At 41.5% G+C, this 72,089-nt stretch overlaps 1 protein-coding gene and 2 long non-coding RNA genes across 3 annotated transcripts; 2 read left to right on the top strand and 1 right to left on the bottom strand.

Moving 5' to 3' along the window:
* Window positions 1-26,466: 26,466 nt before the first annotated feature.
* Window positions 26,467-37,471, top strand: LOC144001555 (uncharacterized). The gene is made up of 3 exons (XR_013278511.1): window positions 26,467-26,605; window positions 29,747-29,861; window positions 37,151-37,471. It is a non-coding gene; the product is annotated as an uncharacterized LOC144001555 (long non-coding RNA).
* A 2,408-nt stretch (window positions 37,472-39,879) lies between these two features.
* On the top strand, window positions 39,880-41,277 carry LOC144001383 (uncharacterized). Its single transcript, XR_013278470.1, has 3 exons — window positions 39,880-40,270; window positions 40,638-40,724; window positions 40,806-41,277. It is a non-coding gene; the product is annotated as an uncharacterized LOC144001383 (long non-coding RNA).
* Window positions 41,278-53,327: 12,050 nt separating this feature from the next.
* fgf8a (fibroblast growth factor 8a) lies at window positions 53,328-59,122 on the bottom strand. The gene is made up of 5 exons (XM_077495101.1): window positions 58,494-59,122; window positions 58,366-58,402; window positions 57,684-57,864; window positions 56,019-56,125; window positions 53,328-55,110 (listed from the first exon to the last, which is right to left on the bottom strand). Exons 1-5 carry the CDS (start codon window positions 58,514-58,516, stop codon window positions 54,826-54,828), a joined length of 633 nt encoding a protein of 210 aa, XP_077351227.1. The 5' UTR covers window positions 58,517-59,122; the 3' UTR covers window positions 53,328-54,825.
* Between the last annotated feature and the right edge of the window lie 12,967 nt (window positions 59,123-72,089).

Raw genomic sequence — 72,089 nt, 5'->3', positions numbered from 1 at the left:
AAACGTAGAAGAAAATTCGTAAGAAAAAAAATTGCCACTAGTTGGCGCTATCAGTAAGATGAAATATAAGTTCATAGATGTCTTTAGGGCTGGACTCTCATCAAATGTGTGAAATTTTGAGAAGATAGGATCATCTCGGTCAAGTTCATGCAGCTTTTATTGTCACGAAAAATCTTTAGACTTTGCGGCACCGTAGCGGCCACGCCCTTTGGCGAAAAGTTACAATATTCGGTGTGGGGCATGATCAACATCTTAAGGCTTTTCTGACCAATTTTCAACTGGATCCCTTCAACGAGCTCAGCGCAGTAGCTAAAAACGTAAAGTATGACATTTATTGTTACCACTAGGTGGCGCTATATGTATAACTGAATTTTATCATATAGATGTTTTCAGGCCGTGACTATTACATTGCCTGAGAAGTTTGAGATTTTTTGGAGCTTGAACATGGGAGTTATTAAGCATTTGCTCTTTCTGGACAAATGAAATTTTAAAGGCAATATTTGATGCCCTGCCCCCGTCATATAGTATTTCAAAAAGGCAAGATGTTTTGCCCAGTTGTTCTCTCAGGTCTTGAGATGATAAATGCCAAGTTTGAAGTCAATTGGATGAAAAATGTTTGCAAAGGGGGAAAAAGCATGACCACAGTGAATGTGCCAAAATAGGCCAAAATTGGACATTAAAAAATTCATAGCTCACTTCCTGTACATTTTAGCTACATGGTCCCAATAGACTTTTTTGTGCGTCTCGGGGTGCTACACGTCCCTGCCACTTTTTGTTGCTCTAGCTCAAACGTGCCGGGCTTGGTTTTTATTTTTCTACGCTAGGGGGCGCTATCGAGTCGCATTGTTATGACGACTTAATAATATCAAATTTTTCGCCGGGCCTGAGGAGTGTGCAAAGTTCGGTGAGTTTTCGTGAATGTTTAGGTACCCAAAATCGCGATCGTTTGCGGAGAATAAAGAAGAAGAAGAAGAATAATAATAACTAGAGCTGCGAGCAGCTATAAAGGGCCCTCGCAGCCCGGGCCACGTTGGAGTCCTTGCACGTTGGGGTACTTGCACGTTAGGGTACTGGCACGTTGGGGTACTGGCACGTTGGGGTACTGGCATATTGGAAGCAAAATTTCTTTGAAAATGGCATAATAAACGTTTACATGTAGAATATTTTTTTTGCCAGTGTGTGTCAAGCTCAACGGGTTTTGGTGATTGTTAAGACCTGCAAAAATCAGCGTCCTTTTTTATTTTTAGGCAATGAGTTGCCCTGATTGGTATTTTTTGTAAAAGTGTATATATACATCATCGCTCGTTGTACTCATTGCACAATGTTACTTTTATTGTCCAAAGGGGCAATCAAAAATGAATAAAACAAAATGGAAACGTACATACGTTTGGATCGGTGTGAAGCCAGTGAACAATTTGAGTGGTGGAAACTAAAAGAATATTCAGAAATGACTTAGTCGTCACACTTAGAATGAGTTTAAATTTTTTTGTACAAAATACCGTATGTGGTTTTTTTTTTTTATATAAGCCTCAAGGGCTAGGTGGCGCTGTATTTATAACTGAATGTTGTCATCGAGATACCTTCAGGCCTTGATTATAAGCATACATGTCAAGTGTGGGATTTTTTTTGGAGCATGTACCGTGGAGTTATTAAGCATATCCTTCATTCACGATATTGCTTTTAATGTCCACAGAGGCCATCAAAAATACATAAAAATATATATATGTTTGGATAAGTCTGATGCCAGTGAACATTTTGAGTGGTGGAAACTAAAAGAATATTCATAAATGACTTAGTTATCACACTTAGAATGAGTTTACATTTTTTGTACAAAATACCGTATGTGGGGTATTTTTTTTTCATGCCTCAAGGGCTAGGTGGCGCTGCATATATAACTGAATGTTGTCATAGAGATAGCTTCAGGCCTTGACGATAAACATACATGTCAAGTTTGGGATTTTTTGGAGCATGTACCGGGGAGTTATTAAGCATATCCTTTTTCAGTGCGAAACACAAATTTTGATGCCCCGCCTTCATCATATAGTATTTCGAAAGGTCAAGATTTTTCCCCCTGTCGTTGGCTCAGGTCTTGACATGGTCCAGGTCAAGTCTTAACTCAGTCAGATGAAACATGTAGGAGAAGTGGGCAAAAGTCTGCCCCCTGTGAATGTGAAAAAATTGTCAAAAATGGGACATTCAAAAATTCGTAGCTCACTTCCTGTTCATTTTAGCATATGGGTCCATTAGACTTTTTTGTAGGTCTTGGGCTCCCTCATACACCTAAAAATATTCGTCGTTCTTGCTTAAACGTACAACCGGGGCTGCTTCGTTAAAAACTTCTAGGGGGCGCTATTGAGCCATTTTTGTAAAAATAGCACAATCAACAATAAAATATTGTTCATTTTACCAGGCCAGATGTGTGTGCCAAGTTTCATGAGTTTCTGCGCATGTTTAGACCCTCAAAACTGGCATTGTTTTCTTGGCGAACAGTGCTTAGCCACGCCCACAGCGATTCGCGAAAACTCACAAACTTCGTGTTGTGACATCATGAAGGCCGAAACCCTCATCTGAGCAAATATGAGGTTGGTCCAGTTAACGTGTTTGGAGAAAAAATGTACAAGAAAATTCGTAAGAAAAAAAATTGCCACTAGGTGGCGCTATCAGTTAGATGAAATATAAGTCAGTAGATGTCTTTAGGGCTGGACTCTCATAAAATGTGTGAAATTTTGAGAAGATAGGATCATCTCGGTCAAGTTAATGCAGCTTTTATTTTCACGAAAAATCTTCAGACTTTGCGTCACCGTAGCGGCCACGCCCTTTGGCGAAAAGTTACAATATTCGGTGTGGGGCATGATCAACATCTTAAGCCTTTTCTGACCAATTTTCAAATGGATCCCTTCAACAAGCTCAGCACAGTAGCTAAAAACGTAAAGTATGACATTTATTGTAACCACTAGGTGGCGCTATATGTATAACTGAATTTTATCATATAGATGTTTTCAGGCCGTGACTATTACGTTGCCTGAGAAGTTTGAGATTTTTTGGAGCTTGAACATGGGAGTTATTAAGCATTTGCTCTTTCTGGACAAATGAAATTTTAAAGGCAATATTTGATGCCCCGCCCCCGTCATATAGTATTTCAAAAAGGCAAGATGTTTTGCCCAGTTGTTCTCTCAGGTCTTGAGATGATAAATGCCAAGTTTGAAGTCAATTGGATGAAAAATGTTTGCAAAGGGGGAAAAAGCATGACCACAGAGAATGTGCCAAAATAGGCCAAAATTGGACATTAAAAAATTCATAGCTCACTTCCTGTACATTTTAACTACATGGTCCCAATAGACTTTTTTGTGCGTCTCGGGGTGCTACACGTGCCTGCCAATTTTTGTTGCTCTAGCTCAAACGTGCCGGGCTTGGTTTTTATTTTTCTACGCTAGGGGGCGCTATCGAGTCGCATTGTTAGGACGACTTAATAATATCAAATTTTTCGCCGGGCCTGAGGAGTGTGCAAAGTTCGGTGAGTTTTCGTGAATGTTTAGGTACCCAAAATCGCGATCGTTTGCGGAGAATAAATAATAATAATAATAATAATAATAATAATAATAATAATAATAATAATAATAATAATAATAATAATAATAATAATAATTTTTACAAAAACAATAGGGACCTCGCAGCGGTCGCTGCTCGGGCCCTAATAATAATAATTTTTACAAAAACAATAGGGACCTCGCAGCGGTCGCTGCTCGGGCCCTAACTAGAGCTGCGAGCAGCTATAAAGGGCCCTCGCAGCCCGGGTCACGTTGGGGTCCTTGCACGTTGGGGTACTGGCACATTGGGGTACTGGCATATTGGAAGCAAAATTTCTTTGAAAATGGCATAATAAACGTTTACATGTAGAATATTTTTTTGCCAGTGTGTGTGTCAAGCTCAACGGGTTTTGGTGATTGTTAAGACCTGCAAAAATCAGCGTCTTTTTTTATTTTTAGGCAATGAGTTGCACTGATTGGTATTTTTTTGTAAAAGTGTATATATACATCATCGCTCGTTGTACTCATTGCACAATGTTACTTTTATTGTCCAAAGGGGCAATCAAAAATGAATAAAACAAAATGGAAACGTACATACGTTTGGATCGGTGTGAAGCCAGTGAACAATTTGAGTGGTGGAAACTAAAAGAATATTCATAAATGACTTAGTTATCACACTTAGAATGAGTGTACATTTTTTGTACAAAATACCGTATGTGGGGTATTTATTTATTTTTTTATATAAGCCTCAAGGGCTAGGTGGCGCTGTATTTATAACTGAATGTTGTCATAGAGATACCTTCAGGCCTTGATTATAAGCATACATGTCAAGTGTGGGATTTTTTTTGGAGCATGTACCGTGGAGTTATTAAGCATATCCTTCATTCACGATATTGCTTTTAATGTCCATAGAGGCTATCAAAAATAAATAAAAAAATATATATGTTTGGATAAGTCTGATGCCAGTGAACATTTTGAGTGGTGGAAACTAAAAGAATATTCATAAATGACTTCGTTATCACACTTAGAATGAGTTTACATTTTTTGTACAAAATACCGTATGTGGGGTATTTTTTTTTCATGCCTCAATGGCTAGGTGGCGCTGCATATATAACTGAATGTTGTCATAGAGATAGCTTCAGGCCTTGACGATAAACATACATGTCAAGTTTGGGATTTTTTGGAGCATGTACCGGGGAGTTATTAAGCATATCCTTTTTCAGTGCGAAACACAAATTTTGATGTCCCGCCTTCATCATATAGTATTTCGAAAAGTCAAGATTTTTCCCCCTGTCGTTGGCTCAGGTCTTGACATGGTCCAGGTCAAGTCTTAACTCAGTCAGATGAAACGTGTAGGAGAAGTGGGCAAAAGTCTGCCCCCTGTGAATGTGCAAAAATCGTCAAAAATGGGACATTCAAAAATTCGTAGCTCACTTCCTGTTCATTTTAGCATATGGGTCCAAGAGACCTTTTTGTAGGTCTTGGGCTCCCTCATACACCTAAAAATATTCGTCGTTCTTGCTTAAACATACAACCGGGGCTGCTTCGTTAAAAACTTCTAGGGGGCGCTATTGAGTCATTTTTGTAAAAATAGCACAATCAACAATAAAATTTTGCTCATTTTACCAGGCCAGATGTGTGTGCCAAGTTTCATGAGTTTCTGTGCATGTTTAGACCCTCAAAACTGGCGTTGTTTTCTTGGCGAACAGCGCTTAGCCACACCCACAGCAATTCGCGAAAACTCACAAACTTCGTGTTGTGACATCATGAAGGCCGAAACCCTCATCTGAGCAAATATGTGGTAGGTCCAGTTAACGTGTTTGGAGAAAAACGTAGAAGAAAATTCGTAATAAAAAAAATTGCCACTAGGTGGCGCTATCAGTTAGATGAAATATAAGTCAGTAGATGTCTTTAGGGCTGGACTCTCATCAAATGTGTGAAATTTTGAGAAGATAGGATCATCTCGGTCAAGTTAATGCAGCTTTTATTTTCACGAAAAATCTTCAGACTTTGCGTCACCGTAGCGGCCACGCCCTTTGGCGAAAAGTTACAATATTCGGTGTGGGGCATGATCAACATCTTAAGCCTTTTCTGACCAATTTTCAAATGGATCCCTTCAACAAGCTCAGCACAGTAGCTAAAAACGTAAAGTATGACATTTATTGTAACCACTAGGTGGCGCTATATGTATAACTGAATTTTATCATATAGATGTTTTCAGGCCGTGACTATTACGTTGCCTGAGAAGTTTGAGATTTTTTGGAGCTTGAACATGGGAGTTATTAAGCATTTGCTCTTTCTGGACAAATGAAATTTTAAAGGCAATATTTGATGCCCCGCCCCCGTCATATAGTATTTCAAAAAGGCAAGATGTTTTGCCCATTTGTTCTCTCAGGTCTTGAGATGATAAATGCCAAGTTTGAAGTCAATTGGATGAAAAATGTTTGCAAAGGGGGAAAAAGCATGACCACAGTGAATGTGCCAAAATAGGCCAAAATTGGACATAAAAAAATTCATAGCTCACTTCCTGTACATTTTAGCTACATGGTCCCAATAGACGTTTTTGTGCGTCTCGGGGTGCTACACGTGCCTGCCAATTTTTGTTGCTCTAGCTCAAACGTGCCGGGCTTGGTTTTTATTTTTCTACGCTAGGGGGCGCTATCGAGTCGCATTGTTATGAAGACTTAATAATATCAAATTTTTCGCCGGGCCTGAGGAGTGTGCAAAGTTCGGTGAGTTTTCGTGAATGTTTAGGTACCCAAAATCGCGATCGTTTGCGGAGAATAAAGAAGAAGAATAATAATAACTAGAGCTGCGAGCAGCTATAAAGGGCCCTCGCAGCCCGGGCCACGTTGGGGTCCTTGCACGTTGGGGTACTGGCATATTGGAAGCAAAATTTCTTTGAAAATGGCATAAGAAACGTTTACATGTAGAATATTTTTTTGCCAGTGTGTGTGTCAAGCTCAACGGGTTTTGGTGATTGTTAAGACCTGCAAAAATCAGCGTCCTTTTTTATTTTTAGGCAATGAGTTGCCCTGATTGGTATTTTTTTGTAAAAGTGTATATACACATCATCGCTCGTTGTACTCATTGCACAATGTTACTTTTATTGTCCAAAGGGGCAATCAAAAATGAATAAAACAAAATGGAAACGTACATACGTTTGGATCGGTGTGAAGCCAGTGAACAATTTGAGTGGTGGAAACTAAAAGAATATTCATAAATGACTTAGTTATCACACTTAGAATGAGTGTACATTTTTTGTACAAAATACCGTATGTGGGGTATTTTTTATTTTTTTTTATATAAGCCTCAAGGGCTAGGTGGCGCTGTATTTATAACTGAATGTTGTCATAGAGATACCTTCAGGCCTTGATTATAAGCATACATGTCAAGTGTGGGATTTTTTTTGGAGCATGTACCGTGGAGTTATTAAGCATATCCTTCATTCACGATATTGCTTTTAATGTCCATAAAGGCTATCAAAAATAAATAAAAATATATATATGTTTGGATAAGTCTGATGCCAGTGAACATTTTGAGTGGTGGAAACTAAAAGAATATTCATAAATGACTTAGTTATCACACTTAGAATGAGTTTACATTTTTTGTACAAAATACCGTATGTGGGGTATTTTTTTTTTATGCCTCAAGGGCTAGGTGGCGCTGCATATATAACTGAATGTTGTCATAGAGATAACTTCAGGCCTTGACGATAAACATACATGTCAAGTTTGGGATTTTTTGGAGCATGTACCGGGGAGTTATCAAGCATATCCTTTTTCATTGCGAAACACAAATTTTGATGCCCCGCCCTCATCATATAGTATTTTGAAAAGTCAAAATTTTTCCCCCTGTCGTTGGCTCAGGTCTTGACATGGTCCAGGCCAAGTCTTAACTCAGTCGGATGAAACGTGTAGGAGAAGTGGGCAAAAGTCTGCCCCCTGTGAATGTGCAAAAATCGTCAAAAATGGGACATTCAAAAATTCGTAGCTCACTTCCTGTTCATTTTAGCATATGGGTACAAGAGACTTTTTTGTAGGTCTTGGGCTCCCTCATACACCTAAAAATATTCGTCGTTCTTGCTTAAACGTACAACTGGGGCTGTTTCGTTAAAGATTTCTAGGGGGCGCTATTGAGTCATTTTTGTAAAAATAGCACAATCGGCGATAAAAAATTGCTCATTTTGCCAGGCCAGCTGTGTGTGCCAAGTTTCGTGTGTTTCTGTGCCAGTTTAGGCCCTCAAAATTGGCGTTGTTTTCTTGGCGAACAGCGCTTAGCCACGCCCACAGCGACTCGCGAAAACTCACAAACTTCGTGTTGTGACATCATGAAGGCCGAAACCCTCATCTGAGCAAATATGAGGTAGGTCCAGTTAACGTGTTTGGAGAAAAACGTAGAAGAAAATTCGTAAGAAAAAAAATTGCCACTAGGTGGCGCTATCAGTTAGATGAAATGTAAGTTAGTAGATGTCTTTAGAGCTGGACTCTCATCAATTGTGTACAATTTTGAGAAGATAGCATCATCTCGGTCAAGTTAATGCAGCTTTTGTTGTCACGAGAAATCTTCAGACTTTGCGGCACCGTAGCGGCCACGCCCTTTGGCGAAAAGTTACAATATTCGGTGTGGGGCATGATCAACATCTTAAGGCTTTTCTGACCAATTTTCAACTGGATCCCTTCAACGAGCTCAGCACAGTAGCTAAAAACGTAAAGTCTGACAATTATTGTTACCACTAGGTGGCGCTACATGGATAACTGAATTTTATCATATAGATGTTTTCAGGCCGTGACTATTAAGTTGCCTGATAAGTTTGAGATTTTTTGGAGCTTGAACATGGGAGTTATTAAGCATTTGCTCTTTCTGGACAAATGAAATTTTAAAGGCAATATTTGATGCCCCGCCCCCGTCATATAGTATTTCGAAAAGGCAAGATTTTTTCCCCAGTTGTTCTCTCAGGTCTTGAGATGATAAATGCCAAGTTTGAAGTCAATTGGATGAAAAATGTTTGCAAAGGGGGAAAAAGCATGACCACAGTGAATGTGCCAAAATAGGCCAAAATTGGACATTAAAAAATTCATAGCTCACTTCCTGTACATTTTAGCTACATGGTCCCAATAGAATTTTTTGTGCGTCTCGGGGTGCTACACGTGCCTGCCAATTTTCGTTGCTCTAGCTCAAACATGCCGGGCTTGGTTTTTATTTTTCTATGCTAGGGGGCGCTATAGAGTCGCGTTGTTATGACGACTTCATAATATCAAATTTTTCGCCGGGCCTGAGGAGTGTGCAAAGTTTGGTGAGTTTTCGGAAATGTTTAGGTACCCAAAATCGTGATCGTTTACGGAGAAAAAGAATAATAATAATAATAATAATAATAATAATAATCCGATCGAAAAACAATAGGGACCTCGCAGCGGTAGCTGCTCGGGCCCTAATAATAATAATAATAATAATAATAATAATAATAATTTTTACAAAAACAATAGGGACCTCGCAGCGGTCGCTGCTCGGGCCCTAATAATAATTTTTACAAACACAATAGGGACCTCGCAGCGGTCGCTGCTCGGGCCCTAATAATTTTTACAAAAACAATAGGGACCTCGCAGCGGTCGCTGCTCGGGCCCTAATAATAATTCGAACGGAAAACAATAGGGACCTCGCAGCGGTCGCTGCTCGGGCCCTAAAAATAATAATTTTTACAAAAACAATAGGGACCTCGCAGCGGTCGCTGCTCGGGCCCTAATAATAATAAGAATTCCTACAAAAACAATAGGGCCTCGCAGCGGCACCGCCGCCGCCGCTGCTCGGGCCCTAATAATAATAAGAATTCCTTCAGGAACAATAGGGACCTCGCAGCGGTCGCTGCTCGGGCCCTAACTAGAGCTGCGAGCAGCTATAAAGGGCCCTCGCAACCCGGGCCACGTTGGGGTACTTGCACGTCGGGGTACTGGCACGTTAGGGTACTGTTTCATAAGAAACCGTCTAAATTGTAAATGTTTTGCCATGCTTTTTGTGTTTGTTCACATTGCTATGGAATGCTTTGTCGAGGTATTCGGCTGATAGGTATGCCTCCCAATATTCACACATCTAGCTGAATCATATAAAAAAAAAAATTCTTTGCAAACAATGCATCGCTACAGCAAAGGCGTGCCACGTTGGGGTACTTGCACGTCGGGGTACTGGCACGTTGGGGTACTGTCAAATAGGACAAGGACCATCTAAAATGTTTTTGACAAGCCTTGTGTGTGCAAAGTTTAATCAAAACGCAAAATATGGTGCGCAATTCCCAAAATAAATTCAAAATGGCGGACTTCCTTTTAGGTTTAGCATACGGCTACAGAATACTTTTTGTAGGTCTTAAGCTAATAGGTATGCCTCCCAGTTTTCACAAATCTAGGTCAAGTCATCTTTAGTTGTGTATCGCTTGAATCATACAATTGGAAATGCTCCATAAAAATGCATAGAGGGCGCTATTGAGCACAACGTTGGGTTACTTGCACGTCAGGGTACTGGCACGTTGGGGTACTGTTACATGGAACAAGGACCATTTAAAATGTTAGTTTTTTCCATGCCTTGTCTGTGCAAAGTTTAATGAAGAAGGCCAAAAATTATGTATAATTCCCAAAATAAAATCAAAATAGCGGACTTCCTCTTTGGTTTGGCAAATGGCTACATAATACTTTTTTGTAGGTCTAGCATAATCATACAATCGGAAATGCTTCATAAAAATGTCTAGAGGGCGCTATTTATTGCAAATTGCACAATAAATCTCTGAAAATTCATGTTCATGACAAGTCTGATGTGTTTGCAAAGTTTCATGAGTTTTCATGTGTATAAAAAAAAAAGCAGCACTTGACAACTGTTACATGGAACAAGGACCATTTAAAATGTTAGTTTTTTCCATGCCTTGTCTGTGCAAAGTTGAATGAAAAAGGCCAAAAATGATGTATAATTCCCAAAATAAAATCAAAATAGCGGACTTCCTCTTTGGTTTGGCAAATGGCTACATAATACTTTTTTGTAGGTCAAGCATAATCATACAATCGGAAATGCTTCATAAAAAGGTCTAGAGGGCGCTATTTATTGCAAATTGCACAATAAATCTCTGAAAATTCATGTTCATGACAAGTCTGATGTGTTTGCAAAGTTCCATGAGTTTTCATGTGTATAAAAAAAAAAAAGCAGCACTTGACAAACAATGCATTGCTATGGCAACAGCGTGTTACAAAATAAAAAACTTTCGATTACTTTGCATCTTAAACATCTTAAGATGAAACACACCAAGTTTGAAGACAGTCGGATAAATTTTGTAGGAGGGGTTCGTTAAAATATGACCCCTGAAAGTTTTTCCTTGCCCGGTTGGAGGGTTAGATCAGGGGATGTCGCAACTTGTTTGTGGTTAAGTGCTACAGAAGTAAATGTGTCTTAACAACCTCATGATTGAATGTGTTTTCAATTCTCTAGGATGTGATTGGATTGTATCAATTAAATGTTCTTATAACTGATTCAGTGAGTAGTAAAAATAGTGTGTCAAGTATAATGACATGAAATATAAGGAATACAAAAAACAAAACAAGAACCCTCTAAATTACACATTTTGTTCCAGGCTTTATGTGCGTGCATAGTTTGAGTATACACCTAGGTTTAGGCCAGGAGTGTTCAAACCTTTTGCAAAGAGGGCCGGGTATGGTAAGGTGAAAATGTGTGGGGCCTAATCAACCATTTAGTTTAGCCTGACATAATTTTTTTACATGCATATGTAAATATATATATGTGGACAAATGTGTACATATGTCTACAAATTTTTGTAGCTCGAGCTGCTTCGTCCAACTGGGAACGCTGCATTAAGAAGGATTTTTTTTTCCTTTGCCAACAGTGCATGCCACGACAACAGCGTGCGACGAAATAAAAAGCTTTCAATAACTTTTCATCGTCAACATCTTAAGATGAATCACACCAAGTTTGAAGATGATCGGATAAACTCTGTAGGAGGAGTTCGTTAAAATAAGACCCCTATGAAATGGCCAAAAAAATGGCAACATGTTCCAAAGTAAATCAAAATGGCAGACTTCCTGTTAGGTTTAGCATATGGTTCAAAAAGAGTTTTTTGTACCTCGAGGGCTGTTACATATGTCTTCAAATTTTGGTCACTCTAGGTGAAACGTACAGCCGGAAATGCTTCATTAAGTAAAAATTTTGAAATGCAAAATTTGATGCCCTGCCTCTGGCGGACTTCCTGTTAGGTTTAGCATATGGCACCAACAGGCTTTTTTGTAGATCATAGTCTGTTACATATGTGTACCAATTTTCGTAGCTCTAGATTAAACGTATAACCGGCAATACTTCAGATGAAACATGCCAAAGAATGAAGACAATCTGATAAGTTTTGTAGAAAATATGAGGCCTATAAAAGGCCCCCAAAAAATGGCTACAAATAGCAAAGTAAATCAAAATGCCGGACTTCCTGTTTGGCTTAGCATATGGTTCTAAAAGACTTTTTTGTACATCGTGGGCTCTTATGTATGCCTCCAAATTATCATAGCGCTAGGTGAAAGGTACAACCGGGAATGCTTCGTTAAAGAGGAGTTTTTTAGCTCAAAAAGTGATGCCCGGCCCTTGCGGGACTTCCTGTTGGGTTTAGCACAAAGCAGCAAGATACTTTTTTGTACATCGTGGGCTGTTACATATGTCTACAAATTTTCGTAGCTCTAGCTGCTTCGTACAACTGAGAATTCTTCATTAAGAAGAATTTTTTTTCCTTTGCAAACAAGTGCTTGCCACGACAACAGCGTGCAGCGAAATAAAAAGCTTTCAATAACTTTTCATCTTCAACATCTTAAGATGAATCACACCAAGTTTGAAGACGATCTGATAAACTCTGTAAGAGGAGTTCGTGAAAATAGGACCCCTATGAAATGGCCAAAAAAATGGGAACACGTTCCAAAGTAAATCAAAATGGTGGACTTTCTGTTAGGTTTAGCATATGGTTCAAAAAGAGTTTTTTGTACCTTGAGGGCTGTTACATATGTCTTTAAATTTTGGTAACTCTAGGTGAAACGTACAGCCGGGAATGCTTCATTAAGTAAGAATTTTGAAACTCAAAATTTGATGCCCCGCCTCTGGCGGACTTCCTGTTGGGTTTAGCATATGGCACCAACAGACTTTTTTGTAGGTCATAGTCTGTTACATATGTGTACCAATTTTCGTAGCTCTAGGTTAAACATACAACCGGCAATACTACGTTTAGTAAGAGTTTTGAAACTCTAAATTTGATGCCCCACCGCCGTCATATAGTATGTCGAAAACTTTAGATTTTTTACCATGGTGTTGTCCCAGGTCTTGAGATGGTACATCCCAAGTTTTAAGTCAATTGGATTAACCGTGTAGGAGAAGCAGGCAAAAGTATGACCCCTGTAAATGTGCAAAAATTGGCCAAAATTGGACATTTAAATACTCATATCTCACTTCCTGTCTATTTTAGGGTACACACATCAAAGAGGTTTTTGTTCATCTGGATGTGCTACAGGTGCCACACAATTTTCATAGCCGTCGGACAATCGTAGCGGGCCAGGGATCTGTTTAACCTATGTAGGTGGCGCTATGGAGCCATTTTTCTGTTATCACCTATGGCGACTTTAAAATATAAAATTTTTCGCCAGGCCTGACGTGTGTGTAAAGTTTGGTGAGTTTTCGTTCACGTTTAGAGTCTCAAAAATGTGATTGTTTGCGGAAAAGAATAATAACAAATAAAAAGAAGAAGAACTAGAGCTGCGAGCAGCTATAAAGGGCCCTCGCAACCCGGGCCACGTTGGGGTATATGCAAGTCGGGGGACTTGCACGTTGGGGTACTGTTAAATAGACAAGGACCATGGAAAATAGAAATGCATTTGCCGTGCCTTGTGTGTAAAAAGGTGCAGTAAAAGGCCAAAAATGATGCACAATTCCCAAAATAAATTCAAAAGTGTGGACTTTCTGATGTGTGTGCAAAGTTTCATGAAAAGTCGCTCGTTTGATATTCAAAACCAGCATCTGTTTATTTGAAAACATTGCATGGCACAGAGATGGTGTGTGATCAAATAAAAAGCTTTTTGATGACTCTTAATGTGGTGTCGCTGTGCAACACATACGTATTCATGACATAGTGAAGTATTGTGACAGTTTTGTAGGGTCCAGCAAACAGTAAATGTGTGACAGTTATTCAAGAAAAAATGTAGCTTTGAAGCAGGCTAACCAATGACATCATCTAAAGGGGAAAAAAGCACATGAGCAAGCATAGGTATAAGTAGAGGAGAAAAAGAGATGAAAGAAGTGCGAGAGATGGAACAGGAGAGGAATGCAGCTGTTTATGTATAGCTGTTGTAACAGGACAGATTAAATAACACTTTAACCTGGGGTTAACAGCGCCCTAGGACAGATAAACTCTTTAGTGTAAAAGTTTTCTGGGACAGATGAATCCCTTGGGGTCAAAGAGTTTGGGTTAGCACGTAGTCTGTCTTAGGATAATGTAACCTCCATGGATGAATTAGTCCTAGGACGCTTTGATCTGCGGGCTAAAACTTCAGGGGGGTTAACCTGTCCTGTTATATTGTGATCATCGTCTTCGTGCATGTCCTCAGTGGCTTCTTCTGTCTGTGTGGCAGCATTTGATACATCTGTAGAACAAAAAAGAATGAAGAATCATGTTAGATCTGTGAAGTTTGGTTGTCTTAGGTGTAGTTTACAGAACAGTCGTGTGCATATTTTTAGCATGGTAGTGTCTTAATACAAATGCATATTATGTAATGCACTGTATATGGATATTACAGACGTAATATTTGACGGTGATCTTATATTCATAGTTTTTGCCCGTTAATAAATAATATAGCTAGTAAGTAATAAGACACGCAAAAATGGTATAGTTGAATCCTCTGGGTCAAAAAGCAATGTTTTAGGATTGTGTGATGAAATGATGAATAAAAGTAAGGATACGACAGGTACATAAATGGTTATATATACACACGGACATATATATTTATACAGTATAACAGTGCCGCATGTATTGGTTTTAAGGAAAGAGTTGAAAAGCAGTGTTCAGAAAAAAGCATAAGACGCACAAAGTACCATTTCACTACATGTAATAAGTTGTCAAGTAGACATGTGAATTAAGTGGTTAAGATAGTGGCTACTGTGCAAGTAAGCTTCAATTGTCTCTAAAAGGTTAGCATATGTGTTCTACATGATATCAATGGCTAGACGTGCTCGTGGAGAAACATTACAAACAGAAAAACACACTAAAGGTGCCTTTAACAAACCTGTTAATAAATGAGAACTTAATACATATATGTATGGCATACTGTATATGATTGAGAAAGTTGTCCTGTTTAGTTTATGTATTGTATACTTACGGAAAAAAGTTGGCAATCTTTGCGTATGGAGATGATTAGAGGGTCTTTATCAAAAGAGAATTTGCTTGTTGATTTGTTCATGTTCTGTAGAAAAGCAAAGGAGTAGAAATAAATACAGTATCATACTTCATAAACATACAAGAAATTTGTAGCTGTATTAACCATTGTTGGTATTTGAAGTGATAATTTAGGAATAGAAGTGTAGTGATTGCAGAATTTATAGAGTGCTTACCTTGTATGACTTTGTAGATGGAAATGTCTTTTGTTGAAAGAGCTCTTTGTTGTCTACTATATATGCAAGGACAAGCATAAGTAGGTGTGGTTATGAAGTACTTGACCATTGAAATAAAGCAGTGGTATCAAATGTATGGACCGTGGTTTGGCTCAGGCCTGCAAAGGGGTTTAATGTGGCACAAGAGATAATCTTGTAAGGTACAAAAAATAATAATAATATAATAGGTATGCCTCTGAGTTTTCACAAATCTAGGTCAAGTCAAGTCATCTTTAGTTATTTTGCGCTTGAATCATCCAATCGGAAATGCTCCATAAAAAATGTATAGAGGGTGCGATTTATTGCAAATTGCACAAGAAATCTCTAAAAATTCATGTTAATGACAAGTCTGATGTGTGTGCAAAGTTTCACGAGTTTTCACACATGTATAGATAAAAAAAAACAAAGCAGCACTTTACTTGGCAACCAATGCATCGCTATAGCAGCAGCGTGCGACAAAATAAAAAACTTTCGATAAATTTGCATCTTAAACATCTTAAGATGAAACACACCAAGTTTGAACACGGTCGGATGAATTTTGTAGGAGGAGTTAAAATATGACCCCTAAAAAAGGCCACAAAAAAAGTCTACAAATCCCATCATAAATCAAAATGGCGGACTTCCTGTTTGGTTTAGCACATGGTTCCAAGAGACTTTTTTGTACATCGTGGGCTCTTATGTATGCCTCTAAATTATCATAGCGCTAGGTGAAACGTACAACCGGGAATGCTTCGTTAAAGAGGAGTTTTTTAGCTCAAAATGTGATGCCCGGCCCCTACGGGACTTCCTGTTGGGTTTAGCACATGGCACCAAGAGACTTTTTTGTACATCGTGGGCTGTTACATTTGTCTCCAAATTTTCGTAGCTCTAGCTGCTTCGTACAACTGGGAATGCTTCATTAAGAAGTAATTTTTTCCTTTGCAAACTGTGCATGCCACGGCAACAGCGTGCGACAAAATAAAAAGCTTTCAATAACTTTTCATCTTCAACATCTTAAGATGAATCACACCAAGTTTGGAGATGATCGGATAAACTCTGTAGGAGGAGTTCATTAAAATAAGACCCCTATGAAATGGCCCAAAAAATGGCAACACGTTCCAAAGTAAATCAAAATGGCGGACTTCCTGTTCGGTTTAGCATATGGTTCAAAAAGAGTTTTTTGTACCTTGAGGGCTGTTACATATGTCTTCAAATATTGGTAACTCTAGGTGAAATGTACAGCCGGGAATGCTTCATTAAGTTAGAATTTTGAAACACAAAATTTGATGCCTCGCCTCTGGCGGACTTCCTGTTAGGTTTAGCATATGGCACCAACAGGCTTTTTTGTAGATCATAGTCTGTTACATATGTGTACCAATTTTCGTAGCTCTAGATTAAACGTACCACCGGCAATGCTTCGTTAAGTAAGAATTTTGAAACTGTAAATTTGATGCCCCGCCACCGTCATATAGTATGTCAAAAACTTTAGATTTTTTACCATGATGTTGTCCCAGGTGTTGAGATGGTACAGCCCAAGTTTGAAGTCAATCGGGTTAACCGTGTAGGAGAAGCGGGCAAAAGTATGACCCCTGTAAATGTGCAAAAATGGGCCAAAATTGGACATTCAAATACTCATACCTCACTTCCTGTCTATTTTAGGGTACACATATCAAAGAGGTTTTTGTTCATCTGGATGTGCTACAGGTGCCACACAATTTTCGTAGCCATAGGACAATCGTAGCGGGACAGGGATCCGTTAAACCTATGTAGGTGGCGCTACAGAGCCATTTTTCTGTTATCATGTATGGCGACTTTAAAATATCAAATTTTTCGCCAGACCCGATCTGCGTGTAAAGTTTGGTGAGTTTTCGTTCATGTTTAGTGCCTCAAAAATGTGGTTGTTTGCGGAAAAGAATAATAACAAAGAAGAAGAAGAATAATAATAACTAGAGCTGCGAGCAGCTATAAAGGGCCCTCGCAACCTGGGCCACGTTGGGGTACTTGCACGTCGGGGTACTGGCACGTTGGGGTACTGTCAAATAGGACAAGGACCATCTAAAATGTTTTTGACAAGCTTTGTGAGTGCAAAAGGCCAAAGATGGTGTGCAATTCCCAAAATAAATTCAAAATGGCGGACTTCCTTTTAGGTTTAGCATACGGCTACAGAATACTTTTTGTAGGTCTTAAGCTAATAGGTATGCCTCCCAGTTTTCACAAATCTAGGTCAAGTCATCTTTAGTTGTGTATCGCTTGAATCATACAATTGGAAATGCTCCATAAAAATGCATAGAGGGCGCTATTGAGCACAACGTTGGGTTACTTGCACGTCAGGGTACTGGCACGTTGGGGTACTGTTACATGGAACAAGGACCATTTAAAATGTTAGTTTTTTCCATGCCTTGTCTGTGCAAAGTTTAATGAAGAAGGCCAAAAATTATGTATAATTCCCAAAATAAAATCAAAATAGCGGACTTCCTCTTTGGTTTGGCAAATGGCTACATAATACTTTTTTGTAGGTCTAGCATAATCATACAATCGGAAATGCTTCATAAAAATGTCTAGAGGGCGCTATTTATTGCAAATTGCACAATAAATCTCTGAAAATTCATGTTCATGACAAGTCTGATGTGTTTGCAAAGTTTCATGAGTTTTCATGTGTATAAAAAAAAAAAAAAGCAGCACTTGACAACTGTTACATGGAACAAGGACCATTTAAAATGTTAGTTTTTTCCATGCCTTTTCTGTGCAAAGTTGAATGAAAAAGGCCAAAAATGATGTATAATTCCCAAAATAAAATCAAAATAGCGGACTTCCTCTTTGGTTTGGCAAATGGCTACATAATACTTTTTTGTAGGTCTAGCATAATCATACAATCGGAAATGCTTCATAAAAATGTCTAGAGGGCGCTATTTATTGCAAATTGCACAATAAATCTCTGAAAATTCATGTTCATGACAAGTCTGATGTGTTTGCAAAGTTTCATGAGTTTTCATGTGTATAAAAAAAAAAAAAAGCAGCACTTGACAACTGTTACATGGAACAAGGACCATTTAAAATGTTAGTTTTTTCCATGCCTTGTCTGTGCAAAGTTGAATGAAAAAGGCCAAAAATGATGTATAATTCCCAAAATAAAATCAAAATAGCGGACTTCCTCTTTGGTTTGGCAAATGGCTACATCATACTTTTTTGTAGGTCTAGCATAATCATACAATCGGAAATGCTTCATAAAAAGGTCTAGAGGGCGCTATTTATTGCAAATTGCACAATAAATCTCTGAAAATTCATGTTCATGACAAGTCTGATGTGTTTGCAAAGTTCCATGAGTTTTCATGTGTATAAAAAAAAAAAAAGCAGCACTTGACAAACAATGCATTGCTATGGCAACAGCGTGTTACAAAATAAAAAACTTTCGATTACTTTGCATCTTAAACATCTTAAGATGAAACACACCAAGTTTGAAGACAGTCGGATAAATTTTGTAGGAGGGGTTCGTTAAAATATGACCCCTGAAAGTTTTTCCTTGCCCGGTTGGAGGGTTAGATCAGGGGATGTCGCAACTTGTTTGTGGTTACGTGCTACAGAAGTAAATGTGTCTTAACAACCTCATGATTGAATGTGTTTTCAATTCTCTAGGATGTGATTGGATTGTATCAATTAAATGTTCTTATAACTGATTCAGTGAGTAGTAAAAATAGTGTGTCAAGTATAATGACATGAAATATAAGGAATACAAAAAACAAAACAAGAACCCTCTAAATTACACATTTTGTTCCAGGCTTTATGTGCGTGCATAGTTTGAGTATACACCTAGGTTTAGGCCAGGAGTGTTCAAACCTTTTGCAAAGAGGGCCGGGTATGGTAAGGTGAAAATGTGTGGGGCCTAATCAACCATTTAGTTTAGCCTGACATAATTTTTTTACATGCATATGTAAATATATATATGTGGACAAATGTGTACATATGTCTACAAATTTTTGTAGCTCGAGCTGCTTCGTCCAACTGGGAACGCTGCATTAAGAAGGATTTTTTTTTCCTTTGCCAACAGTGCATGCCATGACAACAGCGTGCGACGAAATAAAAAGCTTTCAATAACTTTTCATCGTCAACATCTTAAGATGAATCACACCAAGTTTGAAGATGATCGGATAAACTCTGTAGGAGGAGTTCGTTAAAATAAGACCCCTATGAAATGGCCAAAAAAATGGCAACATGTTCCAAAGTAAATCAAAATGGCAGACTTCCTGTTAGGTTTAGCATATGGTTCAAAAAGAGTTTTTTGTACCTCGAGGGCTGTTACATATGTCTTCAAATTTTGGTCACTCTAGGTGAAACGTACAGCCGGAAATGCTTCATTAAGTAAAAATTTTGAAATGCAAAATTTGATGCCCTGCCTCTGGCGGACTTCCTGTTAGGTTTAGCATATGGCACCAACAGGCTTTTTTGTAGATCATAGTCTGTTACATATGTGTACCAATTTTCGTAGCTCTAGATTAAACGTATAACCGGCAATACTTCAGATGAAACATGCCAAAGAATGAAGACAATCTGATAAGTTTTGTAGAAAATATGAGGCCTATAAAAGGCCCCCAAAAAATGGCTACAAATAGCAAAGTAAATCAAAATGCCGGACTTCCTGTTTGGCTTAGCATATGGTTCTAAAAGACTTTTTTGTACATCGTGGGCTCTTATGTATGCCTCCAAATTATCATTGCGCTAGGTGAAAGGTACAACCGGGAATGCTTCGTTAAGGAGGAGTTTTTTAGCTCAAAAAGTGATGCCCGGCCCTTGCGGGACTTCCTGTTGGGTTTAGCACAAAGCAGCAAGAGACTTTTTTGTACATCGTGGGCTGTTACATATGTCTACAAATTTTCGTAGCTCTAGCTGCTTCGTACAACTGAGAATTCTTCATTAAGAAGAATTTTTTTCCTTTGCAAACAAGTGCATGCCACGACAACAGCGTGCAGCGAAATAAAAAGCTTTCAATAACTTTTCATCTTCAACATCTTAAGATGAATCACACCAAGTTTGAAGATGATCGGATAAACTCTGTAAGAGGAGTTCGTTAAAATAGGACCCCTATGAAATGGCCAAAAAAATGGGAACACGTTCCAAAGTAAATCAAAATGGTGGACTTTCTGTTAGGTTTAGCATATGGTTCAAAAAGAGTTTTTTGTACCTTGAGGGCTGTTACATATGTCTTTAAATTTTGGTAACTCTAGGTGAAACGTACAGCCGGGAATGCTTCATTAAGTAAGAATTTTGAAACTCAAAATTTGATGCCCCGCCTCTGGCGGACTTCCTGTTGGGTTTAGCATATGGCACCAACAGACTTTTTTGTAGGTCATAGTCTGTTACATATGTGTACCAATTTTCGTAGCTCTAGGTTAAACATACAACCGGCAATACTACGTTTAGTAAGAGTTTTGAAACTCTAAATTTGATGCCCCACCGCCGTCATATAGTATGTCGAAAACTTTAGATTTTTTACCATGGTGTTGTCCCAGGTCTTGAGATGGTACATCCCAAGTTTGAAGTCAATTGGATTACCCGTGTAGGAGAAGCAGGCAAAAGTATGACCCCTGTAAATGTGCAAAAATTGGCCAAAATTGGACATTTAAATACTCATATCTCACTTCCTGTCTATTTTAGGGTACACACATCAAAGAGGTTTTTGTTCATCTGGATGTGCTACAGGTGCCACACAATTTTCATAGCCGTCGGACAATCGTAGCGGGCCAGGGATCTGTTTAACCTATGTAGGTGGCGCTATGGAGCCATTTTTCTGTTATCACCTATGGCGACTTTAAAATATCAAATTTTTCGCCAGGCCTGACGTGTGTGTAAAGTTTGGTGAGTTTTCGTTCACGTTTAGTGTCTCAAAAATGTGATTGTTTGCGGAAAAGAATAATAACAAATAAAAAGAAGAAGAATAATAAGAATTCCTTGAAAAACAATAGGGACCTCGCAGCGGTCGCTGCTCGGGCCCTAATAAGAATTCCTTCAGGAACAATAGGGACCTCGCAGCGGTCGCTGCTCGGGCCCTAATAAGAATTCCTTGAAAAACAATAGGGACCTCGCAGCGGTCGCTGCTCGGGCCCTAATAATAATAAGAATTCCTTCAGGAACAATAGGGACCTCGCAGCGGTCGCTGCTCGGGCCCTAACTAGAGCTGCGAGCAGCTATAAAGGGCCCTCGCAACCTGGGCCACGTTGGGGTACTTGCACGTCGGGGTACTGGCATGTTGGGGTACTGTTTCATAGGAAACCGTCTAAATTGTAAATGTTTTTGCCATGCTTTGTGCTTGCAAAGTTTCATGGAAAGGCCAAAAATGATGCACAATTAACAAAATAAAATCACAATGGTTTGGCACATGGCTATAGAATAATTTTTGTAGGTATTAGACTGATAGGTGTGCCTCCAAATATTCACACATCTAGCTGAATCATATAATCGGAAATACTTCATAAAAATGTCTAGAGGGCGCTATTGAGCCATTTATTACAAATTGCACAACAAATCTCTAAAATATTCATGTTCTTGAGAGGTCTGATCTGTGTGCAAAGTTTTGAGTTTTCGCTCATATTTAGACTTTCAAAAAAAAAAGTATTTTTCTTTGCAAACAATGCATCGCTAGAGCAAAGGCGTGACAAACAATTTCAATAACTTTTCATCTTAAATATCTTCAGATGAAACACGCCAAAGAATGAAGACGATCTGATAAGTTTTGTAGAAAATATGAGGCCTATAAAAGGCCCCAAAAAATGGCTACAAATAGCAAAGTAAATCAAAATGGCAGACTTCCTGTTTGGTTTAGCATATGGCTTTAGAAACTTTTTTGTCAGTCTTAGGCTGATAGGTATCCCAATTTTTACAAATCTAGCTGAATCATACATTTCCAAAAGCTTCATAAAAATATCTATAAGGCGCTATTGAGCCATTTATTGCAAATTGCACAAGAAATCTCTAAAATATTCATGTTTATGACAAGTCTGATGTGTGTGTAAAGTTCCATGAGTTTTCGCTCATTTAGACAAAAAAAAAAAAAAGCAGCATTTTACTTGGCAAATAATGCATCGCTATGGCAACGGCTTGCGACAAAATAAAAAAAACTTTCGATAACTTTGCATCTTAAACATCTTAAGATGAAACACACCAAGTTGGAAGACAGTCGGATAAATTTCGTAGGAGTTCGTTAAAATGTGACCCCTAAAAAAGGCCTAAATCAAAATGCCGGACTTCCTGTTTGGTTTAGCACATGGTTCCAAGAGACTTTTTTGTACATCGTGGGCTCTTATGTATGCCTGCAAATTATCATAGCGCTAGGTGAAACGTACAACCGGGAATGCTTCGTTAAAGAGGAGTTTTTTTAGCTCAAAATGTGATGCCCGGCCCCTGGGGGACTTCCTGTTGCGTTTAGCACATGGCACCAAGAGACATTTTTGTACATCCTGGGCTGTTACATATGTCTACAATTTTTCGTCGCTCTAGCTGCTTCGTACAACTGGGAATGCTTCATTAAGAAGGATTTTTTTCCTTTGCAAAAAGTGCATGCCACGACAACAGCGTGTGACGAAATAAAAAACTTTCAATAACTTTTCATTTTCAACATCTTAAGATGAATCACACCAAGTTTGAAGATGATCGGATAAACTCTGTAGGAGGAGTTTGTTAAAATATGACCCCTATGAAATGGCCAAAAAAAATGGCAACACATTCCAAAGTAAATCAAAATGGCGGACGTCCTGTTAGGTTTAGCATATGGTTCAAAAAGAGTTTTTTGTACCTCGAGGGCTGTTGTATACCTCTACAAATTTTGGTAACTCTAGGTGAAACGTACAGCCGGGTATGCTTTGTTAAAGAGGAGTTTTTTTTAGCTCAAAATGTGATGCCCGGCCCCTGGGGGACTTCCGTCTTGGCCGCTCCCTGGGCCCCCTGTGGGGTGCGGTGTTGGGGTGCTTCCCCTGGTGCCCGGGGCGGTGCCGTCCCGGCGCGGTCCGCTGCTCCGTGCCCGGCGGCGCGGTTCGGGGTGGGTGGGCCTCCGGTGTGCCCCGTGGTTCCCTCTCCCCTCCCCCTTCCTCCCCCCCGTCGCCTCTCCCTCCTCGCCTCCTCCCGCCCATCCTCCTCTGCCTCCCGGTCCCTTTTCCCTTGTCGCCCTCCCTCCTCCTCCTCCCCCCCCCCCCCCCTCCTGCCCTGCAGCCGCCCTTTCGCCTTCTTGTCGTCTTCTCCCCGCTCCCCCCCCCCCCCCCCTTCCCTGTCTGCCCTGCGGCCCCTCCCCCTCCCTCTCCCTGGGCCTGGGGCTCCCTCCCCGGCCCGGGCGTCGGGCTCCGGGGGCCGGGCGAGGGTTTGGGGCCTGCCCCACTCCGGTATAACTCCTGGCGCCCCGGGCGGGCTCCGGTGGCCGGTGGGCTGTCCGGTAGCCCTGCTGCGCTGGCTGTCCGCCCATTGTGGTGCCGGGTGGATGAGGTGGGGGGCGGGTGGGGGTGGGGGTGCTGGGGGGCGGGCGTGCCACCTACACCCGCCGGGTTGGGTGAGGCCCCGCTGGTCGCTCCTCTTACTCACTTCACTAGCTTGCACTATACACTTTGTAAATATACACATCGGGCACACAACACATTTCTTGGTGGGGTGGGGAAGGGTGGAAACACCGTCTTCACCCTTCAACTCCCCTCCAATTTTAATGCACCTCACGTCCAAGGGGAGGGGTGAGTTGGGGCGGGGAGCCATCAGAGGGGATGGACTGCAGTGCCTGGCAGCGCTGTGGTCCCCCCCATTTGTGTCCCTGCCCCACCACTTTGTCCCTCCATTCCCTTTTTTAATGCACCACACATATACATATTCATTTTTTTGGGGGGGATACGGGTGTGTCGGAGTAGGGGAAATTTTTTCCCTCTGCTCCGACTCACCTGCTCCCAATTTTCATGCACCACACGCACACACTTGTATATACACTGGGTGGGGCCACATTCACGGTGTAAGGGTAGAGCTCGCCAGTCGGCAAGCTGGCGGACTCAGTAACCGGGTTAGGTGTCACTAGTACTCTGGCGTGACGACCGGGGCCTCTCCCCACCGGGCTCGGTGTTCTGGTGTTCCGCCTTCTCCCCTGGTGCTTCCTCCTCTGCTTCCCCCCTCCCGCCGCTGTGCAAATCTCGCGCGGCTGGAGGTGGGGTGGGCACATCTTCCCTCTCTGCGCTGCTGCCCGGTGCCAGTTTCCGGGGGGGGGGGGTGGGGGGTTCTCGCGGGGGGCCGGGTTCACGGGGGGGGGGGGCGGCCGTCGGGGGGGGGGGGGGGGCGGCTTGTTTGGGGGGGGGGTGGAGGTATGGGTGGGTGGGGGTTGGGTGCTGGGGGTCGGGGTGTGTTCGGGGGTTTGGGGGTCGGGGGTGGTGGGGCCTGGGTCGTGGTGGATGGCGGGTTTGGGTGGGGTGCGGGGGGGTCGTGGGGGGATGGGGGCTGGGGACCGGTGGGGCGCTGTGGGGGCCCGCTGGGCCTCGTTCTGCGGCCTTGGGCCCGGGGCTGGGGCGGGGGTGTTCCGGGTGTCTGGGTCGGCTCGCCGACCGGTGTCCGCTCGGGTGGCTTGGGGGTGGCCTTGGTGCTGCCGCGGCCTGGGGATTCCGGGGGGGGGGGGGTGCTCGCTTTGCTGGACCGCGGTTGACGGCTTCTTTCTTTGGTGGTGGTCCTTATGCATGCCAGATCCGTCGCACCAGCATCTACTGAAACTCAACAGAAGTACCCTCTCCCTCCCACAGCCCCTTGAATCAGTTGGTGCTGGTGTCTGTGGTTCTCACTTTGCTTTATCTATCCTTCCCTCCTTCCTCTCTTTAGTTTTTCCTCTGGTCACTTGAGATCTTAATTTATTAGAAGTATGAGGTTTCTGGGGTTGGCATAAGACTCTGGTTTTGTAACCACGCAGGAGGGGTCTTGTTGGTGCTGGACTTCACTTTGATGGATTGGATGTACTGGCTTCTATGGATCTCACTCTGCCTTATCGATCCTTCCCTCCTTCCTCTCTTTAGTTTTTCCTCTGGTCTCTTGAGATCTCGCTAAATTTGCTGGAATTTAGAGGCTTCCGGGGTTGGCGTAAGACTTTGATTTTGTAATCATGGGGAAGGCAGGAAGTGTTTGGTCGGTGCTGGATTTCACTTTGATTTACCTTTCTTTTCTCTTTATTTCTTTTTTTTCTGACCTTTTCTCTGGTCTCCTGACCATTTAAACCTCACGACTCTGGCAAGATTCTGAAGTACCTGGTTAAGGCGAAGGGTAATGGGATATTTATAAGGTTTTAGGTGAATGAATGAGTATAAATTTATACGTATTTGCACGCACGCACACGCACGCACGCGCACGCACGCAAACGCACACACGCAAACGCACGCACGCACGCAAACGCACGCACGCAAACGCACGCACACATACACACAAAAAAAAAAAAAAAAAAAAAAGAGCAATGATGACAAGACGTTGAATCGGTAAGACTACCGAATGAACAATTCTGAGCTCTTTAAGAAAAAAAAAAAAAAAAAAGAAAAAAAAAAAAAAAAAGAAAAGAAAAGAAAAACAATAGGGACCTCGCAGCGGTCGCTGCTCGGGCCCTAATAATAATAATAATCCGATCGAAAAACAATAGGGACCTCGCAGCGGTTGCTGCTCGGGCCCTAATAATAATAATAATAATAATAATAATAATAATAATAATAATAATAATAATAATAATAATAATAATAATTTTTACAAAAACAATAGGGACCTCGCAGCGGTCGCTGCTCGGGCCCTAATAATAATTTTTACAAAAACAATAGGGACCTCGCAGCGGTCGCTGCTCGGGCCCTAATAATGAATGATGGAAGAGGGCGGTATCATGTGTAGTAGTTATGTTCATGTTGTCTTCCGTCAAATGGATCAGTTGTTTGACTTTTGAGTGTTGTCATGTTCTGTCTTGTGGTTTCTAAGTTTAGTTTTCCCTACAATATGTTAGTTGCACTTCAGTGGTGCAGGGAGGTGCACACCCGGTCCCGTCGCCATGGGCGGGCCTTGGGGTCCGTGCCCGCCCTGTCAGTCAGCCGTGCCCGCCCTAGCAAGATGACTCACCAACTATTCGTCCTATCAGTCACGTAAACTTGCGCCTTCTGGTGCAAGTTAAGCATAGCGTGCCAGCCAACCACATACCTCCTTTCAAGTTTGGCTTTGATTGACAACTAAGGCTAGCCAATTACAGTCCGGATCACGAGGGCTGGGGTGGGGTGGGAGGGGATGACGCGAGCTCTGCAGACGTGCCTTAGACAAACCTACTTCCGGGTAGATAGTGCGCATTTGCCGGCTGGCGCTGGCATAAAGACTGAGCAGTGAGCTCGTCGTTCGGCTTTAATGGGAGCCACCAAACGCCAAACCTTGATCCAGGATGACACAGTTGACATCATTGGGAATCCTGAGTCCACTGGTTACGTTTACAAGTGAGTGGCAAACTTTTATTTTAATTAGTCAAGCCACACAGCACGGATGAATTGTAGCAATACACAGTATGCGGTTAACAGACCCAAGCAGTCACACATACACAACAACAACTAAGGAGCATAAAATTATTTATCACTAAAGCAGTTGCAGTACAATGTGAGTTGAATTCTCTTTTTTTATTGCCAAGTTTGTTCATGTTGATGACTGTCAGTAAGTTCTAATTTAAAAAAAACAGCACTTTACACATCCTTTTGGATTGATATTCTGCTTAGTTTTTTTACTGAACCCATATGTTGCTTCTGTATATCATCGACATAACTCAACTTATTTCTAAATCACTTTAAAACATCAATTGCTGCATACAAAGTGCTGTGCATGGAATAGAAATTAGTCTTTTAGTAGACACAAGTGAAATAAAATAACACAAAATAAAATTAATTAGAGTAAATATAAGTAGATAAGTATACACGCAAATAAAATTAATACTAAAAAAGAAATCTGTATAAGTATAGAAATAAAATAACACAAAATACAGAAGGCACCATAAAAAAAGTAAAATGATGTGAAGTCTCATGCTGAGTCAAAGATCAAAGAATAGAGATGTCTGGCAAAAATGATATCCATATCGTACAGCCCTATTCCAACATGCAAATGAAGGCAACTGCTAGCCAATTCCAGATAGAAGGGGCTGGGTTGCAGTCATTCATTCGGACATAGTTGTTTATAGAAGTGAAGAGTGGATTTGTTTCAAATGAACTTTTGAGTTGAATAAATGCAAAATTAACTACACATTTTTTTCAGTTTGTCTTTTAGATGTCAAATTTCCGCTTTTAAGTGACAGAAAATATTTCTGAGCACTTTTGCAGTTGTCACAATGCCGCTGTTCAACCTGATGAACATTAGATTTACCCCGGGTTTTCACCGGTTGCGGTTGCGGTGCGGTTGCGGTGTGGTTGCGGTGCGGTCCGGCGATGCAAGCAATTAGATTCCATTCATTCGAATGGTGCAGTTTACACCGCTTGCGGGTGCGTTGCGTGTCGACTGCGGAAGGCCTGTGGCGTGCCGCAAGCCTTCCGCAAGGATAGACCTATTTTCTATTTTTGCCGAACGCCGCAGCGGTAGGCCTCCGGCAAATGGCAAGCTAGCACAAAACACATCGAGCGGGACAGGAAGACCGAGGCAGTTTCAAAATAAATTTCCGGTTACCTTTCAGAATAAAACACTCGCCAGCTCCTATTTCGCAAGCTTTTCAGCAAAACGTGACGTGGGCGTCGCCGGGCCATGTGCTCATTCACGGTTTAGACACCAGCGAACATGGACGAGGAGAGGTTTATATTGGAGGTGGAAAACCACAAAATAATATATGACACGGCACATCCTTTTTATAAGGACTGTAATGTATTGTGAGTTTGATGTTCGCGATTGCTTGTTGTGCCCGTCTCGCTTGCCGTACTGAGCGGCAGCCGGACGGGGAAGACAGAAATAAAGAGTGGACCCGCACTGACCCGACTCTCGTTATTAATATACTTTACAAGGACAACCAAAAAAAGGATGCTGCATGGAATCTCATAGCAGAAGAAGAAGAAAAGGTTAAATCAAAAGAAGTCCACCTCTCGTTGTGAAATGCCACATGATCGCGCGCGCGCGGTCCCGCGAGACACGTTGGGAAGTGGGCGGCGACGGAGCTGCCGGACCGCAGCTGTGCGGAGCCAGTGTGGATTGACAAAAAAATTGACCCGTCCGGAGCACGCAGTCAAGACGCACCGCACCGCACCGCAACCGCACCGCAACCGCATCCGGTGAAATCCCGGGGTTAGGTTGATGAAGTGTGCCCCCCCCCCAAAAAAAAAAGGTAATGCCCCCCCCCACAATTTCTTTCTGGTGACGGGTCTGTGCACACCTGAATGCATATGTAATCAACCCCTTGTTTTAAGGCTCCACAGCACACCAGCACGTTCGCTGGGTTATTCCTTTGTTTTCTGTATGTTGTGCGCATTCTGGTTTGGTTACAGTCCGGTCTCTAACCCTAACCCTTTGCTCTTTTGTATTTAGCAGTTTTGTTTTTCACTTTAGTTTGCTATAATAAATACAATTGGAACATTTCTGAACACTCCGCGTTGGGGCACAATCTGTCACAACCATAACAGTTGATACAGTGTTCCCTCGTTTACTGCTGGGGTTATGTTCCAAAAAATACCTGCGGTAAATGAAACCCGGAAAGTAGTTACACACTAAAAATTGATTGGTCAAATCTACCAAATAAAGGGTTACATTTGACCAATCTAGCTGGGAGTTATGTGTCTTGATTAAAACAACCATTCTAGAATGGTCGGTGTTTTCAACCAATATATATTGGTAAGTGGGACAACTGATACAAATTGGTCATTCTGACCAAGATATTGGTTAATCTGTGTTAAAGGCTTCCTTTAACGCAGGAGTCCCTCAGGTCACGGGATTCCCGAAAAAAAGCAACACTGATTATCACATCCACCTAAGTGGGGTGAAATTTGTATGACCCAGCCAAGAATTGAGCCCACAACCTCCAACTCACAGAGGACACTCAACCACTAGGCCACGGAGCTGGTCACGCCAAGAGGTCTATTTAGACACACATTTCCATTTTTAAACTATTTTAATCATAAAAAATACATTTAGAATACAATAAATTGATACAAGGGCGAGTGGTTAGCACGTCCGCCTCCCAGTGTTGAGGTCTCCGGTTCGAGTCCAGGCTCCGGCTTTCCTGGGTAGAGTTTGTATGTTCTCCCTGTGCCCGCCGGGGTCTTCTCCAGGCACTCCTGTCTCCTCCCACATTCCAAAGACATGCGTGGCAGGTTAATTGCGTTCTCCGAATTGTTCCTAGGTGTGCTTGTGAGTGTGGATGGTTGTTTGTCTCTGTGTGCCTTGCGATTGGCTGGCAACCAGTCCAGGGTGTCCCCCGCCTACTGCCCAGAGCCAGCTGAGATAGGCGCCAGCATCCCCCGTGACCCTTGTGAGGAATAAGCGGTCAAGAAAATGGATGGATAAATTGATACAATAAATAAATTTCCAAGTCATCTATCTAAACCAGTGTTTTTCAACCCTGGTCCTCAGGGCACACTATCCAGCCTGTTTTCCATGTCTCTCTATTTGCAACGCAGGTTATTCCAATGACAGCTCATTAGCAAGCTCTGGAGAAGCCCGATAACGATCCTCACCTGCGTTGGACTCGGGAGACATGGAAAACCGGCTGGATAGTGTTCCCCGTGGACCAGGGTAGGGAAACACTGATCTAGACCCCTCACCACACATTTGATATATTTTCTCACATTTCTCTCATTTACACATTCTCAATGTTCAAACCTTCATAAATTTTATAAAATAGGTACATTACTGTAAAAAAAAAAAAAAAAAAAAGTATGCAAAATTGCACTAAAACAAATCCGTGAAATTGTGAGGCCGTGAAAAGAGAGTCGCGTTACAGCGAGGGAACACTGTATTTTGTTCAATGTTTATTTCCTCTTTGGTTTGGTAATTGTTTTGCGTTCAATCTTTTGAGTTTCTTTACATGTGTGTGTAATTGCGTTAGTGTCTGGTGACACCTGGACTGACTGTTGCACCAGCCAATCAAATGGTGCAACCTAGATAGCAAGACAACATTGATTAAACGTTGATTTTATCCATTCATATCATCAGTATGGTGGATATCGAAATTTCCGACAAAAAAAAACAAAAAAACAAAAAAAACAAAACAATGTTGAATCACTATTGCAAATAGTGAAGACACCTGACAAGGGCAGGACTGGCACAGAAAAATCGGCCCTGGCATTTTGACTTCTGTCCACCGGCCCAGCCCGGCTCGACCAAACTCCTGACCTTACCTGTCTACTAACACATTGTTTTGCCACTGATATTTTGACTGATGTTAGTTCAGTTTGCTGTACATATTGAAAATGTACTAATGAACTAGTCCCTCTAAACTGTGTGCAAGGCTTTTGGGGGTTTAAATGGACGAATATAATAACTAGAAAGCAATGCATCGGCACCAAAAGACGCCGGCCCACCAGGCATCTGCCCTGTATGCCAGATGGGCAGTCCAGCCCTGCACCTGACAGTGACATTGAAACAACATTGTTCTATGTACGGTATGTCAGGCGATGGTTGGGTTATCATTTTCTAGTTGATTGACTACTCATTGGCTGGGAAATGTGTTTGAGAAGTCATCGTATTTTGGGGGAGCAGGGGTTATGGTTGATGGGGGGGCAACAGTGCGCATTCAGACATGTCAAGGATGCTGAAAAAAATATTCAACGTAACACGCTGCCCAAGGCTAACTTCAAAATAACACCAAATAATAGCCTTAGCAGACTTTTACTTTGAAGTTAGGGCATTGTGGTGTGATGGGCCAGCTAGCTTTACTTCCCTTTCAGACATTTAGGCTTTCTTTATCGTAGTTAGGGCCCGAGCAGCGACCGCTGCGAGGTCCCTATTGTTTTTGTAAAAATTAGTCTTCTTCTTCTTTATTCTCCGCAAACGATCGCATTTTTGAGGACCTAAACATTTACGAAAACTCACCGAAATTTGTACACTCTTCGGGCCCGGCGAAAAATTTGATATTCTGATGTTGTCATAACGAGACTCTATAGCGCCCCCGACCATAAAAAAAATAAACACCAATCCCGGCATGTTTGACCGAGAGCTACAAAATTTGGGAGGCACTTGTATTGTAGCACCCCGGGACGCACAAAAAGTCAATTGGGACCATGCAGCAAAAATGTACAGGAAGTGAGTTATGAATTTTTGAATATCCGAATTTTGGCCCATTTTTGCACATTCAATGTGGTCAGACATTTCCCCCCTTTCCAAACAGTTTTAATCCGATTGACTTCAAACTTAGCATGTAGCATCTCAAGACCTGAGACAACAGCTGGGCAAAATATCTTGACTTTTTGGAATACTATATGACGGGGGCGGGGGATCAAATATTGCCTTTAAAATTTCATTTTTCCAGAAAGACAAAATGCTTAATAATTCCCATGTACAAGCTCCAAAAAATCTCAAACTTCTCATGCAACTTAATAGTCACGGCCTGAAAACATCTATTTAATAAAATTCAGTTATACATATGGCACCACCTAGTGGTGACAATAAATGTAATAATTTACGTTTTTAGCTACTGTGCCGAGCTCGTTGAAGGGATCCAGTTGAAAATTGGTCAGAAACGCCTCAACATGTTGATCATGGCCCACACCGAATATTGTAAATTTTCGTCAAAGGGCGTGGCCTATACAGTGCCGCAAAGTCTGATAATTTTTCGTGAGAATAAAAGCTGCTTTAACTTGACCCAGATGGTCCAATCTTCTCAAAATTTCACACATTTGATGAGAGTCCAGCCCTTAAGACATCTATTGGCAATTTTTTTTCTTTCGATTTTTCTTCAATGTTTTTCTCCAACCACGTTAACTGGACCTACCTCATACTTGCTCAGATGAGGGTTTCGGCCTTCATGATGTCACAACACGAAGTTTGTGAGTTTTCGCAAATCGCTGTGGCCGTGGCTAAGCGCTGTTCGCCAAGAAAACAACGCCAATTTTGAGGGCCGAAACATGCACAGAAACTCATAAAACTTGGCGCACACCTGGCCTGGCAAAATGAGCAATATTTTATCGTGGATTGTGCTATTTTTACAAAAATGACTCAATAGCGCCCCCTAGAAATTTTTAATGAAGCAGCCCTGGTTGTACGTTTAAGCAAGATCTTTGGAAATTTTTCGGTGTATGAGGGAGCCGAAGACCTACAAAAAAAGTCTATTGGACCTATATGCTAAAATGAACAGGAAGTGAGCTACAAATTTTTGAATGTCCCATTTTTGACGATTTTTGCACATTTACAGAGGGCATACTTTTGCCCACTTCTCCTACATGTTTCATCCAACTGACTTCAGACTTGACCTGGACCATGTCAAGACCTGAGCCAACGACAGGCGGAAAAATCTTGACTTTTCTGAATACTATATGATGAAGGCGGGGCATCAAATTTTGTGTTTCGCAATGAAAAAGGATATGCTTAATAACTCCCCGGTACATGCTCCAAAAAATCCCAAACTTGACATGTATGTTTATAGTCAAGGCCTGGAAGTATCTCTATGACAACATTCAGTTATATATGCAGCGCCACCTAGCCCTTGAGGCAAAACAAAAAAATACCCCACATACGGTATTTTGTACAAAAAATGTAAACTCATTCTAAGTGTGATAACTAAGTCATTTATGAATATTCTTTTACTTTCCACCACTCAAAATGTTCACTGGCATCAGACTTTTCCAAACATGTACTTTTTCATTTATTTTTGATAGCCTCCATGGACGTTAAAAGCAGTATCGTGAATCAAGGATATGCTTAATAACTCCCCGGTACATGCATATTTATTTAAGGCCTGAAGGTATCCCTATGACAACATTCAGTTATAAATACAGCGCCACCTAGTCCTTGAGGCATTAAAAAAAAAAAAAAAAAACACTTACGGTATTTTGTACAAAATTTGTGAACTCATTATAAGTGTTATAAATAAGTCATTTATGAATATTCTTTTACTTTCCACCACTCAAAATGTTCACTGGTATCAGACCGATCCAACCATATGTACTTTTTTATTTTGTTTTATTTATTTTTGATAGCCTCTATGGACAATAAAAGCAACATCGTGCAATGAGTACGAGCGATAATGGGTATATATACTTTTGCAAAAAATACCAATCAGGTCAACTCATTCCCAAAAAATAAAAAAGGACGCTGATTTTTGCAGATCTTGACAATCACCAAAACCCATTAAGCTTGACACACACATCACACCTGGCAAAAAAAAATCCACATGTAAAGGTTTATCATGCCATGTTCAAAGAAATTTTGCTCCTAATGTGCCAGTACCCCAACGTGAAGTACCCCAACGTGAAGTACCCCAACGTGCAAGTACCCCAAAGTGGCCCAGGCTGCGAGGGCCCTTTATAGCTGCTCGCAGCTCTAGTTTTGATTGCCATTGTAGTTCTGACCAACATCAACACAATGCTATCCCGAACTCATATTCAATCGTTAATTTAGCACGCTATGATGTTAGGTATGTTGCTAGCAGCTAGCTGTTAGCATTAGCTACGAGTGCCTGGCTGGTAGGGTTGCCAACTATCCCGTATTAGCCGGGATTTCCCGTATTTTGGGCTACATTTTTATGTCATGTACGGGACATCTAAAGTCCCGTAAAATATTTGTCAATTCTTACACAAAATGCAGCAAACGGCAACTTTGCCATTTTTGGACCACGGCGGCTCCCGTAGGTTGACAAATGACAAGGAAGTTGCTCATAGCCAATAAAATTAGTCGCTGGGTGTCACGTGAATTAACTTCCTTTCACGTTTGAGATTGACAGTTAAAGTTAGCCAATGGCAATCGGGATGGGGGCGGTCAGACGCGGTTCCTTTGACATACGAATCTACATCCGCATTAGCCAGAACGCGCTCGCCCGCCTTCTGACTGCGGACGTCATATTTATGTAGCAAGCTGGGTCTGCCTCTGCCGTTGTCTTTTTGTGGATTAAAAAATATGTGATGCAAAGCGACGTATTGCAATGGGAGCCGCCAACACGTCTCGTCCAGGCTGACAGAGTTGACATATCGCTGGAATTCCTGTAAGTCCTCACGTTATAACGTTCACACGATCACATGTTCAAGTGAGTGGGAAAACTTTTATTTTAATCAGTGAAGCCACACACACACACACAACAAATGCATGCACAATTTGTAGAACACCGCATACAGTGATGCTGTTATGTTTGTGGTGTGATTGTAGACCCAAATCCGACGAAGCAGGGTGAGAAGGCAGAGAGGTCCAAACGGGATTGTAATTAACAAAAAGCTTGCGTTGCCACACCTCCAGTAGTGTAAGTACCGTTGTACCAATAAGTATGAAATATGTGGGAGAAACTCTAAATGCAGATTTCATTAGTAAGAATGTGAATATAATTTTTCTTTTGTAATATATTTATTTATACTCTGAATGGTTGATGCAAACAATGAAGTTGCTCTGCTCTCATTATCCCATACAGGGATCCTGGCATAAAACACTCACTGATTTTCAGTGAAAAAATAACAGAATTTGTTAGTAACAACCTAATTACCGAGCGTGAGTGGCCAGAATATACTGATACTCACAGGCTTTTACACACATACACACACCCCCACACACACCCCCCACGCACACACACCCACACACACACACGTGTGTGTATATATATATATATATATATATATATATATATATATATATATATATATATATATCCATCCATCCATTTTCTTGACCGCTTATTCCTCACAAGGGTCGCGGGGGCTGCTGGCGCCTATCTCAGCTGGCTCTGGGCAGTAGGCGGGGGACACCCTGGACTGGTTGCCAACCAATCGCAGGGCACACAGAGACGGACAACCATCCACACTCACACGCACACCTAGGGACAATTCGGAGCGCCCAATTAACCTGCCATGCATGTCTTTGGAATGTGGGAGGAGACCGGAGTACCCGGAGAAGACCCACGCGGGCACGGGGAGAACATGCAAACTCCACCCAGGAAGGTCCGAGCCTGGACTCGAACCGGAGACCTCAGAACTGGGAAGCGGACGTGCTAACCACTCGACTACCGTGCCACCCTATATATATATATATATATATATATATATATATATATATATATATATATATATATATATATATATATATATATATATATATATATATATATATATATATATATATATATATATATATATATATATAACCCTACTGGCTGGTACTGTAGCTGTAAATGAGTTTGACATCTGGTGGTACCTGGCTTAAATTCTTTTTCAATATTCTGGACCAAGGCTACTTTACTTTAGGCTAATTCATTCTCTATGTAGGAAGGGAATGTTCCTTAAATTGCACTTTGAGGTATTTTTATTAATATATAAAAAAAAAAAAGAGATAACATGTCTTCGGTGTATATAAATAAACTTAAGTTGAGTATAAAATAAAAATGTTTCTCAACTCAACTCAACTCAACTCAACTCAAGTTTATTTATATAGCGCTTTCAAACAGCCTGAATTGCCACAAAGCGCCTTACAGAAAGACAAAAAAAAAAAAAACATAACATAAAACATTAACACCAATACAATACAATCACAACAAATCAACATTCGTCCATCCCTACATACGCTTTGATGTTTATTGTTTGAAGCCGTTTTTAGATGAAAGAGGACAGAATCAGCCTCCTTTCAGCAGTTGATCAGAGACGTGATCTCAGCATGCATGATGTCACACACGTTTGCTACAAGCTAGGTTTGCTTATAAGCTAGCTCATAAACAAGCAGCTGCTGCGTTCGCGATGAGCACCATGACACAAAAAAGAATGGTCCAATTTTCCAGTCCCATCCAAACTGCCTCTCCTCCAAGCGCCAAACCTCCATCCACTCCACAACCCACGTACACCACTGCGCCCAGCGGCGACGTTCACGTCCTCAGCTCCACCGCCATCCATCCTAGCTAACCGGCGTAGACTGTCCAGTGGCGCCGACATTTCCTCCAAGCAGAAGGGCTGTGACTCATATTGCACTTTAAAGTTGTGTTCCTAATTCCTAAAAGGCTATATTTGATGTTTTATTTATTTATTTATTTATTTTTTAATTTAATGGGAAAAAGTTTTTTGTTTTTGTTTTTGTTTTTTTACAAAAAAAAACAAAGACCAAGTATTATTTATCTTTTTTTTTTTTCCTCAACCAAAAAAATGATCCTATCCGTGGTTCAAATCTGTGAGCCAATCCGAAACTTTTGTGATCAGTTGCACCACTAATTACTTTTATTTAAAACGCTTTGCCTGACACTGTTATGGTTTGGGTTTTGTTTTCATCTGTTTGGTTTGGACTTTAGTTTATTCTCATTGTCATTTAACGCATCATCCCAGTCCCCTTGTCTTCCAATCAGCACCCTCTGGTCTGTGTATCATGTCCAGGTGTTTGTCATTGTCTAATTAGTCTGCTCCTATTTAGTTCCCTCCTTCCCTACACTCTTTGTCAGATCATTGTTTGTGTAACTGAGTCTCTGTTATCCGTCTCAAGCTAGTATGTTTTGTTTGTTACGTTGCTTCCGAGTTTTAGTCTTTGGTTACTGACAGTTTATTCATTGTCCCTTGCTTGCTTGTTTGTTTTTGGAAATAAAATCCTTTTTTGTTACCAACATCCGCAAGCCTGCCTCACCTCCCTGCTCCCTGTATTTGGGTCCTCAACAACCCTGTCACTGAACCTGACAGACACAACCTGTCAAAGTTGCTGGACTGACATTACTTGAAATTGGTGCACTAGCACAACCACGATTAACTTGCCAAAAGTCAGCATTGTCGGTCTGGGTCGTAAATTTATCCCAGTATCTTATCGAACCAAATTACAATGTTAATGATGCTAGGTGCACATTAGCGTACCTTTCTTGTAAATTATTTTGGTGGATGATGTGAATTAACTGTGAATGCCGTTTTGTTTGTATGCCTCAGATTCACTGAAGAGGCAGATGGGAATGGAGGCATCACAGCACACAATTGCTATAATTGCACAGAAGTTGCTCCGTTATGCCCCTGACCGTGTTGGCGACAATGGTTGCACTAAGGGAAGCTTGTCAGATTGAGGAGGAGGCTTACGTTTTAAATAAATTTATTGAACTTTGTTGAAGTTTTCCGTTGTCGTTATTCATTTTAAAATAATCTGGAATCTAGCCAAGTTTTTATTAGTCAGCCTAGCTGTATCTGTAAATAAAGCAGGACCTCTAAATAGAGGCATATTTGAAGCATTAATTGGAAAACATAACATTGATTCAACATTCTTCCAGTATTAAAATCGAAATAACGTATAGATTTCGTAACGATTTCAGCATTGGAACAATATTAATCGAGGATGCAAAAGTGATGACATATCGTCGGGTGTTAATATTGATTCAACGATATAGGATCGACAGCTGAATGTTGATTCAACATCTTTTCAAAGTCGGTTGGCTATCTGGGAAGATATGCCCAATTGGCCACTTGCATCGTCGGATGGATTGGGGTAGTTGCCGTAGGAGGCCCTGACACCTCGTGAGCTGTTGAGGATACACCACTCGGGTTGGGGAATCCAAGTCCACAAATTAAAAAGCCTGAAACAGTTTGGCTTTAGCCACAGTTGGAGATGAGCATTTTAACTGCCAGTTGAGTAAAAGCACCTGTGGCAGAGGTTTTACTTTCTGGATCCTGCTTTACTACTGGACAGACAAGCATGTATTGGAAGCTGGTGCTTCTGCCCATAGCTGTGAGTTTTCCTACCAATACACCATCTACTGCAATTTGCCCCAGTGTAGACACAGGCCACTTTGTGTGGTCTGGCCAGAGTGGGTGGTTTAGTGTTTCCCATTTCATCTCCCTATTGACCGCCCCCTCCTGAACTATGGACGGCAAAAGAACCACTTGCCTGGATTGTAACAATTGAATTGTGTACAGCGTGAAGTCCTTTGTCTAGTCGATTCAGTTATAAATTGGTCCTATCTTGCTGTGCGGTCGGTTGTTCAAACAGACAAGGGAGTAAACCAAATGTTGCTTTTTACCGAATACCTACTAATGAAGACAAAAGACATCGATGGATAGCGGCAATCAACAGCAAGGACTGACAGCCCACAAACTATTCACGGATTTGCAGCGAGCATTTTTCACGAGGTTAGTAGATCAATGTTCATACATTTAACTCATAAATGTACACCTACTAACTATACTCTAACAAAGATTTGTAACCGGGGTGTCGAATTACATTAACGATCGTTTATGTGAACGTGGCTGAGCCACGTAGTTAGCGTCCACTCCAACTGGTTGGTAGTAGGTGGTGTCTGCTTTCAACTAGACATGTCTTCCAGAGTGCAGATAGATCGGAAGATGCCGAGCCAGGACAGGTCACAGCGACAACAGCCTAGTCCAAGTCAATATGTAATTATTTAGAGGTCTTATCTAACAGATTGTACAGAATTGTCATAATCAAGACATTTCCTAGTGTGAATAACAGTTTTTAGTGCGATAACATTAAACCTATCGTTTTGGAAAGTTTGGAGTGCATGTGAAAGTATAGTTCCAGTTAAGCTGCTCATCAACAAGCAGGCCTAAAAATGTACACACTGTTTCAATCATCTTGTACGTATTTACATCTGCTGAGCTGACCTTTTGTTTGCTGTTTATTAACTACCATCTGATTTGTTTTAGCGGTATTAAGACAAATCTTTTTTACAGCAAACCAATCGCACATTATTATTTTTGAATTAGTTTATCATAATCTGACATGGAGCCAAGAATAGTTGTCATCAGGAAAAATATATATATATATACATTTTAATAATTCCGGTGTAGTTGTTATTTTAATATACTTATGGAATAATTTTGGACCCAATACAGACCTTTGTGGTACACAGCATTCTACTGTATGAAAAAAATTACAATTTGAAAAAAACAAAAAGGACACTAACAGTGCGAATGGTCAAGAACATATTGCTATCGTTGGGCCGACACCTCATAAATCACGTGTGGGTCTTCCATCCATCCATTTTCTTTACCGCTTATTCCTCACAAGGGTCGCGAGGGGAGCTGGCGCCCATCTCAGCTGGCTCTGGGCAGTAGGCGGTGTACACCCTGAACTGGTTGCCAGCCAATCGCAGGGCACACAGAGACAAACAACCATCCACACGCACAATCACACCTAGGGACAATTCGGAGTGCCCAATTAACCTGCCATGCATGTCTTTGGAATGTGGGAGGAGACCGGAGTACCCGGAGAAGACCCACGCAGGCAGTGGGAGAACATGCAAACTCCACCACGTGTGGGTCTTATTTTTGCTAATTATTTACCAAACTAAAGTTTTGAAAAGGCTTACTCTCTTTGAGGATGCAATGTTATTGGTTGAAAGTGACTATTTTTTAGGTACAAGGTTTCAGCCCGACACCAATGATATTCAAGTATTAAGATAAGATAAGACCATTATTTATGCCACAGTGGAGAAATTCACAGTGTTACCAGGACCAATACATATCATCACACATATACTGATAGATATGTATATATGTGTGGATACAAATGTCCCTATGCAATATATGAAACATACCTATTACATTTACTCCCACACAATAATTAGCAATATACAGTACATATACAATATTCATATAAATGCCTAAAAAATCTTTATGTAGCCTATAGGTCGCTTGCACATCGTAATGCATCATGGGAGTTTTTTCTTCGGGCGCCATCTTGGGTGTCCGCCGGTTCACAAGGTACACTCGTGAGTTACACGGTAGAGCTTATCAACCTGATGTCATTTACGCAGTATTTTCACGATTTACCGGAAGATCAAAAACAACGATACAGGCAGAAGGTGTCTCTGTGTGGTGGGATTGATCCTAATTACGTCCTGACCAAGGGTGATTTTTTTTTTTGACGGAGAAAGCTTGCTGGCCAAATGTGACTTCTCTGGACATTTTTCACTACCTCGTGTTGACAACATGCTCCATAACACGCCAACAAATCCCTGGAGGCTTACAATTATTTTGTAAGCGGGTGGATACAGAGTGTAAACTTTAACATCGCATCAGAAGAAACTGTTGCTGTTGCACGTAAGTAAACCACATGGTGTTGGTAATTCTGCACACAAAAATGTTGATTTGTTCTCAGGCTTCCTGTTATCATTGTGTTTACATGCACAGCTGGGTTTACCTGATGTGGTTTTTCTAATCATTTTATAACAGGCAAATATGGCAGAGCGTATAAGAATAAAAAGTAACTGCACAGCCTCCCCGTGGCTTAATTAAATTTAATGCTACCCTTTCACTAGTTACATGTTACTTAATCAACTTATTCTAAATGGTTAAGGTTAACCACTCTCAGAGGACGTATTTTTAGTTTCAGTTTCCAGTACAATAAAACGTGTTCATGGTAACTACTGAGCATACTGACAGCTTTTCTTATGATCTCACGGTTAAGGAGGCTGTCACAACACCCAATTTCTGTCTGGTGCCGGATGGCAACAATTCCCATCACTTGTCACGACAACACCAATATTATTACCAGGTATGTATGGCTTTACTTTTTGTAGTTTCTTATTTAATTCTATGTTTCATATTTTCATTACAATGTTTGTAATATTTTCAGATTCAGGCACAGATGAGTTTAACTGGACGGGACTTCTGCGACTTTGTGGTGTGGACAAAGTGTGATTGAGCGAGTCCACCCAGATCGCTCGTTTTGGCCAGCTGGAAAAGCCAGAGTTTTTTTTCCCCAAAGTCCCCTCCTTACCTGAACTGCTCGGGAGAGCATTTACTAGATCAGCAGTGGACTTCCAGTGTTCCTGCTCAGCCGCTGTCACCTACCACTTGCTCATGTACTTCAAAGATGCGGAATAAAGTAGTTTTTTGTGCTGCAGCAGATTGTAAAATCAAATGATATCACTTGAAGTGTGCCAATCTAGACTGCCAAAAGGACAGTGGTTTTGTGACAAGTGTGAAACAAGGATTATTGGGAAAACTGAAACACAGTACTGGTACTTGTCTTACATTAAACAAATTTAAAAGAGAGCAACTTTTTCCTCTGTACATAGTATAATGAAAGTCATTGCGTACCCCATCAACATTACATCATACCGTCATCAGGATGGTAAGGCACCTGTGCTAAAATAAATACATTAATTAACAGTTCAATTTTATCCCTGAAATTACTACATCTAATCATTATTCACTTCATTTTTTGTGCTTTTAGAAATAATAGAGATTTATGCCATTACTTTAAGAGGGACCATATTGCACATTGAGTCAAATCCTGTCATTTGTCTTATGTATAGCTTTGTAAACAAACCCAACAATAGAATTTGTATAATCGCTGCCTTTATTAGCGCCAAACAAACAGTCGCATGTTGTCCTCCTCCAATGCTTTGATGCTCGCCTTCCTTTCCATCATGTCATTGGCAATCAAGTCGGTGTGGCATGAGATCCCTAAAGAAATAATAATAATAATAAAAAAAAAGATCACAAAAAAATACGGTACCAGTAAAAGGTTTAATATAGTACAGTAGTATAGTTTTTTTGTCAGTGTAAAAGAAATGTACACATTTTGTTGCATTTTTTAATGTATGAACATTGCTACAGGCAAATACTTATTTCTATAAACACTTCCAAATGTCTCTAAAATATAAGGTGCGTGTACACACACAAACATAAACACATACATTCACTCATGCATACAATATATCATGTAATGAATTCTGAGTGGCATACCAGAGTCAATGATGTCAGCAGTACTTGAGGGTACAGGTTACTGGAGCCATCTGGCTGCATAACTGCAACAAACTCTCTGCCACTTCGAGTCGTCTTTTCTTTGCTTGTCTCTCCTGTGCACGTTCATATCTTGGCACCGACTGGGCTGAGACATAGATGTTGTAACTTGGGACCCAACTTTAATGTTGGAGCCCAGTCGGGATGATTGGACAGAAAAACGGGCGCAGGGCGACCTGTTAAAATAAACAAATATATAAACAAATAAAATATGGAAAGACTGGTTATTTTGCCGCAGTAGGGTGGCCGTGAATAAGTTCTTTAGCATGATGTGTAGGCTACCGGGGGTCTGTTTTCTTGCATCACCCCCTTCTGTCTCTTTTTTCCAAGTTTACATTTTGCCACCAAAAAACATGTTATCGGCATTAAGAGCCCAAGACTAATCAATCCAATTTCAGCAGTAAACACTTTGCACTGGCACTACTTGGGTGAAAATGTTCGATGTTAGCTTTCGGCTAACGTCCGCTAGCCAGCTTGTACTACCGAACTTGCTTGCTCATGAATCCAAAACATAAGCAACTTGCCCATATATGGGCGGTCGAAACGTTATTAATCCTCATGCATTAAATAAAGGTAAACAAGCTTACCGCTCACAAAGTGATGGCTGCACACACGAGCCCAAAGTAACGACTTCCCTCCGGAGTCTGCACTCCTCTGTCTCCAGGCCCTGGTTCCTAGTTATTTTCGGAATTCGGAAGAAAGGCCGACCATTTTCCCCCTTGGCTTTGTTCGAACAGCCAACGATGCAGCAACAATGTACAATTTTAAACGCAGACAACAAACGTGATAGATACGTGTTAGACCGAATCACTACGTAAATGGAGGCCACCCAGCATGGCGACTACGACAAATCCGAGGCGGAAGTGACGACGTGCAAGCGACCTATAGTTAAATAAAAACAGAGAAACGCAGTAATGAAAACAGATGGCTGTAGTGTGCATCATCATCATCATCATCACATTTGTTGAAATTGAAACATCAACATCAATCACGCCACATCAATAGTCTACTGAGAGTACACCTGATTGTAAAGTCTAACAGCAACGGGTAGGAAGGACCTTCGGTAGCAAGTCCTACTGCTCCACAGCGCTGTCCCCATCTGCCCACCGGGGTGCCAGTGGGGGGGTCGGCTGGGGGCGGGCAGGCACGCCTCCTGCCCCCGCCGAGTTGGGAGAGGCCCTGCTGGTTTCTCCTCTTAACTCACTTCACTAGTTTTGCACAATACACATAGGGCACATAACACATTCCTTGGGGGGGAGAGATACACTGTCTTCGTCCTGCAACTCCCCTCCAAGTTTAATGCACCTCTCAACTAGGAGGGCAGGTGAGTCGGGTGGGCAGCCATCAGTTGGGGTAGACCGCAGTGCTAAGGAGTGCTGTAGTCCCACATCTGTGTCCCCTCCCCACCACTACACCCCTATTTTTTTTTAATGCACCACACACACGCATACTTGTACATATATCTTTGTGAGGACACCCATTAACATAATGCATTTACTGGAGGGTGCTCCGGACTCCTGGGTTTGCTCTCTGGTGTCTGGTTGGTGCTGGATTTCACTTTGTTTCATCTTTCTATTCTTTGATTCTTCCTCTGGTCTCCTGACAACTTATTGTTATTGTATTGGATTTTTCAACAGGTTTCAGGTGAATTAATGAGCACACACTCACACATGCACGCACACGCGCACACACGCACACAACCCCCCCCAAAAAAAAGAGAGAGAGAGAGAGAGAGCGCAATGATGATGACACGTTGAATCAGTAAAACTACCGAATGAACAATACTGAGCTCTCTCTCAAAAAAAAAAGAAAAAAAAAAGGAATGACCTTCGGTACCTTTCACTGTTACAGCGTGGGTGAAGAAGCCTATCACCAATTGTGCTCTCCAGGGCTCGAACAGTCCCGCACAGGGGATGGGAGGCGTTACCCCAGATAGATGACAGCTTTGTCGTCATTCTCCAGTTGCCTACCACCTCTACTGGCTCAATACTGGAGCCCAGAACAGAGCCCACCTTCTTCTGCAGCGTTACCGGGTCCCAGAGCTGCCAACAGTTAACAGATTATGCGTGGTTTGTCACGGAAATCACTTAACTCTACCTCGTTTTGGCCGTAACACTCTCTGTTATGGATATTTAAATAAATAAATAAATAAATATATATATATATATAAATAAATCATGGATCACATTGTTCATACAGGTTGAAAACAACCAAAAATAGTTGGGAAAAATAATAGTTTTATTTCGTTGTGTTCATTTCACTTAACACTTGGGATGAAAAAACACAAAAATGATGCTTCTGTTTAACCCATCCTGAAGATTGTTCGTTCAAATAATTTTTTCAACATCATTGATTTCCATCCATCCATGCATTTTCTTAACCGTTTGCTCCTCACAAGGGTCGTGGGGGTGCTGGAGCCTATCCCAGGTGGCTTCGGGCAGTAGGCGGGGTACACCCTGAACTGGTTGCCAACCAATCGCAGGTCATTGATTTCAAGAACGAAAATATTTATATTGCAAAATGCAAATGTTGGGAGAGTTTGTAAATGATTGAAAAACTAATTAATTAAAATGACATTTCCACTACAGCTGCTGTGATCCAAGTGTTTACAGTGGGACATATAGGCTACTGTCGGCTATTTATAAATGTAATCCTTTTAAGTACTTACTTGTTGCAGACATTGTAAAGTTGAATGAAATTAGAAACCAGCCAAGTGCAGCCATCAGGGCTGGTAAGCCACAAAACCGCAAAGGTTGTGTCACGGTCAAATGACTACCAAAAGTTGATTGACCTTCTGACATTTTGTGAGGCGCCTAACCGTTTAGCATCAGTAGCATCAATTTGTGCTCATTCACATCACGAGGGTCCTTAGACCTTCTGTTACAATTGACATCCCGGCAGGTCTTTGATCATCTGAACACAACTGCACATAATTGAAATATGCAGATCATTTGTCTTGCCTTCCCTTTTCTTTCTTTTTTATTTTATTTTTCTAAAGGGTTATGTTGAAAGCATTGCGCTCAAAAAGCCCGTTTCCCAAGCACCGGGCCATCGGAAAAAATCATTTATGGTTCGCTTTCCAGCTGAACTGTCATGGCTAAAAGGAAATGAAGGGGTTTGGAAGGGGGCTATAGGGAGGGAAGGGGGACCTTTCGGGACTGGGGGGGTATGTCTTTCCTTTGATCTTTTTAGGGCAACGAGAGGGGGAGCTGGTTCTGAGCTGGCAAACACATTTAGCCAGTAATTGTTCAGATCAGACTGACAGTCAGTCTTAGAAATGCATGGACAAACAAAAGTTTACAGCTCCAATTGGAAAAGTCAACAGGTCTCACATCGGGCTCATACATAAACAATGAAACTATTTAGATGGATCTCTACTTTGATCAGTTGTTTGCGTTTCAATTATCCAGGTTGGACGAACTGGCAGCTTTTGTTAACCTTACGTATATATAGTGGGCTGGCCTGTCATTTTCAATATAGAATTATCCTGTGCTTCTGTACAACGCACATCTGAACACATCTCAGGGAATCAAATCTACTCATCTATGAGAAATACAGAGTACATCCAAACATTTTGTTGACAATGCTGCTTTTGCTTTCAATATTTTCTTCTGCAAAATTAAAGTTGACTCACCATACAAATGTTTTAATTGTTGTTGTGTTAACTAGGAAATTGAATAAAAATACCTCTTCAGTCTGTCTCTAGCTATCATTTTATTTGACATCTCCTGCCTGATCATAATATCGCTCAGGAAGATAGACGATTTATGTATGCCCCCATTCTTTATTTAATGATGAGTAAATTTGCCGACAAAATTAAAATAAGTAATTACACTATCTGAGGGGTGCTGGATTTAAGACTTAGAAGAAATTCAACATATAATCAGTAAATGCTAATGCATAAAAAACCCTATAGAATAACATTATACAGTAATGCATGTGATTTGCTCTCAACATTATATCTAATTTTAACATAATTTATTTTATTGTTGTATAGTGTGCAGGATTCAAAAATGGACAGATTACATTTTATTATTTTACAAAATGACTTCTTAAAAAAAGTGAAAAAAAAACGAAAAAAAAAAAAGATTAAATTTAATCAATCCAATGTCTGCATACTGCATTGAAACTCAACATTTTCTCTTTACCACTTGGGGGCAGTGGTAAGTAGTGTAGTCATCAACTTAAGTACCTATTCCACATAAAGTTGTCGTCTTTTTCTTCTTTTTCTTTCGGCTTGTCCTGTCAGGGATCACTACAGATAGTCATCTTTTTCTATTGAAATTTCACAAAGTTATGTTAAAAAAAGGAAAGTTGACCCATTCAGCCCCTCCCAGTTCATCATACATTAATTAATTAAGAGTGCATTATTTATATCTCCACCTCCCGTAAAATGTGTGTCCTAAATAGACGGCAAATTGAATAAAATTAATTTTACTCTCAAAAATACTGGTTTCAGGAGATTTTCAATGAAAACCTTAATGACGACCTCACACCCAGTCTGCATCACAGACTGTCAACAGAAGTTGTTCCCTGGGAAAATCATCATCTTGCAGACTGTTTCGGAGCCCATGCAACAAGTTGTTAGAGTTTGTAAGTGCTTTTTGATTGGAGCAGCTCTGTGTTAGCTTGTGGCATTTGAAGCTGCTTAGTGAGGCAGGGTCACGTTCCCTGTTCACCCCTGCTATTCTACGGCCTCCACAGGGGGGTCGTGGCAGGGGTTAAATTGCTCCCTAAGCAAATGAAAAAGCTAGATTTGTTTGTTTATTCTTAGGGATGGTGGTGGTGCTCAATAAAATGGATGAAAGTGATCTTACCCCCGTTTTTTGCACCGGAATTGCTCCACATTTGCAAGGCAGCATGGCAACACAAAGGTGTGATTTTTCCCACAAGCTGGTTCTATAGAGAGGCTAGACCAGTACCCTAATTTAATCAATTTACAGTCTGCTGTCTTTCCAGTGCATGCAAATTTGAGAGTCAGTGCAATAAACATGCTGTACTGTCATTCACATCTCTCCAATTACAAATAAAGTGCTTATTGCTGTCAGATTACATGACTAAGTTATCCTAAGGGACACATTTTAAGTGTTCTTGTGTCTGGCAGCTTCAACTCAGTCATTTGAAAAGAAAATGCTGTGTTAATCCAATGTGGAAGGACTTAAGCAGATTAATGTCAAGTATTGTCAAGACCATTTTATTCAAGTCTCTTGGTTAGACAGGCTTTTGTAGATGAAGAATCACCAAAAACTGCTCCATTTCTCTCTTGCATCCCACACCAGACAACATGTATTTAATTTAATGTAACATTCAATTATAGAAGTACACAAGCATTCAAATGTTTGGGCTCTTCGCCACTCATTTTTACATTTGTGTGATTGTTAAAAATGTGAAGCAACATTGGAAACGAAATCTTTTCGCAACTCAAACAAATAGTATGTCAACTAGTGTTTCAGAATGCATTGATTGATGTATTAGACCTCAGAGATGTCCACTACAATGGACTAGCCCTGTTTGTAACTGGCTTGGGACCAGATAGTCAAACGTCAAATATGTCTCTGTACCAAATTGGACAATTGGGATTTGGTGATGGAATAATTCTAATCTGCTTCCTGAGCACCGTCAAGGTGTCCTTGAGCTAGGCAATGACGTCCAAAAAGCAGCCAACTCACACTGGTACCTCTCCTCTCCCTGCTTGTCTTAATCCATTTGTGAATCAGTTACGTGATTGGAGCATTGAGGAGATAGTCAGGCATTGCTCTGCTAGATCAGAAAATGCCCCTCCCCAAAGTGTTTGAGCATGTGGAAAAATATGCATTCCATCTCACATTTCAAATCATCAACAAACAGCAACATTTCAAGTTCATGTAAATTGCAAGGAATTACTCCCATGCCTAATACATGGCTAAATAAGTCCTGATTTACTAATGTTTTGAGTGTGGAAAAAAATTGTTACAAGGTAGATAGCTCATGCAAACAGATGTGTAAGCTTATGTACGAACCAGGTTTATGTCTGCTACATGCGCAAAATTGCTGGGCAGCTCATTTTGTGTGTTCTGGGAGGAGTACAATATATAGGCAAATAGATGAATTTTGCACACACTTGGTGATTTTGGTGAAGTTGGTGAAGTTGTGACATGTGCCAGTGCCTTGTATGTAATGTAGACTAATGTAATAATGTATTGTAAATACAATGTAATGTTTTGATCGCTTGTCGATGTTGTCTATTTCATATGATGCCGGACACGCCGCTTCTTCGATGCATCAAAAATGAACTGTCTGCCTGCATATGTCACAAATATCACTACACATTTCCACTTATGCTCTTTTATATGGGATGACATGAACATAAAAATGAGCTATGAAATATGAAACTTTAAGATGAAAAAGAGTTACAATGACACCCCGCCCCAAAATGCACAAAGGCTATATTGACTTGTAAATACAATAGTTTAGTGTCTCTATTGTGGGGTGGTGGGACAAAACAAAACAAATTTTCTTCATGTGACCAAAAGCATTTGATATATCATATCCATGATAAGTTATCAATAAAGCACTTTTCACAGGCCACATCAAATGGCATATAATCTTTTAATTGACACAAAATTATGAAATCAAATTTCCCACTGTGGTAATATGACCTCATTTAAGCAAGAAAATACCACAAGGAGCAACAACAAAATAACCACATTTTGGCTGATGCCTCAGAAGAGGAATTGTAAGCTGAATGTGATCTTCAAAGTTGAGGCTGATTTCGTCTCTTGAGAAGTCAAACTTCCAAAACGTTTAAAGGGTTCAAATATTGGACAATGGCCTTGCCTGCTATTGGAATTGACTTTCCACTGCTATTATAACAGTTCCTTTCAAGTTCTTACCTCTTTTCTAAGCTACTGTGCTGTGCATTTGGCACCTCTGTTCTATCACATAGCAATGGTACAATGGCAAACAGGTCCTAGGTGGGGGACCAGACAAAGCATGACACAAATGACCCCTTATGATGATAAAAATAAATGGATCTAGATTTCCCTTGCCCGGACGTGGGTCACCGGGGCCCCTCTCTGGAGCCAGGCCTGGAGGCGGGAATTGAAGGCGAGCGTATGGTGGCCCGGCCTGTATCCACAGCCCGAAAAGGTAAAGTGGGTCCCCCTTCCCATGGGCTCACCACCTCTGGAAGGGGCCAAAGGGTCAGGTGCGCAGTAAGGTGGCGGTCCCCCTTTTTTAAAAAATGGGACTGGAGGGTGTGTTCCACTACAGAGGGATCACACTCCTCACCCTCCCTGGTAAGGTATATTCAGGGGTGCTGGAGAGGAAGGTCCGTCTGGAATCGGAAAGCTGTCCTGCTATTGGTTCAGAGCATTCAAGGGCCAATAGCATATCTTAGATCGGCATGCAGTGGATATGTCACATATCAGTGAATGTCGTGCACGAGCAAGACACAAGATGCTGCATCCAAAATCCTATATTAGTGTTGGAATTAATGGTATCGGCATGTTACTTGTGAGTACTCACAGATACCGATACCACTGTTTATACCAGTATCGGTATCGGAACAACACTAATTATAACACACCTATTTGTAACTGTAGTTTAACATGCAAGACATATTTAATACAACAGTGTCTTTATTCATTGTTTCAATTAAACATGTTGAACTGACAATAGTAGAACAGTTTTCAACCAAATAAAAAAAAAGTGCATAATTACTCGAGATTAATCTTACAGCTGCATAATGAATGTTAACATGAACATTAAACAAAGTGCACTGAACACTGAACAGTTTCTGAGTGGTTCTTTCCTCCAACCCGCGTTTCATTCCTTCTGATTTGATTGTGTGAATATTTGTTAATTGTGTTGTTTTTATTTTTGTTTGTCATTGACGAAATTGTCAGTCACTTTTAATTTTCGTCTCAATGAATGGCTTCTATTTTAGTTTTAATTTAATTTTTGCCTGGAAAAAAAAAATGTTTGTGGCGAAAATTTTTCGTTGACAAAATTAGCACAGAAAATTTGCATATAACTGACACCCAGTGAAATGCATTGTGTGGGGGGGAAAAACAACATTATATACATTATATAGTATAGTAAAGTAGTTGTTGTGGTTTTTGCATCGGCCTCAAAAACTCCTTATCAGTCAGGCTGTTTACTGTCCATTTTGAAAATGTACCAATGGTCCGCCCCCTCTAAATTGTGGGTCAGGCTCTTCTGCTGCTGTCAGGCCGAATGGAAACTGAACTATTCTCGCAATGTAATTACATATAGTCAATGCAGCTCAGATACAGTATGTAACGAGATAGTTGTGAATATATGCTGGGAAACATGACTAACACGTTTGTTGCTATGCGAGTGGGGGAGAGCAACTTTGGCTAATCTTTATTTCTTTTGTTCATTCTTAGTTTCTTTCTTGGTTGAATGACTGACACGAGACTGTCTTTACACGGGTGACAAAATAGACTGTCGTGTTTCTCTGTCTGCCATCTTTTTATTTCTTCCTGAACATTGGACATTAATAATGAACCACGCACTGTGACATTTTGTATGTAGTTCAGGCCAAAAAATCTATATTTTTACATGTGAAATGTATCCATCCATCCATCCATCCATTTTCTTGACTGCTTCCTCACAAGGGTCGCGGGGGTCCTGGAGCCTATCTCAGCTGGCTTTGGGCAGTAGGGCTGGGAATCTTTGTCTCACGATTCGATTCGATTATGATTTTTGGGTCTATGATTGGATTCAGAATCGATTTTCATTTCTCGATTCAAACGATTTTCAATTCAAAATTATTTGACAAATGATTTCTGCTTCAATTTACAGATATGCACAACATTGTCATTATCTACTCCGGTCTGCTTTGCAAGACAAAATGACAAATAGAGACATTAGTGTCATTTTTTTGTTTTTTGTTTAAACATTGATTAATTTTGTATTGTGACTTTTTCCACAAAAACAGCATGTGGGCTACAACTGACTTTCCCCCTTCTTCTTCATTTCTAACTTAAATAAAATAAATTTTTAGATATTAAATTTCGATTCGATTAATAAATGAGAATCTCGATTCTTTTATGAATCGAGTTTTTGGCACACCCTTAGTAGACGGGGTACACCCTGGACTGGTTGCCAGCCAATTGCAGAAAAGGGTGGACTGCCACTGGATGGCAACCAGCAAACTTTCAATCAAGCAAATAGCTCTGCAGGAGCTATTTGCGCTCCTGCTGGCAAACAAGCACAAACACACTACCCAATAGAGAGAAATTAACCAACCATCCATAAACCAACAATAAAGTCATATGAACACAAATAAATTATTTACTGTGGATTGGGTGTGTACTAATCATTTAAATACATAGTCAATGTTGATGGAGACAGACGAAATGTCAATACATGTATCGGATTCAACCTTCTAACATAATAGCAACCCTTTCACATTCTCTTTCACCCACGTGTGTACCTGCATCCCCACCTACTTTTCTACATGCTGTGATTAGTCAATCAAGTAAACTTAGAGGCAACAGATTAAAGAATAACACTGGAGATACTGAGTGCTTCAGAACCTGGTGTAAGCTAAAGCCTATAAACAAACATGGCTGGATCATTCTGACAACAGCAAAGCGCCCTGACACTGACATGCTGCTATCTACTGAAAAGGAAGGAGGGGGTGATCTTCATGACTTCAAATGACCTTGTTATCCTTGTTCAGATCAGACTAAGAATACCCTCCTTGTTAGCTTTCCCTGGTCAGGTTTCATCTGGGGTGATACAAAAGACAAGAGTATTTCCTCTCTGCTCTGTGAAAAGGTGTTAGTGCAAAACGAATGTTAGAAAAAGTCAGAAAAATAATCAAGTATAACATTAAACTACATTTTTTTTGTGCTGCATTACATGTAAAAATAACAACAACAACAACAATAATAATAATAATAATAATGATGATGATGATGATTATTATTAGGGGAGTTCAAAACAACTTTTTTCAGACTGATACCAGTAAGAGTGCTCAACTCCTGAGTAGTCATTGATACCGATACCAAGTACTGATACCACTACTACTTTACCACGTAAAATTTCCCCCCAACAAAACAATGACAGATTGTTTTAAATATGGCATTGTTCCTTAAAATTGAAATTAATGGCAAATTTATATTCTAATTTGTAGTTTCTGATCCGTTGCGAATACCTTGGAATAAGGCTGGGTATCGGCCCGGTACTTGCTAATACCTAATAATAATAATAATAATAACAACACATTATACATTATACAATTTTACACGTCAGTTAAGCAATATTGATTGACTTTATTTTTTGCCATGAATAAATAATCAGATTTTAGCATTTAAAAAGAGCTTCGCCATACATTTGTACAAAGCATTATGAAAAATTAAAAACTTTAAAAAAAAATGTTGCAAATTACCAGTGCTGTTATGTATACTGTTGTAGCATAGAAATTAAATTTAGCTAACATATTGGCAGCCCTTTACGCAGTGCTCTATTTTCTGGAATTACACTTTAATAAATTCCAACAATTATTCAGTAAGTACTTTTATATGTTGCAGCAATTTCCAAATCAAATGACAGGGAAATAATACATTAACAACATAAAAAAATATTTATTTTGGAATGTACATTTATTTTTATTATATTTATTATTATATTTATTGTGGCTAGCTGTGCAGTTTAGTTTTCATTTGGTATGTTTTGGCCCGTCTATGTTTAAAAATACACTAATTGTCAGATGAAGGGGATTGTAATATGCTTGTAAAGCGAGTCAATACATGGAGGAACTCAATGTGGGCTTGCACTAGCGAGTAAGTGCCTCAATATTAAGTGTTATTAGAGATTGGAGGTAGTTTATATGTATTGCTGTTATGTACAAAAGCACAATATTGTGTTTTTTTAGTATGAGCTCTTTTTATACAGTATTGTGACCTTTTTTAAATATTGGCAACCTCCCCACAATATCGTGATAATTATCGTATTGTGAGCTTCATATTCTGATATAGTATTGCGATATTTAGATATCGTTACATCCTTAATATATACATATATATATATATATATATATATATATATATATATATATATATAACTTTAATGGTTTACCTATAATTGAAAAATTGATCAGTTGTTAGTCTTTACATTTGGATTAAGGTGCAAACAAAACAGATCCAAGTAGTACCAAACAAAAATTTATTATCAGTATTTCATTACACATTTAAATAAATATTTCATCCTTAAAATTATTTTACACGTCAAATAAAATATATATTTTATATGTAGAAAAACATACAAATACAAATAGACAAAGCACAAGCCAGTTCCAGGTGTAATGAGTATGTCCAGGGTATCTTTACAACTTTTTGGGGCATATTCACTAAGAATGTGCTGCGTCCAGTAATAGCACGAAATATTGCACCACAACTGCACCCGCAGTCGGCGCCCAGTTACCCACCTATTCACTAAGGATATTGCTCTAATCATATACCGGCGCAAACACGCCCACAAAACTGACAGCAAATTTGCACCTGATTTACCACACATGGCAATGGATTTGCGCCAAGAACATAGTTGTTATAGTAACAGCTGCGAGAAAGATGACATTATCAGAAAGCGAGGTTGAACCGAGAGTAAGCGTTTAGAGCGCCATTAAGCAGAGAGGATGACAACGACGTCATTCATTCATAAAGTACAAATTATTGGTGCGATCGTGTTTCAAAAATATATTTTCAGAGGTTGGTGTGGCCGTACAGTATGCATCTGGCACGAAAGAATGATCGTAAAATGCCTCCCCGCTATTGCCGATCAGCCCGGGTTACGCGATGTGTCTTAAACTAACACGGAAATATTTCCCCTTCGCTCTCCTTTTCTCTCTCTCTTTCTCTCCTCTTTGCGTGATCAGCCGCGCATGTTGTGCGGCAAATGGCATGTACTACCGGAGATCGAGGTGCGTCAGGTTAATACATGCTTTCCAAAAACGTTATTTGCGTCACGCAAACGAGGTGTTGCTATTTGCGCTGGCGTTAGTGAATTAGACGCTGCATATCAATGAGTCTCATTTGCATTGCGGTGGGCATATTTTGCGTCAAATGTATGCAAATTACCTAATTTACATACGCGCAAATAACACCGGCGCACCGTGACGCAATCTGTTCGGCAGAGCACTTAGTGACGGATTTCCCCATCTGCACGTGTTTAGTGAATTAGGTGCTCCCTAAATGCTCCATTTTTGCCGGTTACTGCGGTGCAAAGGCGACGCAAACCTTTGGTGAATAGGCCCCTATGTCTTTTGTACACAACAACTCCACAGTCCTGTAATAATCAAATATAGCTGCCTTTGTTCCACTGGATTCTACAAAATGTTTGAATTGTGTTACGAAAATATATTCCCCTCATGACAGGTCGTCTGGAAAGGAGCTAATCTGCCAATGTCAACCACATAAACATGGCCATTGGTTACTGAACTCCTCTCCATAGAAAAATGTGATTTGGCAGTGCGTTCTAACTGTTCAAGTTTCCTTGAGCAGCAATCAAGAGTATACAAAAAAAAGACCCCCATAGTATAACAAATAGAAAAAAAATAACTCTACTAACTTGTCAACAATAAGTCAATGAGTTGTGTGCGTCTAAAAAAATAACTCTTTGCTTTTTGTATTTTATAGTCAGGAATTAAAAATCTGATGTAGAAAAATAGAGCTCTCATTTTTGTCTATTTACAGCCTTCCCCTCAAAATAATAACACATCAACTACACATTAAGATAGAATATTGCTGGGTTAAGAGGAGCAGAAGCGAGCACTGAATCTACCTCTGATAAATCTACCAGTCCGTCTGTGTTTCTCTCTTTTCCACTTCCATTCTTCAGCGCTCTGATGAGTACTGTGTACGTTTAGTCCTTTGGTTGAAGGGGTAGTGAATGAAGTCAAACGGCCGTTGGTGGCTGGGATGCGCAGGCTGCTGACCCCTTGGCAGTCTCTTCATAAAATGGACCTCACGCTGGTGCTGCCGCGTCCGCGATCCTTTTCGTGGTCGTCCTCGACGGGTGAAGGCCATATACCATCCCTCATACCGGGCATTCCTCAGCGCAGTGTAATTGTTCTCCAACACGATCTCAGTGAAGATGCAGTCACGGCCTTGTCCGTTTTTCTGTCAAACCACAATTGTTTTTTTCACACTTAGAAATGAAAAGCAAAATATGAACTGCCTGTCCCCTGCATGCACACTCCCAGACACATGCTAACTCACTGAGCTACACCCCCCCCCCACCCCCTCCAACCCACCACCACCCCCTCCCCCCACCACCACCCCACCCCCCTCCCCTTGTTCTGTAAATACAGCATATGTTACAGACATTACAAAATTGGGGGGTGCTTTTATGTGCAGTGAATTTTTCAGCTACCAACTGGGGATTTACTGTGGGGATGACTTCAAAGTTTAGTGAATTGTCACTATTAATTGGTTGATAAATTAATTAACAACAAGAATGACATCATTTATAGCAACTAGGTGGACAAGAAGTAGTAGCGCGCCGACTCACCCATCTGCTAAAAATGTAATAGGTATGACATGGATCTTATGAACAGGTAGATGCAAAATATTCTCTCTGCTCTCTTTTTTTTTCTCCACAAACACTCATGGGGCTGGGACATGCTGTAATTGAGCTATGGGCAGATGGTAAACGAGGCAGGGTGCTAGGTGGGTGGGAAGAGAGGGCAGTGTGTTTATGTGTTCACTGTGAAGGGAGGGATGAAAGGGTGAAATGAGTCTTACAATGTTACCGCCATACAGATAACGTATTTATGTTTTTGATTGTATCATGACCTCTCTTTCCAATAATAATACTTTAAATGTGTTATTTTACTGTGTTGTGTTCAGATGTCTCTTATTATCTTGCACCTTTGACTTTACGATACAGTGTCATGATATCTTGCCAAATGTCAACATAGATTGGACATGTGTTATAATTGTCTATGAATCCGACTGCAACTCCTTTAATTTAGCTCACGTGACCTTTGGCATTTGACACAAGGTCCAACAACAGTACAGCTTCTCACCTTGCCAATGAGCTTCCCCCTCTTGTTCATACAAATGTAGAGGCCAGTCTCTGCTCCCTTGATACGCACACGGCTTCCAAATGTGTCCGTCTCCACAATGAGTTTGGCTGACGGAGGGGAAAAAAAAACAAAAACATTTCCATTAGCAAATAGGTCTGTTGACACACGTTTAATATTTTCATCCGCCTCATCTGACCTGCACGATTGACCTAACAAGACATTATGTATGTATACATGTAGATCAGAAACAGAAATACTTTTCCATGGATTTCTGTATTTCTCCACAAGAACCTGTGGAATCATTCCCATGGATTTATGTATCCTGAAATTCTTTCAAAAATGATAAAACCAGGTGTCTTTTGAGTCTTTGAAAGTTAAGGAGGCAGAGCCCATCATCGCCATCAAAAATTTATTTTCAAATAAATCTGCATGGGCCTTTTACTTGACGCTTCACATTTATCTCTATATCCCCACAAATACTGTAATGTTAAGGAATTATGGGCTTTCCCCGTCTGGATTGTTTTTCTGCAAGATGGAAAAAAAAAAAAAAAAGGTCTGGATTTATGAAGCTGAGTGAATTTGCAGAGAAATAGTTTGTTTTCTCCACACATGGTTTTTTGAAAAAGATTGCATCATAGTAATGATACAAAAAAATGAGAAAATCCATGTTGTCTTGAAAACATTGTAGTTCCATTCCATGATGATTACTGAGATTAGAGCATGACCTGTACAGCACAGTTGAACTGAATAAAAATCTATTACGAAGACACCCCCACACACTACTCACAATACTACATTCACATGCATTTCCTTTGCCTATATTATTTCCATAACCTGATTAGTTTGTGCAGGCCACACACAAATGACTTTCTCTTGCACGAGTAAAACAACAACAAAACATTAAAAAAAACAAATAAAAAAAAGGGGGGGGGGGGGATGCAATTTTTGTCATAGGCACCGCATACCCCAACCCAAAACAAAAAGAAAGAAATACAGAAAACTCTGTGTGAAAGTCCACTTAAGCCAATTTAAATTCAGGAGATTTTTTAAGTGGAACTATGCAGGAAAATTTTGGGAGGTCGATGTAAGACTTTAATGGTTCTTCCAGACCAACAGAATCTCTGGAGGACGTTCAGCACAAGTCACAGTCAGAATGACACTATTTGAGCTTCATGCGTTTCAAAACTACACCAGTCCAAATGGTGCAAAATATGACCACCTCAAATAGTGTTTAATTATCTGTGAAATAAAAACAAAATCCATCTCAATAAATAAAAGTTGGCAGATAATTGTGAGCTGTTTCTAGATGGTGCTTATTTGCACATTTCAATGACAAATTCCAAATATATAGATCATTTAAAATAGAAAGTGCAACATTTGTAAAATAAATAAATAAATAAATAAATACATTAAAAAAAAAGTTTTTTTGTGTTTTAATCTTTAATAAAGATGTAAAAGAATAAAGAGTCATCATAGAGAAGACTGATCCACAAGGAATAAGAAAATATATATTAGTTCATTTAAATAAATGGGTTATTGTAATTATTATTATTATTATTATTATTATATTATATACTCATTGGAAATAATTCAAATCTAATTCTAAATTCACCAACATCATTTTTAGAGGACATTTTAGAGGATGTAGACAAACGTGGACCATACCGTGAACGGCTCCATCATCAGCCATGGCGTTGATCTTCTTGTTGGGCAGGACCTGCACATGCTTGCCGCTGGTCCGACTGTACAGCTGGTAGATCCGGATCAACCTGCGGCTCACGCGGTCTGTCACTTTGCTCTGCTCGCTTACATGCTGCGTGAAATTAGGCGGGGACTGATTGGTTACCTGTCAGAAATTAGATATCATCACAATCCGTACTACGTGTAGCCTGCATGTAACTTTTTTAATCGGTTACTTGTTAAGTTAATGTACGTGCATGTTAACATGTTTGTTTGATTGTTTGTGAATTGCTTCATTAAACGACAACTCCCCCCAAACCAAAAGCGGTTGTGTAAAATACTTTCAAACATTTAATGCTTATTATTTGATCGCTTCCACCTGTCACAGTCGCCTGTGATGGAATGAGGAAAACATTGCTCTAAGAGGAAGTAAACCCCGACGACACTTTTTACAAGATTCGTAAGCAGGTCGAATGTGAGGATCTGTGCCTCATGGGTCCGTTATATGTTCATTAGACCCGACGGGTCGCCCAATTTACCGCAGGGGCCTTATAGTTTCATTTCACATAATGTGTAAATCCTGGCGGCACTTCACAAATGGTCTATTCTAAAATGAAGACACACGAATAGCCTATTCTTATAGGTAAAAATAAAATATTCAACTTACCTGAGCGTAGGTGAAGAATGCGATTATGTGTATAAACCTGAAAAGCGGGAGAGGGGGTGGTATTACAAATCACATTTTATCAAGTTATTTGAAACATTAATGCGAAAACAGTGACGCTGGATACTCACACGTAGCTCGATGTGGGTCGCATATTGGACGGAGGGGAAGACGTTTCTTGTGAGAAATAGATCGATCAAGCTCCAGGTGATTTAATAGAAATCCACAAAAGTCAGCGGTCCTGGCAGGGCTCACGGACCCACAGCAGACTTGGTTTGCTTTTACACCATATCAATGTCAAACGGACATCGGCCGCTGCGCTGCTCCACTGAGCACACCATACAGTTAAAGTTGATGAATGACTTCAACTGGTTGAACAGAATGTTGGCAAAAAGTCTTAAGTGCACTTACAGAAACTGATTTGTGCGTTGAATTTTTCTAAAAGGCACTGCATCATTTAGTGAATCTATTTTCATTTTTCGTTTCTCTCTTCTTTTTTTTTTAAACCCGAAAGTCATAGAAATTCATCCGTATTGTCAGACTTTTTGTTGTTGTTTTTTTTTCTCTCCGCCTGCAATCTGCGCAGTCCTCAGGGTCCAGGTGTGAGTGATCCTGCGCCGGGCGTTTTCCTCATTGGTTTCGGAGGTGTTCGAGAACCCGGATCCACTTGTCTGTGGTAGAACTGCACGCAGGACGCTCCTTCTTTGCACCCTCCGCTCCCATCCCACACCGCCTGTCAAGCGTCTCACTTGGCGCACTCTCGGTTAAAATGTCAGGCTGATCTGCAAAGAACAAGCCCCTTTTTGCAGAACAAAAGCGGACACCCCCACGCCCTCCTCGCCAACACCCCCTACCCCCCCTTTGATTTGAAACATCTCTTCACCTGAGAGAAGTCGGCCTACCCAACTCTTGAGAAGGAGAACTGGGGGTGGGTGTCACGAAGGAGGCTATAATGCCAACCCGAAACACATATCACTGTCTCCATCCCCACAATAAATTCTTATAAGGCCATCCCCAATTTATAAGCATGTGCACCTTGCCCCCCCCCCCCCCCCCCTCTCTCCTCCATCTTATGGATGTTATGCTCAGTTTTGTGTATTGACAGAGACGTGTCAGACATTAAAAGGATTACAAACGATTAGCGTAAAAAAGAAAGAAAAAGAAGACCCCTCCTTTCATTTGTAGATGTGAAGAAAAGAAACTAACACCCTTGTACAATAATGCCGATTTCTGCTACAATGAACGCGACGGGGAAAGTCTTTGATGCTTGATGTCTGCAGGGAAGATGAACATTTCACCCGAAGCACTTGACTATATACAGTCATTATCTGCAAATTGGGCTCTAGTCAGTGCGAGACTATTATTAATTAGGCTTGATTGATTGGTTTGGTTTGGCCACTTCATTAATTAGGGCAATTTATCTGTATCGGTGAAACTGAGACTCGCAGTCTGCTAAATAAACATCATTCTTCATTAAATCAACCGAAAACTGGCCGTTCAGAACAGCAGTGTGTTGGAAAGGGGCGTCATATACACAGTGGCGGAGCCAGACTTTTATAAATAGGGGGGCCAGGGGGGGGTCAAGGATACTTCATCCAAAGATGATGCCAAATTTGTTTTCATGAAAATTAATTTCAATCGGAGTCTCTATCGATGTTTAAATATATTATATATATATATATATATATATATATATATATATATATATATATATATATATATATATATATATATATATAAGTATATATAAGTACATATTAAGCACAGGGGAGATTTTTGCACATAATGTGCCGTTTATTAAGAATGTATAAAATGTACAAAATAATAATAATTCAGCACTGTTTAACTTGAATGAACTTGCACGCACATGCAGATACTGTATTCATGCAATTACAGTACTTTTATCAACATAACATTATAATATGAACATAATGCAAATTTGTATTACAGTATGACTAAAGATCCTGTCGAAGTGCCAAACTTCATTTTCCACACACCCTATGAAAAATACATTTATTACTCCAACTACTACTTCATTTACAACCACATAATTTATTAATGTGATTAATTAATAATCATGTTAATAAATCCTCCCCTTCTACCTGTAAATGCAAACGTCAGTTAGTGTCGGTTTGAACTTTCAACCATTGGAGGGTGCTACTGTATTGCATAACAACAACAACATACTTATTTTTACCTTGCACAAAACTACGTTGCTTATTGATGTCCGTCCATCTGAACTAGAGGTGTCAGTGGATTAAAATTTGTAATCATAATTAATCGCATTACTTCAATAATTAACTGACTATTAATCACACATTAATTGCACATTTTATATCTCAATTTATACCTACATTTACAATAAAATGTACCCCCCCCCCATTTCAATATGGTTTTCTTTTTTTTAGTCATTGATAGAGCAATTTCATAATAATTCAATTTAAAAAAATTAAAAAATTCATTGATAGAGTAATTTCATAACAATTCAAGAAAAAAAGTTTAAAAAAATAAAAATAAAATATGTGCTGTACTGTAAAACCAAACCAAAGCGTGACTGATTTGTTTTGGTCATTTTTCTCTCACTACAACATGGTATAATTGCATTTGTAAGACAATAGTGAAAGCTCAATGCATTTCTCTTTTCATATTAGGAGCTGCCTAATTTTTAACATGAAGTAACTTGTGAAATTATGCACATTTTTAAAACTGTAAAATACAACACAGTCCCCACAAATATATGCATTCGCTCTAGGCTTTTATTTTGTGAAGTGAAATAGGATGTGCATTGTAAAATGACGAATTTTTACTGCATAGGAACCAGAAACGACCGATGTGTTCTTTTCATATTAATAGCTCTATAATTTTAAACAATAAGTAACTTGCGAGTTTCTGCACATTTTAAAATTGTAAAATACAACTTGACGCCAATCCCCACACATTAGGCAGTATCATTTAATTTATTACTGCTAAATTGTGTTATAGTGACTCCTTTTAATGACGTCGGACGCTTTTATTTTGTTAAGTTCTCGGATGCAAGACGCAGCTGAGGCCGCGCTACTGTTACAGCGAACACATCGGTAGTTTCACTTTCACCCTGATGAGATATTTTGTGGAGATGCTGAATAAAATATGCCTCACATTTAAAGATAAATAGGCTTGTGCTCACTCCAACCGTCAAGATGGCGTCCATTCGGCTCTTTACTCTCACAGGGGTTTCAGAGTGCCCATGGACGCCTCTTGGTGCTCGGTGCGAACGCAACGGCTAACCGAGTGCGTTCTTTCAAAGCAAGGCACGGGTGGTAGTGGTGAGACACAGTCCAAATGGCTCCTCCACCTATATTCTGCCCCTTAAACACTGTATTTTAGCTCCAGTGCATTTCTATTGGGTAGTTTTGACGTGGACGTTTCTACTGCGTGGTGACTAGAATTCCCTGAGTAGAGGCTTTCCAAATAACGAGCGGTCGTTAATCGAGCGTTAAAAAAAAAATAGTGCCGTTAAAGGCACTTTAAGTTAACGAGATAATAATGCGACAATTTTGACACCCATAATCTGAACATAAAAGTTATTTTAAACAGTCACTCACGTCTCACAGGCAAACAAACATGATATAGCCAAACGCCAACAGCCATTCTCGGTACTCAGGAGACTGCTCCTTAAAACAGATGATTCTCCTTCTCCAGACTCCTAGTGAGGTGGATTATAATGCTTTGTCGTAAGTAGCGCCAGCTACCGTTCAGGAGGGGCATAACAATTAGTAGGCGTCTGCTTGGAAAAAAAAATGCTGGCAGGCTGCATCGGCCAGGCGTGCGACGTCACTGCGCCGATGCCGTGATATGTCAATCATTTGGCGTCTGCTGGGTCCAATCACATTTCAGCAGGGGCACGTGCCACCCCGGCCCCCCCTCTGGCTCCGCCATTGCATATACACAGATAAAAAAAACAAAAAAAAACAAAAAAACAAACAAACCGTCAGCTTCAAATAGCAAGAGGACACGATATCTTTTCCATTTTATTCATGTCCATGGTGATAGCAACATATGTCTCAAATCACTTTTTTTGCCATGCACAGACACGTTCGATTGAGTGTTGTATGCAGGTTAAGGCCACCAGTGGGGGATCGTGAGAGGAGAACTGGATGATGTGGCCGTGCTTTCGTTCGTCGAGATGACAGTGCAAGTCGTACAGAGGTGTCCAAACTAAAGTCCAAGGACCTTTTGCGACCCTTTTTCAGGGCCTGTCCTAAAATTAAATTTCACACATCCTTCAAGGCTAGTTAAAAAAAAAGAAAGGGAAAAAAGGCTGAAGGTAGCAGAGTGAGAGTGGGTGTTGAAAAAATAGGCGCCACTATTAACAAATTGATTTAGATATTGTAGAGCAAGGGGTGTCAAACATACGGCCCGCGGGCCGGATCAAAGGCGTTTAATAAACCGCGAGACGACTTTGTAAGTACAAAAAAATTGTAATGTCTGACAAATTACGCAGCCAGCCATAGTCAAATATATAAATTTGTAATTTCACAAGCAGTCCTCAGATGAGTAATGTAACTTGTACATGGAATCGCCCTGGAAGTCATTATTTTACACACAACTTAAAGTTATGGTTTGTTTATGTTGCGTTTGCTGCTTCCATTTCCACAGCAGAGATGGCACGCTCGGAGTTAATGAATGATGATCACCAGACTTCAAGGATAGGGATCTTTTGGCATTTATGTTTCGTTCTCACAACGCTCAAACAACACACCAGCAGCCATGGCGCACTCAGCTTGAAAATCAACTTTCGTTGTCGCTTCATCTCTATTAACGTAAAGTGTCCGAATTTTACGACAGTGATGTAATATTCATATATTGCAGTAAATAACCAATACAAAATAAATGTACATCAATCTGACATTCAAGCATGCAATGTACATCAATCTGACATTCAATCATAATAACACATTATAATAGAATGAGAGCACATAACAGTTGAAAAAAAAACAAGTTTTTTTGTTTTTGTTTTTTTAAAATCATAGACCAACATAAACATGTTAAATATGACACAAATTCAATTGCTGGTAACACAAATACATATGACAGGGATTAACGTATTTATAACTTCATTAACTGTGCCACACAATGCATTCTGGGAACTATATAGATGCAAAACAGGTAGATTTAGCACGTCCGGAACTCTTACAGGCAAAGTGTTGCATTTGTGTGTGTTTTTTTTTTAAATCAATAGATTACAGTTGAGCGTTGTCACGCCGCCACCGGCGTGACGTCCCATGCTTTTGTTTTGTTGTCCATGTTTCCTGTCTTACTGTGAAAACCCTAACTCTCCTCTCACCCCAGGTCACTTACCCTTCCTGCCGCTCACTCATTACCGGTCCCCGCCCATGATTATCACCACCTGCCACCAATCAACCCACACAATAAAAGCCAGCTGCATTCTCCCCTCTGTGCCGAAGTGTCACCGTCAGTGCATGGAAGCGTCCACAGTCCTCATGTCCTTGTTCCTGTTGCCTAGCGTTGTTGCCTTGTTTTTGTGCCTTTTCCTCCCTTTTGGAGCGCCTTTCGTTACCCCTTTTGCCTTGTGCCCTTTTTCCTCCCTAGCGGAGCGCTTTCTGTTGTCCCCAGTACCCTTTGCCTGTTTTTTCCTCCCTAGTGGAGCGCCTTTTGTTCTCCATTTTTTCCCCTCCCTGTTCTCCTCTCAGTTTGAGAGGAGACCACTGTTGGCCGGAAATAAACCTGCTGCCTTGGTGGCCTACCTTACGCCTGCGTCTGAGTCCTACCTGACCCCGCCTTGTCAGTACACTTCGGCCAGCATGGACCCAGCAGGCACGGTCGAGGCCGCACTGCAGAGCCAGGAGGCCCGGCTCAACAACCAGGACCGGATCCAACAGACCATGCTGTCCCGGATGGAGGAATTGACCAGCCAGGTCCACGAGCTGGTAGGCCTTTCACGGCGTCGAGCGCCAGCTCCCACTGGACAGATTCCTCACCCTGAGTTCTCTGTACCGACCACGCCATTCACCGGGGTAGGATTGAGACTGGCCTCCCCAGAACGATACTCCGGTGAACCCGGACGCTGTCAGACTTTCCTCACGGAATGTGATATTCATTTTGAACATTTACCACAGGCATTTTCCACAGCCCGGTCCCGAGTGGCCTTCATGGTGTCTCACCTGACGGGACGGGCCAAAACCTGGGCGACCGCAGAATGGGCCAGGGGTTCCTCGGTCTGCCAAAGCGTACAGGACTTTCAAATCGCTTTGCGCCAAGTCTTTGATCCAGAAAACAATGACCGAGAGAAGGCACGAGCACTGAGCCGACTTCAGCAAGGCAACGAATCTGTCAGCGACTATGCAGTTCGCTTTCGAACGTTGGCAATGAGCAGTGGCTGGAACGCCATCGCACTTCACGACCATTTTTTAAAAGGACTCTCACCCGCTATTCAAGAGCTTCTGGTTCCCATAGATCTCCCCGCGGACTTGGACGCCTTGATTTCCCTCGCCATCCGGACCGATCATCGTCGCCAGGAGCTGGCCAAGATCGGCGGACCACGAAGGAGGGAGGAACCCACCCCCTGGACGCCGACACCGGAGGTCAGAAGGCCGCGATTCATCGCTCCTTCCCGACCGGAACCAGGAGAGGTGGACCTCGCTCGCGACGAACCCATGCAACTGGGAAGGGCTCGGCTTTCGCCGGAGGAGAGACAGCGCCGACGCCGAGAGGGCCGTTGCTATTATTGTGGTGGTCTTGGACACTTGGTGGAAGCCTGCACCACGAAGGGCAACCCTCCGGTGAGTTCTCCGTCACCCCGATCAGCCAAGAACCACAGACTCACGCAAATCCAGATAACTCACCACAATGTCACCACAGTTCTGTCAGCCCTTATCGACTCCGGATCCGACGAAAGTCTCATGGACTGGGAGCTCGTAAGGCAAATACGATGCTCCACCGAACCCCTTTCCGTGACCATCCTGGCTAAAGCGCTGAATGGCAAGGAGCTCTTCAAAATCACCCATATTACTGAACCTCTGGAAGTCCGAATCGGACCTCACTTCGAGACTCTCCGTTTCCACGTTTTCCACGCTGCTTCCCCCACTTTGGTGCTGGGACACCCTTGGCTGTGTCTACATAATCCCAGAATCGACTGGAACACCGGAGTTGTTCTGGAGTGGGGAAAGGACTGCAGCTCTCACGGGTCGGAACAACCCGCACTCCGAAACTCCACAGCCCAGGTTCACCAGGTGACTCTCGTCCCACCGGCTCAAGAAGAGTACCCGAACTTGCACACTGTTCCCTCCTGCTACCACCATCTGCGGGAGGTCTTCAGCAAGACCAAAGCCATGACTCTCCCTCCACACCGCCCATATGACTGCCCGATCGATTTGATTCCCGGTTCAACCATTCCCAAGGGGAGACTGTACTCAGTCTCAGGACCCGAACGCCAGGCCATGAATAACTACATTGATGACTCCTTGAAAGCCGGCCTCATCCGACCGTCTTCCTCGCCTGCAGGAGCAGGCTTTTTCTTCGTGAGTAAAAAGGATGGATCCCTACGCCCCTGCATTGATTACAGTCCTTTGAACGACATCACTGTCAAGAACCGGTACCCATTGCCCTTGATGTCCTCGGTGTTCGACCAGCTGCAACAAGCCAAGATCTTCACGAAGCTCGATCTGCGGAACGCCTACCACCTCATTCGGATCCGTGAGGGAGACGAATGGAAGACAGGCTTCAACACTCCTCGGGGACATTATGAATACCTGGTCATGCCATTTGGCCTCACGAATGCTCCCGCCGTCTTCCAGGCAATGATAAATGAGGTACTCAAGGACTTCATAGATCACTTCGTGTACGTTTACTTGGATGACATTCTGATCTACTCACCTGACCTAATGAGCCATCGAGACCACGTAAACCGAGTACTCCAACGTCTTTTGGATCACCATCTGTACGTGAAAGCTGAGAAGAGCCTATTTCATGTTAATACCATCTCCTTCCTGGGATTCATCGTGTCGCCAGGAAAGGTGGAAATGGACGCGGACAAGGTCCGCGCCGTACGAGAGTGGCCCACGCCAGACTCCCGGAAGAAAGTGCAACAGTTCCTCGGATTCGCCAACTTCTACCGCAGATTCATAAGAAGCTTCAGCACCATTGCCGCTCCCCTACACGCCTTGACCTCCCCACAAGTCAGTTTTTCATGGAACCCGGAAGCCGAAAAGGCATTCAAAGACCTAAAAGCACGCTTCACCAATGCCCCAATTCTCAGAGTCCCAGACCCCAAACGCCAGTTCGTGGTGGAAGTAGACGCCTCCAGTGTTGGAATTGGGGCGGTGCTGTCCCAGCGTTGTCAAGAGGACGGCAAGACACATCCCTGCGCATTTCTTTCACGTAAATTATCCAAGGCTGAATGCAATTACTCAGTCGGAGATCGGGAGCTTCTCGCTGTAAAAGTGGCCCTAGAAGAATGGAGGCACTGGCTGGAAGGCGCTGAAATGCCTTTTGTGATCTGGACCGATCACCGAAATTTGGAGTACCTACGCCAGGCCAAAAGACTCAATCCCCGACAGGCCAGGTGGTCCTTGTTTTTTAACCGCTTTGTATTCTCGTTAACTTACAGACCAGGCAGCAAGAACGTCAAGGCGGACGCATTGTCAAGAATCCACGAATCCGAGCTATTGGAGGCCGAGCCTGAGACCATCCTGCCCCGGGATTGCATTGTGGGAGCCATGAGATGGCAAATTGAGGACGATGTCAAGGAGGCATTGCGCAACGTCACTCCTCCCACGTCTTGTCCACCACGTCGACTCTTCGTGCCTGAGGAACTACGTTCTCAGGTGATACACTGGGCTCACACTTCACAACTGTTTTGTCATCCTGGAGTCCGCAGGACCATGTATGCTGTTGCCAGGAGATTCTGGTGGCCGGCAATGGAAACCACCGTAAAAGAGTACGTCGCTGCCTGTCCAACTTGTGCCCGCAACAAGTCCTCAACTCAGTCCCGGATGGGCCTTCTTCAACCACTGCCAATCCCATCCAGACCATGGGCAGAAATCTCATTGGACTTCGTAACCGGACTACCCTCATCCCATGGTAAAACCACAATTCTCACAGTTGTCGACAGATTCTCCAAGATGGTTCACTTTATTCCACTATCCAAGCTCCCATCCGCCAAAGCTACAGCCGACGTCATGATCCACCACATATTCCGATTTTATGGTTTTCCCTTGCACATCGTCTCCGACCGTGGACCACAGTTCGTCTCTCGATTCTGGACACAGTTCTGCAAAGCCCTAGGAGCCAAAGCCAATCTTACTTCTGGATACCACCCTGAGGCCAATGGACAGGCCGAACGACTGAACCAACAGCTTGAAACCGGTCTCCGATGCCTTGTCTCCCAGAACCCGACCGCCTGGAGCAAGTATCTGGTATGGGTCGAACTTGCGCACAACTCATTGCCTACATCTGCCACAGGTCTCACCCCGTTTAAGTGCGTCCACGGCTACGATCCACCATTTTTCGCTGAACTGGAGGAGGAGGCAACGGTCCCCTCGGTCCAGGCCATGATCCGTCGGTGCCACAAAGTCTGGTCGGCGGCCCGGACGGCGCTTCAACGCCAGGGAGACCGGGTGAAGAGGGCCGCCGACCGAAAAAGGAGACCGGCACCCGAATACCGCCCAGGCCAGCGGGTGTGGCTATCGGCCAAACACCTCCGACTCAAGGTACCGTGTCCAAAGCTGGCCCCGCGATTTGTGGGGCCTTTTCCAGTAACCAAGTCCATAGGACCTGCCGCCGTTCGACTCCGTCTACCACGATCCCTCAGAGTTCATCCTACATTCCACGTCAGCCAAGTCAAGCCTGTTCAAGAAAGCCCGCTGGTGCCCTCCGTGCCCGACCCACCCCCCCCGGAGATGATTGAAGGCGGCCCCGTTTACAAGGTCAGAAAACTTTTGGATGTTCGTAATCGGGGCCGCGGAAGACAGTACCTAGTAGACTGGGAGGGATACGGACCGGAGGAGAGACAATGGGTCCCCTCCCGGTTCATTGTTGACCCCTCCTTGATTGATGATTTTTACGCTGAACACCCTGACATTCCTGGGCCGTCAAGAGCCGGCCGTTGAGGGGGGGGTACTGTCACGCCGCCACCGGCGTGACGTCCCATGCTTTTGTTTTGTTGTCCATGTTTCCTGTCTTACTGTGAAAACCCTAACTCTCCTCTCACCCCAGGTCACTTACCCTTCCTGCCGCTCACTCATTACCGGTCCCCGCCCATGATTATCACCACCTGCCACCAATCAACCCACACAATAAAAGCCAGCTGCATTCTCCCCTCTGTGCCGAAGTGTCACCGTCAGTGCATGGAAGCGTCCACAGTCCTCATGTCCTTGTTCCTGTTGCCTAGCGTTGTTGCCTTGTTTTTGTGCCTTTTCCTCCCTTTTGGAGCGCCTTTCGTTACCCCTTTTGCCTTGTGCCCTTTTTCCTCCCTAGCGGAGCGCTTTCTGTTGTCCCCAGTACCCTTTGCCTGTTTTTTCCTCCCTAGTGGAGCGCCTTTTGTTCTCCATTTTTTCCCCTCCCTGTTCTCCTCTCAGTTTGAGAGGAGACCACTGTTGGCCGGAAATAAACCTGCTGCCTTGGTGGCCTACCTTACGCCTGCGTCTGAGTCCTACCTGACCCCGCCTTGTCAAGCGTAATTTAGGGCTGGCCCAGAAATCGTAAAAAAAAAAATTGCATATAATTGACGGCAATTGTTTTTAAGTTATAGAAGCCTATCATTATTTTACCGATTCGGCCCACTTAGTAATATATTTTCCTCTATGCAGCCACTGAGCTAATATGAGGTTTTTATTTTATAATATGAGTATTATTATCATTTTACAAAAGCTCTACAATGTAGAGCTTTAGTAAAATAATAATAATAATAATAATAATAATAATAATAATAATAATAATAATGTAGTGAATAAAGATAATTCAGTTTTAGATGCAAACATTGCTTCCTCCACCTTCTATCTCAAAGTCCAATGTATGAGCATGTATGAATTTCAATGAACTGTTTGTGGCTTGATTCAGAATCGTCCATGTCTGCATCGTGATGAATCTAATTGCCAGTGCCTAATATCTAATGTAGGCTAATGTAATGTATTGTAAATACATTGTATGTATATAATACATGTATTGTAAATAAATACTAATGTAATGTTTTGGTCGCTTGTTGATGTTGTCAATTTCACACGACGCCATTATACGCTGCTTCAGCATCACAAATGAAGTCCTCATTTAAGCAAGAAAATTGCACAAGGAGCAACAATAAAATAAGCAAACTTTGGCTGATGCCTCAGAAGATGAATTGTAAGCTGAGAGTGATCTTCAAAGTTGAAGCTGATTTAATCTCTTGAGAGGTCAAACTTCCAAAACATTTAAAGGGTTAAAATCTCGGATGATGGTCTTGCATGCTATTGGAATTGACTTTCCATTAACAAATCCTGAAAATTTCAAGTTCATATCTTTTTCCGAAGGTACTGGTTGCTATGAACATTTGAAAGATGCAAGTACCAAAACTTTAAACCGCTTTTTCTCAAAACTAGGGATTTCAACCTTCCAACATTAAAACTGCTGTAACTTTGTCAATTTTTGAGGTACGTCCAATCGTCCATGTATTATATATCATCCATCCATCCATCCATCCATCCATCCATCCATCCATCCATCCATCCATCCATCCATCCATCCATCCATCCATCCATCCATCCATCCATTTTCTTAACTGCTTGCTCCTCACAAGGGTCTCGGGCCTATCCCAGCAGGCTTCGGGCATTAGGCGGGATATATTATATATAATTTTAAAAGGAATTAAGTAAATAATGAGCTTTATATATATATATATATATATATATATATATATATATATATATATATATATATATATATATATATATATATATATATATAATCATTATTACGCTACGCTGCCCTACCTACCGAGAACCTACTGAGAACTTGCAAGATCCACACAATCTACTACAAGACTTACTGCTTACAGCGCTGAGTCTGTCCACTCCTTCAAAGCCAGGCCACGGTTGCACCTGCTGCTGTCGGTAAGTTGGTTTTCGTTTTTATTGTTTAATACCAAAGGCAATAAGACAGAAAACTCACGCAAAACGTTCCTCGTAATTAGAGCAAACATGTAGGTATTATCAAAACCCGACTATCTAACACTGCACGGCGTGCTAAGTTGCTAACTTAAGTTAAAAGGTACTGACACGAGTTGTAATTAATTAGCCCTTTGTGCTTTTATTCAGCTTGGAGAGAGTGAGGTTTACCAGCTTCTCACATTGCCATTTTATTGATAGTGTACTGATTGATTGTGTCCTTACGTGTTTTTGTGGTACAAATTTGCTAGTTGTAAGCAGTGGTACTTTTTATGAAAGTGTGCATGCGTGCATGTGTGTGTTTTCTAACTATATACTTTAATATTACCCCGGGTTTACACCGGTTGCGGTGCGGTTGCGGTGTGTTCCGGCGACGCAAGCAATTAGATTCCATTCATTCGAATGGTGCAGTTTACACCGCTTGCGGGTGCGTTGCGTGTCGACTGCGTCTCAGCTGCGGCGTGCCGCAGCCCTTCCGCAAGGATAGCCTATTTTCTATTTTTGCCGGACGCCGCAGCGGTAGGCCTCCGGCAAATTGAAAGCTAGCACAAAACACATCGAGCAGGACAGGAAGACCGACGCAGTTTCAAAATAAATTTCCGGTTACCTTTCAAGATAAAACACTCGCCAGCTCCTATTTCGCAAGCATGCTAGCAAAACGTGATGTGGGCGTAGACGGGCCTGGAGTTAACGTGCAAGGTGCTCATTCACGGTTTAGACACCAGAGAACATGGACGAGGAGAGGTTTATATCGGAGGTAGAAAGCCACAAAATAATAAAAGTCCACCTCTCTTTCTGCTTCTCTGTTGAGCACAGACTTTCTGTGTGTTTGTCGTTGTTTTTAATGCCACAGAATCGCGCGCGGTCACGCGAGACACGGCGGGAAGTGGTTGGCGACGGAGCTGCCGGACCGCAGCTATGCGGAGCCGGTGTGGATTGGCCAAAAAATTGACGCGTCCGGAGCACGCAGTCAAGACGCACCGCACCGCAGCCGCACCGCACACGCAACCGGTGTAAACCCGGGGTTAGGGGAGACCGGAGCTAGTTGTATCCACCAGAGGGTGCAATGAAAAAGTGGAATACTAGTTTTCTTTGTATAAATGGTCAGTGATTGTGTACTGTCTGAGAAGAGAATATCACATTGTGAGCTGAGTTGAGTGCCAGTTATCTGTTTTGCACAGCCTAAAGTAAAAAAATTCAACTTGATATTTTTTTAAACAGGCGTCGTACATAGACAAATTCTTGCAGCAAATAATGTAGACTCGTTACAGGATCGATTCAGGCATCTTGTCATGCCTCAGTCACTCCTCTGTTTTAAGCTAACTTTAAACTAGAGCAAGTATTAGCCAACATGGTAGTTTGGGGCAACTCGTCATTTTGGGGTTTGTTGTCACATATGCAAAGAATGGGCCAATGAAAAATGCACCTCTGGCAACTCCGTTTACTTATGCCAGAATTGTTCTTCCCATGATGAGTCTGAAGAGTGAGGAAATTAGTTTGTCAGGTTTTGTTTCATTGTTTAAATGGATACTTGACTCATTGAGACATTTTCAGGAGTGAAAAGTTAATATTTTGTCCAGAATGAATTTG

The sequence above is a fragment of the Festucalex cinctus genome, chromosome 14 (genome assembly GCF_051991245.1).
Source record: "Festucalex cinctus isolate MCC-2025b chromosome 14, RoL_Fcin_1.0, whole genome shotgun sequence".
Lineage (NCBI taxonomy): Eukaryota > Metazoa > Chordata > Actinopteri > Syngnathiformes > Syngnathidae > Festucalex > Festucalex cinctus.
Note: the sequence above shows the minus strand (reverse complement) of the source record. Positions and strands in the feature narration are given on the sequence as shown.

What these genes read in the sequence shown, in the direction of transcription:
- fgf8a (XM_077495101.1), bottom strand. Translation starts at nt 58,516, where the DNA reads ATGCGACCCACATCGAGCTACGT. An exon ending in TGATGATGGAGCCGTTCACG is followed by an intron (nt 56,126 to 57,683) that starts GTATGGTCCACG and finishes CCCCTCCGTCAG; the next exon opens with CCAAACTCATTGTGGAGACG. An exon ending in GGGGGAAGCTCATTGGCAAG is followed by an intron (nt 55,111 to 56,018) that starts GTGAGAAGCTGT and finishes GTGGTTTGACAG; the next exon opens with AAAAACGGACAAGGCCGTGA.